Here is a 72,089-nt window from a genome sequence, read left to right as displayed (position 1 = left end):
CCCTACTTTGCTCAGCTCCGCCGGCGGCGGCGAGGGCGTCAGCTTCCCGCCGGCGCCCGCGCCGCCGCAGAAGCGGAATCCGGCGCGAGAAGGAGCAGTGGAGAGAGGATGAGGATGGTCAGTTCTCAATTTTACATAAGCACGTCCAAACATGAATTGGCATTCGCTCCCAGTTCAATTCCATCTACCAAAGTCATGGACATCCAAACGATTGCTTTGGTATTGAGCTCATTTCAATACTTGGCCTGATTTGGTATTGAACTCAATTCAATGCCAAGGCTCCCAATGTAGACATCCAAACGGAGCCTTAGGTGCATCATGCTCACCGAGGCATTTTAAAGTAAACCATGCACAACTCTGCTTTCATGCATCTATCAGAGACACGAAGGAAAGGGAGCGAGTGTGCTTGGGTTCCTCAAGCCTGCATATCATTGCCGATGATGCTCTTCCTGGTGCCGCTCAAGCCTGCATATCTTTGCCGATGATGCTCTTGCTGAGCTTTGCCTGATTATTTCGCAGCTTGCATGTAACCTCCTAGCACACAATGCCTTGTGCAGTGCCTTGGATCCTTGGTGCAATATATAGCCTAAAACTGCGTACACTATTAATTGGTGCTTCAGCTTGTACATGTCATTTTATAGGCATGCCTGCAGGTTGCACAAACCATTTACTATTGGTATAATCATGACAAAGTAAGGAGTGAACTACCAATAATTAATTCGAAACATAAAAACCCGTACACCAAGGAGAAAATTTTGTTCACTCATGCTATATTGCCTCATGTGGGTGAGGTGATGTCGTAGGCAGTTCTATAATTGTATATGATCCCTGACATTACGCACCTGAGTGGAAGGCCTAGCGAGTGGTTGTGATGCTAACTTGAGTGGCAAATCTTGTAAGGTGAGCAGGAGGGCGGAGGCAAAGCATCTAGGGAGGTGAGGGAGAGCGGAGAGCTGAGAGGATGAGAGGCAAAGCGGCATGGTCGGGGGAGGCGAATGACCTAGGGTTTGAGGGATGTGACTGGTGGCGAGGTGTGCGGGTCTACCAGGCCCCGCGGGCTCCCATGCTCGGGCTAGCCTACTATGTTTGGCCGAAGCGGCGCTAGCTAATTGTGACATGTCTGTGCTGGTCGACATGCGGATGTGGTAGCCCAACCACGGCACGAGCCCAAAAAACCTTGTGCTGGGCCGTGCATGGGCTAGGTCTAAAAATTGTATCATGGACTGGCCCTTGGGCCTTGCTGCCAAACAGAAATCTATTATAAGAACTATAAGGTGTGTGTGGAGTCTTTAATGCAGCTAATAATGAAACATTGAAAAATTTCGCATAATGAAATTAATTGATTTGAATTTTGCGAAAAAGCTTAACTTAATTAGTAGATTAGGTTCCTTTTGGTGGAATGTGATCAGCTGAGTTTGAGAGTCCCCAATTCAACACATGTGTGTTGATAGGCATGATTGTGATAATCTATATTGTGTTTTGAAAAGAAAATGATTTGAAATCTTTGAGTCAAATATATGTGTGCGAACATTTTTTTTTATTTTTTTGATACAACAGGATGGAAACTGGACGGAAGAATTTGTTTATCAGCCCATTCTATTATTTTTTAAAAAATATTTAAATGAATGTTTCATTACTTCAAATATCTAACTGAAAAATCTTTGATCCACTACTGCTGAGCCAACTTCAGAACATTGTTGCAATCAGTAGCGGAGACAAGCGCCATGCTGGCTGTGCTGCAGTTCTGCAGCCCTGGTCCTCTGACCTGCCAAGTGAGTCCTTCTAGCCTAATTCAATTCATCCACACATGGTGCCTTGTGCTCACACTGCTAGAAAATTGCACACTAGTACCGGGCGGGAACCCCCCACTTAGTACCGGTCCCCCGCCCGGTACTGGCCCGTCGGTACTAAATGCGAGCGCTTTTAGTACCGGTCGGAGCGACCGGTACTAAATGGAGTATTTAGTACCGGTCGGTAACTAAACCACTCACCACGTCACGCGCGTAGCTTTTTTCTTTTCCTTTTTTTCTCGCTTTCTTTTCCTTTTCTTTTCCTGAGCTTGTTACAGAATCACATCGCATTCACAATCACAAAAATTCACAATCACATGAACTTGTTACAGATTTCACATGAAGTAGTTATGAATTTCACTAGAATACATAAAAACACAATCACAGATTTCACGTACAAGTCCAGAGTTTCAAAACATCAAAAAAATTCACAATCACATAATCAGCCCCTTGCATGCCCCCCTCGCACCGCCGTCGATCTGCTCCTTGCATGTCCCCCTCGCGCCGCCGTCGATCTGCTCCCTCGCGTTGCCTGGAGACCGGGGAAGGCCCCCTCGCGCCGCCTGGAGGCCGGGGAAGCCCCCTCGCGCCACCTGGAGACCGGCGAAGGCCCCCTCGCACCGCTTGGAGGCCAGGGAAGCTCCCCTTGCGCCACCGTCTGCTCCCTGGAGGCCGAGGAAGGCCCCCTTGCGCCACCCTCTGCTCCTTGGTGGCCGGCGGCGGCCTCCGTGCCACCCAGGCGCCGGCGGCGGCCGGGGAAGAAGGTCCCGCGCACCGGCAGCCCCGCTCCGTTGGTGGTCCTTCGCGCCGGCGGTGGCCGGCGGCCTCCGCGCCACCCGCGCGCCGGTGGCGGCCGGGGAAGGCCTCCGCGCCCCCTCCGCGCCGGCCGCCACCCCTCGCGCCGGCCCTGTGCCCTGGCAGCCCGCGCTCGCCGGCACCCGCACCTTCCATGGCCGGATCGAGGCCGAAAGTGGAGAGGGAAGAGAGGAGGGTGGGAGGAAGGAGCTGAGAGGGAGAGGAGGAGATGGGCGCTGGTGGATAAGGCTGGTGGGGAGAGGATCGGAGGAGATAAAAATGGGTGGACTATCAATGGTGGTTGATGTTTGTACCGGGTCATTTCTTGGTCCGGTACTAATTTGAGAATCTATGTACCGGCTCAAGCCACCAGCCGGTACTAAATTTTATCTATGCAATTTAGTACCGGTTGGAGTCATCAACCGGTACTAAATTGCTTCCTGGGAGTTGGAGGACCTGTGTTTCATACTTTTGTCCGGTACTAAATGCTCGCTGAGGTACTGTTTTATACGACCGGTACTAAAATCATATGTTAGTACCGGCTGAAAACACAGCCGGTACAAACGCCAGGGACGAATGACCCTTTTTCTAGTAGTGTCATCGTGGATCGTAAATGGTAAACCACACCACACCGATATAGCCATCTCAATGCAGGACAAAAATTTATAACGCACACTCCATCCATACATCTCGAAGCCATTCTATCAGACTTGTACATGGATCGGAGGCTAACTGTAGACATGCCATGCAGTGCACAATCTTGTAAGCAGAATGAAATTTGGTGCAGAATCATGTAAGCAGCATGAAATTTGGTCATCGGTTCCTGATGCCGCTCACGCCTAGAGGAGAGGCTCTTGCTGCATTTGCTTGAGCATTTTCTCGGCTAGCTCAGACAAATGACATTGGAGTGCACATGCTCTTCACTCTGTCATCGCTTGTGGCAAGGAGATTGATCGACATTGATGGCTTGATGACAAGTGAATTGCATAAATATAGTACTCTGTCGTGACATAACTAAACATGGTTGCATCATGGTTCAAGTGAAGTATATTATCGTAGGAAGCCGGACCTTCGTAGTGACTCTGGTAGAAATGGTTCTTGGAAGGCCTATTTTCCTTCTCATAATGTAGAACTAGCAAGGTGGCCCGCGCTAATAGCGCGGGTAGCTAGTTTTTTATTTAATTTTTTAAAAATATTTACATTGACAGAAGAGATGTATTTTATAATTTATTTACCTCTCATTTACTCTTGTTGAATATTATACTACTTGCAGCTTTCTATGCATAGGAGTTCATATCAATCATCATTTTTTATGTTGCTTTATTCTATATTATAGTTGCATATTTTAGTACTTAAACCTGCAAAATCTAAATTTGAGGATTGAATTCAATTTTGGATCACCTTGAATACGGAGCAAATTTTACATAATTGTATTCATATAAAGTTTTTTTTTATAATTATGAAATATATTTATATGTATTTGATAGTTATGTTTGCCAACAATCTGTAACTTAGATGTTGGAGTTCGATTTGCATCTTGCAATATTTTGATTAATATTTTGCGAAAATATATCTAGTGTAGTTGTTAGAGCACTTAAGTAGCATCTAACAGATCTAGACCTAACTCATCATCGGAGCGAAACAAAAATGATCATGGATTAGACAAAAAAAAAGTTATATTAAAAAATAAGTTGAGGCCTCCTGCTGGCTTTGGTAAATAAATGTTATGCAAAACTTATATATATGTGTGCTATGTTAATGCATATATGTTTTAAATTTTTTATTTAACCGAACCTATTATTATTTTCCCACTTTGGTTACTGCACAATTTATTTGTTTTTAGCCCATATGACTGCATATATTGGTCTACTTTAGAGTTTTGTCATCTCGGTGATAGATAGTTCCATATATATCTTTGTTGTTGTTTCTAACTCTTTTCTTTATTTTTCATTTTCTCTAGCAATTTTTATTGATTTCTCTGTCTTCTATTTTGTTCCTCGGTATATTTGAAATCGATTAGTGTGTATCGCATCCGATGCATCTAATGGAGAAGTTTTCTGTTTAGTATTGTGCCTCAGGTTTTTTTTTTCTGAGCGAAGAGGAGCATCAACAACGTACATTTGTTTGAATCATTTGATTTTGTACTATAGGCAATCGACTTTGAGATAGATTAGCAGGGCTTCAGGCCTGTATCTGTGGCTAAAATAATTTCAGTTGTGGCTTCTTTGATGGAGCAGCTTTTTTTATGAATATAGAGTTGTTTTGAAAACCGTTCGGTAGAACCGCTTCTTCTATTTTTTCATGAATATATGAAAGATGTCAAATGTCCAACAAGACATGGCTATAATTTAATATTTTTTTCATTCTAATGATATTATTTATAGACTAAATCAATAAATTCACTTTTGTCCTTTTCTTTTGCCCTCATTTTCTCATTTTTCCTGCCTTCTTTTTCTATTCTCCTTTTCTACTTTCCTTACCCGTTCAATCTTGGTGCTTCTTTATCTTTTTCTCTTCTCTTTCTCTATACTTCTTTAGAGGTATCGATCACATTTGTGTTCCATGCTTAGTGTGTACTTATAGAAAATTAGATGGGGATAATAATGTTAATAATTATCTATGCTATTTGATTCCTCACATGACTAACTCCCGGATTTTTCCCATGCATCTATTTAGATTGAGCTAATAATAGTCACATTTATTTGTAGGTTTCGGTGCTTTACCCTTTATCCCAATGATTATTACTTGTATGGAACTATTATATGCCCATAGAATCATAATTCTTTGTTGCCACCATCAGATTAGTTTGTATAACTAAAGTTGTTCAAGAATATGCAATATTTATGATGATAATTCTTGTTTGGAGAAATCATTGGTTCTTTAGCGGATATTTCTCTCACATTAATTCGTCTGCGTATTCATTGGCACACACTTACAATCATAAGGTGCCAATGGTCTTGCAATATGTGAAACTCTGCGCATCATCATTATTTTTTCGTCCCTATCTTGACGTTTGGTTGCTCCAGAAGAAATGGATTGATTGAGTTCGGCAATGATTTTGAGTAGAATCCAGTGTGCTTCATGCAGCTGCATGTATTGCATGACGTTCTTGAGACTCAAAAAGTTGTGATTCGGAATCTCGGGCAAAGACTATGGTCACGTCGTAGTGCAGGGCGTTCCAAAGATTTTTCAAAGCAATTATCTCTTTCAATAGTACCAATACAATACAACTATGGTCGTGTTGTCACGATTATGCTGCTGCCATTTTTTTTTACATCTTTAAGGAAGGTTAATGCGAGACATAGATGGTAACATGAGTTTTTATGTCATTCGGATCCTGTATTTAATTTTAATTGGATACAAACACTTTTTGGTAGTTTAAAATATTGCATCTCATTAAATTGGACATGGACTCTTTTGTCCAATTTAGATCGTTAGATCTTCATTAAATCGAATGGTGTAAATCATATACACAAATACTATTTAGATCTTCGTTAATTTGGAGTATTTATTAACTTTATTTGCCTTGAAACTCAAACTTGGATTTTTATTATTGCATTTGATACTATTTATTTAGCTATTTTTCTTCTTAATATGATTTATAATCACTACACATATCAACAATAATTTTTTTATTCTAGTTCTTGCATTTATCTATTTATTAATCATATTTGATGCCAATTTTTTTATACTTTTAATTTTTAATTTAGCTATTTGGCTAATAATAATTTTTTTGTCGTGTGCCAATGCTAATTTTTTTAATTTTATAATTCCGAATTTGCTTATTTAGTAATTGTATTCAACATGGACTCTTTGGTTAAGTCCTAATTTCCTTATTTTTTTAATTCCAAATTAAGCTATATTTACTAATCGTATTTGGTATGGACTCTTTGTCACAAATACTATTTAGATCTTCGTTAATTTGGAGTATTTATTAACTTTATTTGCCTTGAAACTCAAACTTGGATTTTTATTATTGCATTTGATACTATTTATTTAGCTATTTTTCTTCTTAATATGATTCATAATCACTACACATATCAACAATAATTTTTTTATTCTAGTTCTTGCATTTATCTATTTATTAATCATATTTGATGCCAATTTTTTTATACTTTTAATTTTTAATTTAGCTATTTGGCTAATAATAATTTTTTTGTCGTGTGCCAATGCTAATTTTTTTAATTTTCTAATTCCGAATGTGCTTATTTAGTAATTGTATTCAACATGGACTATTTGGTTAAGTCCTAATTTTCTTATTTTTTAAATTCCAAATTAAGCTATATTTACTAATCGTATTTGGTATGGACTCTTTGTCATGTCTTTTTTTTTATTTTTTAAATTCGAAATTAGCTATTTATTAATCGTATTTGACATCTCATCGCGTTTCTTTACTCCATCATCATCATGAAATCGTCCGTCTATCCATCTTCAACATCCCTTCACGTCGGGGCAGTGCCACGACACCGGGGGCACATCGCGTCGGAGGCTCCCTCTACCAGCCTGTTGCCTGCGACCACCGTGCTGCTAGCTACCAGTAGTTGCTAGGAATTCAAGTCAACATTATCTCTTTGCAAAGAGGTATTAATAGTACAGATTAATTCTAAAACATATGTTTTCCATCAAGCTCACGTATTACCCGTGCCCCCTCTTCTTCAATCGTCCAGAACGCATAATCCGTTTGCAAAACTTTTAACAGGTACTAACAATATGACATACTAAAAAATTAGTCAACTGACAATAATTGGACAGTCATAGAATAACGTAGGAATTTCTAGACCCTCTCGACGAACGTGGTGATTTGTTTTAACACTCCCTTAAACTATTCAGCTAATATTTCTTTTTATCTAGTGGTAATGCTATTTTTTTAATTTGATAATTCAGAATTTTCCTATTTAGTAATTGTATTCAACATGGACTTTTTGATTAAGCCCTAATTTCCTTATTTTTTAATTCCGAATTAAACTATTTACTAATAGTATTCAGCATGGACTCTTTAAATTTTACTTAATTTTTTAAATCCGAAATTAGCTATTTATTAATCGTATTTGATATGAATTCTTGAGTTAGTTTGAACCGTTAGATCTTCATAAAATCCAACGGTGTAAATTCTTCTCTTTTTTAGATTAATGTGGGAATTTCTAGAGCCTCTCGGCGAACGTGGTGGCTTCTTTTAACACTCCTTTAATAATATAATAGATAGATTCACAACAACCTAAATTGCCGGCACCTCCAATTCCTAGCCTAGGCATGACACTGTAGGCGAGTAGAGAACTTGCCTGCTTTTGATCATGGGAAATTTTCCATCCCAGTACTCGCACGCAGCTCCTTTTTCATGGAGCTCTCACGGGCTCATGCCATTGATTAGGAAGGGATCTTTATTTATAGCCTAGCATGCATCCTGTACTATTCATACACCAGTGCGATGCCACATTGAGGTAGCCCAGTGCCCATGCACCAGGGTAATGAAAAAAATTACCATTAACTTGACTTGTATTCATCATGAATTGCTAAAAAAATTGCAGATTTCGTAAGGAGTGCACCACGATAATCTTAGCGCTAGATTCGCCATACATGTGTTGAAACCAATTTTGAACTAGCAATTATGTGCTCACAATATAACTTCAGGACCATATGCTTCTTCTAATGAAGTCTATACATAGAAATGATGACAGTATTATAACAAGTTCAACAACAAATAATTAAGGAGACCGTAAAAGTTATGCTATTGGCAAAGGGAGAGAACCATGTATAACTCCTTCAAGTGCCCGTGGGGAAACCCTTGGGTTAATTAACCAAGATTCAATGCATTGAACGATTTTTTTTTCTTCAACTCTCATACCATATTAGGGTTTTATTTCAGTCTCTTTAAGGGAAAAAAAAATGCATGGGCACGTTTGTTTTCACCATGGCAGCCGTCAACACTTGGCCCGGTATGCACTGTATGGCTCACATCACCTGTCCGTATGCCCCAATGCACATGTATGTATCAGCTTCTGCAGCTCGTGCTATGCAGTGCGTTGTTCAGTGCCGCCTTGCATTTGAATGTGCAGAGGAATTGAAACCGGAAAAAAGGATATGGAGCCAGAGGAAATGTTCTTCATGAGAGAGTATAAAATAGGAGCCAGAAAATATGGACCTGATGAAATGGGAGCGGCTATGCCAATTGAAATAGTTGATGTTGTCAGCAAAATGATCAGATTTCTTATTGGGCGCTCGTGCGCTGCCAACGATAGCAGCGAACAGGACGTCTCCGCCGCGCCGCCCAAGCGAGCTGGGTTCTGGGGGTGGGGAAGTGGGGGAGGGGGCGGCCAGGGAGGGTGGGAGGTGGGCAGAGCGGCCGCCGGCGAGGTCGCCGGCGCCCCGGGTGGTGGCGGGAGGCGGCGGCCTTAGATTCCGGGTTGCCGGGGGTGGGTGGCGGCTCCATGTCCGCCGGCCTTAGAGGAGGGGGCTGGGGGTGGCGGCGTCCCAGCAGTGGTGGCGGTTCGGCCGGCGGAGGGCGCGGCGGCGCTGCGCCGGCCGGGCGGGGCTGGACAACCGGTGGGCGGTGGCCGGCGGTGGGGGCAAGGAGAGAGATGGCACGACGGCGGCTGGGCGGCGCGGTGGCGGGCTCGGTTAGGGAGAGCGGCTGCGGAGGCCACAGGAGCCATAGGAGGCAATCGACGGCGGGGGCGGCGGGAGGAAGGAGGAAGGAGGAACAAGGAAGGAGAAGGGGGAGGAGGAAGATGAATAGCACCATTCTCTAGGAACGCTCCTAGCGAACGAGCGCCGAGCAGCGTCCCCCCAAAATGATGGGACAGACGAAACTGAGTTCTCGTAGCTTAGACACTATATGGACAACATATTTTCATTTCCGCTCTGACTCTGCACCTCGTGGAAACGTGGAGGCTTCAGTAGACTCCGATACCGATTTCAAGTGCAGCCTGCAACGGTGGAAATGTGGAGGCTTCAGCAGACTCCGATTCCGCTCTTACTCTATCACTCCCGACAGAGATCGAGTTTGCGATCCCATAAATGCATGATAGATATATAGTCCAACTGAAAAGGCACCACGTGCGGCTCGTGGAAAAGCAAGTGAGAGGAACCTTAAAGGTTTCTTTGATGGAGTTTGTTCTTCTTGCTCTGTTTTCCCTTCGCTTTGTTAAGGGTTCGCAGCAAGTTAGATTTCCGACACCTCCAGTTCCTAACATAGGTTTGACACTGCACTCTACAAGTGAGTCAGGCATTCGCCTGATTTTGATCTTGGAAAATTGCCCTCCTACTCAAACACAGCTTGTTCCTCATAGAGCTCTTATGGCAGCATTCCACTGGTCTAGAAGGATTCTATATTTGTAGCCTGTAGTTTGCATCAAGTAGTCTTCATTACTACTGCGTCGCATAGTCCCCCGTGACCAGTGCTGTGGGGTGTTCATTGGCACTCATTATAACAGAGCATCGAAAATGAAACAGGAAATCAAGATGGGTGACGACTACTCTGTAAATGAAACAGAAAATGAAGACGGATCATTACTAATCTGTCCTATACAAAAAGATAGGAGCCAGAAAAAAATATTGATGAAATGACTGTGCTGGCCAGATTAGGAGGTAAACGATTCCACTTCGAACTGTTCATGTTATCCGCAGAATCACGCCACATAGAGGAAGCTGAATTCTCATAGCTTCCATATTATATGAACAATTTGTTTTCATTTCTCTCCACCCTTTCAGCAACCAGGCATATCAACAGTATTGAAATACATTCCTAAAACTCTCAATGTGGCAACCCAATTTTGGCCTAAAATGTAACTGTTGTTCCCAATGAAGACAAGAAATTCATTCTAGCACTTATTAGATAAAGGAATTACTCACTCCAAGCACATATCATCTGCACGTAAGGGTCTGGCACAAAGACCAAGGAGCTCATAATCTCCTTCAGTGGCTGTGCAAACAATTTATCAGTATCATTTCTTCTCCTCAGCTAAAACGCTTCATTTTCCCAGCCAGCACGGCGCATGCTCTCCGCGCGAGAGCTGGCAATTTCATAGTGGGTGGTGGATGAGGGAAACAAGAGAGGAGTAATGAGCTTCACGCGGACGTTTGCTACGAACCAACGCAGTTATGCAGCACTGCCTCACATTGTTGTCGTCTGATGTTCCAACTTACACTGATGGATGGATTTTTTACTTGAATATGTTGCCGGTTGAATGCTCACCAAACCATTGTGATTTAATTTCTTACTAGAGATGAAGCATATGTAAACGAATTGTCCGGAAACTACTCCATCATATGGTACTATCTTTCCAAAGTCCTCTTTTATCTTGTGTGAAAGTGGAAACTTACTAAATTGGTAGGTGCGCTAAATTGGTAAGAGGGACCTGGAGGAAGCATAGTGCTGATCTATATGTGAAACATCAGGGAATGGCCTGTGGTGGGCAGGCCAGATATTTAAACGCCGCCCACTAGGGTTTGAGCTGTTAGAATTCTTTGGTTCTAGATCGACAATTTCGGGTTCTGTACATTAGATCGGGCATAGGGAATACAAGTTCTTGAAATATATCTGGTGGAAACCACAACCTTCGTGAAAACACATGCAAACCATGGCAAAAAAGTCGTCTTAATTCACTAAAAAAATCACACATGTAGATGATATGATGATAAACAACCATGTTAAATATCTTGTCCAAACTCGACTTGGTTTGTGAGATATAAAAATAACAAATTTATTGAAATTTGTTATTTTTATATCTCACAAAGGAAGTCTAGTTTGGATAAAATATTTTATAAGATTGTGTATCATCATATCATCTACATGTGTGATTTTTTCGGTGACAATAGACGACTTTTTGTCTTGGTTTGTATGGCTTTTCACGAAGGTTACGGTTATTCTTCCATGTTTGCCCTGATTAAATAGGCCTGCTTGTACTGGACTGGTTAGTAGTCCGCGTATTGAGCCCTGTGGGCAGGGTTCGAATCCCTTTGGCCATGCTTTTTTTTGGAGCGTGCACGCAGTGGGCGGCGAGGGAGGTGCGCGTGAATCGAGGAGACAGAACTAATAGTGATTAATGCTGCGGAACAGGCGCGCCAGGGCAATGGCGTCCAAAGGCGAGTCCGCGGGCGAGCGACGACGTTTTTTGTGAAAACTGACGAGGAGGCCAGGACGACTTGTATTTCGAGTACGGAGGGAGTACATGACAATGACAGATCGATAGGCTGGCGAGTGTCTGCCGTGATCCTCGCAGACTTGCATGTCATCGGCCATCGAGGTCCTTCCAGCTTGAGTTCATCATCCAGATAGTGGTGTTGAGGTTGAAGACCACTGAGTTGAGGGGCGATGTGTATTCCTGACGGCACTCAAGCCTCCGTGTCTTTAGCAAAGTTGTTTTTCGCTGATTTTGCTTGCTCATTTCTTGGCCAGCATGCAACCTCCTAACTGCGTAGATCGCTCATGTGTGCTATCACACAACGCAGGTGCTTGAGCTTGTACAACTCTCTTTATATATAGCCATGCTTGGTCATGTGAATCGATTATTATTGGTGAAAGTATGCAAGTAAGGAGTTAACTACTAATTATTAATTCAAAATTTAAATTCTGGAGACCAGGAGGCACATTAATTTATTCATGCTAAATGCACATCCATCTGCTATCTATATTTAGCTAGGGGAAAATCCAGTTTACAGCCTTCACTAGGAAACTAGAAAAAAGGAATCATCCAATTGTTGAAACCAGACAAATTTAACCATTTAGCTAGTTTCAAAGGTGGTTTTGTGTTTTCTTAAAATATAAAAAACTGGTTAGATCTAAAAAACGAAAACTAATCTTACTATTACTAATTGGAGGCTCTTTTGGAGCCTCCACATGAAGCCACCTAGGATTCTAGGTGGACACTCTGAAAAAATAGAGAAATTCTATAAATTCTCACAAAAATCAGAAACATCCGGCCATCAATCCAACAATTCTAATTATAATAACCATCGGATCTGTTCTCTTTCCTAATAAATTACCCACCTCCGCCATTATAAAAATAGACTAAAATAACCCCCTAAGCATGTATCTAAATTACCCATATCTGCCATTATAAAAAAATCTAAAATAACCCCCTAATCTTTGTGTAAATTATCCACATATGCCATTATAAAAATAATATAAATACCCCCTAAATTTGCATATAAATTATCCAATTATGTCATTGTTATTACAAGTTAAATTACTCATAAATCTGAATCTAAATTATATAATTATAACAATATATTATAGTGCATCAATAAAAATTCTAAATTACTATTTCTATCATTATTAATATAAATATTTATATAAAAATACTATCCACGATATATGTCACCATATAATGGAAGAGATAAGAATACCACTTCACAAACAAATTATTCAACTAAACATATATTGAATACATATGGAGTTGCGCAAAATGAAATCTATTGTAACTAGATAATGATAAATATATATTTTAGAGTATGTGTTACAATATTTAATAGATAAAAAGGGCATGAGATAGATAATTATAATTATTGACCTCATTCTTATATTAATTCTAATTAGCCCGGGCGAGAGCACGGGTTGATGGACTAGTTCATTTAATTTATATTAGTTAGAAAAATAATCTATGAAACTGATACCATTTTTTTCTAAAAAAAGTAATGTAACTGTTGGTACTTTATTTGAATCTTATTTTCTAAAGATATAACTATAAGCAAACAAATAGCAGGAATAAAAAATTAGACTCGAATAACTAACTAGTAGAGTGCCAGAAGCTTTTATGGCGTTTTTTCAGTCTGCCGCTCACATCGTGACGACGCAATATGAAAATTTGAAAAACAAAACTGCACCAAACCATGGTGAACATTCATGAAGCTAGCAAATCCATCCTTAACATATTCAAGCATGCACCCATATTGCTTCGTCATTGCCCCCAAGCGGCATGTGCGTCGACCGGGGTCAACAAGAGAAGGTGGTGGTGACATGCACGGGGTTTATCGTCTCTGGGCTTCCAACTAACACTAGAGCTTCCAGGCAACTCTAAAGCCGTGTGTAACGTGCTGGTGACTACTAGCATGTCGGAAAACTAGTGTGGATTTCTGATGCCGCTCAATCCTGGTTGTCTTGTGGTACCGCATTTGATTTGCTTCAATATTTCTTCTGCTTCCATGCAACTTGCTCGTCCTAAAAGGCTAGAACCCGTCAAAGAGTGCTCTCACACAACACGATTGCTTTGATGCGACCCAAGGGCACTTGTGATGCCTGAGCTTGTAGGGGTCAATTTATTGGCATCCCTGCTTGTATACCATTGCTATTGGTACAATCATGCAAATAAAGAGACAAACACTCTCAAACTCTGGACATCAAGGATCACATGTCTTTAGCCATGCTGCTTTATTTATCCAATCCTTAGCAAGTCTAATAGTTGCGGCTGCTGCTCGCCTGCTGCCGGCGGCAAGGCCCGTGAGATGATGGTGGGACCCACTACTATTCAATGTAAAGGTTGCTTCTCAGCCAATAGGGGCATGCGGAGGGCTTCTTCGCCCGCTGCGGGCGGCGCGTCGCGAGACGCTCATTCTCTTCTCTCTCTTCGTTTCTCTCTCTTCCACATATATATGAGCCAGCTACTCACCCATCATAATACTTGCTGTTATGGCAGAATTTACGTATGATCTGGAATGGTAAAAAATATGGTATATACTAGAACTGAGCATTGTTGCATCGTGTGTGAAGTGTAGTGGTATAGAGTTCCATAACTTATTTATGATCCATGAAAATGAGATATGGAACTCCTCACCCAGGGCTTGTTTATCTCTGAATATATATACTAATACTCTGGTTATGAACCTTGATGTCTCGGTCACCAACCAACAGGAATGAAACGCTGCACAATCCACAAGAGATTCGACGACAATAACAGATTCAGTTTGCTAACTAGAATCATCAGCCAAGAGCATCACACTGGACTCTAGGCCGGCCAGCATCTACAGATATGAGCACATGATGGATGTGTGCCCACCATCTTTGCTGTGCAAACACTACGTGTCCCTGATTTAGAAGTAGTCTATAGTTAAGTATATAAATAATTAGAGAGTATGTAACACTCCACTTGCAGAACTACTGCACCAGCAACGCAACAATGACACGCATTTAGCTTTTTGCAGAAACATTTCTACTAGAAGAAACGCATCGTGGGATTATTCTTTGTGATGTTGTGTTCCATGACAATGTGAACAACACCGGCCATGCCAAATTCCCAACACCTTCAATGCCTAACCTAGCCATGACATACAGAGATGACTACATTGCTTGCACACAGCTAGTTTTTGGGAGCTCACAAGCATCGACTGATACCACCACTGATCTCGATGGCCTCTCTTTATATAGCCTAGCATGATATTGTAGTCTTCCTAATTAATAAGGCTATAAAGTCATATGAATACTAATAATAATGCGACCACCTATTCTATTTTTAAAGTCCACTTTGATGTAAAGGGATTCTGCTGTGGTGACATTGTCATGTTCATTATTTCAATCGTCTACAACTTCTCTCTGTCGCATCATCTCATCTCATCTCATCCAACCCTGCAAGCACACTGCTCCATATGATCTTATCTTGTGCACAATGCAGATGCTATATGGGAGGTAGATGCTCTAAATAGAAGACTCTAGAGACACCAAGAAAGGCCTTGCTTGTCTTTGCAATTCATACCAGACTGAAACCAAACAAAGTCATCAACAATTGTGTAAATCGGATGCAATTATAGTGTTTCTTGATACAGCTAACATTCCCGTCGGCATTTTCCAACTAAGCATACACTATCTAAATCTCATGTTGCCTTCTTCGGTTGTAAGGCAATCCTGTGCCTGGATCCATCCGAGACATGGTGTGTTCTGCTCATCATGGATGGAGGACCGCCTTACCGCGCATCGACCAATATCACATTATAGGCCAAACATTTTATACCGCACTGTCCAGCTTCTACGCGACTCCAAAGCCAACCGCGGTTGCCTGGTGATGCACATGGAAGCTACATATTGTGCCTCGTGCAGTCAATAGAGAAATTTTTAAAATAATATTATTTTAATAGTTAATCATAGAAATAATAGTTGAAAGGAAAGAATTGCAAATATAGCTGCCTGTTGGCCATGGAACAGCCGACTACCTACGTGGCTACCTACGTGGCCGCAGTCGCCGGCTGTCGGCACCGAAAGGGCTTGTCGGCATTGCGGGTTCCTGATGCCACTCAATCAGGAATGTCTTGTGCATCTTGCATCATCGATCATTTCCTGCCTTTTGCAAGCTACTTAACCACCTGGCAGAGTAACTCGCAGTCTCGCATGTCCTTTCGTGCTCTCACACACAATTAAGTGCCTTGATGCAACCTAAAGATCCTGAAACGACACTGACCGATGCTAGTGCTTGTGCAAGCCATTTTTATTGGCTCTGGTGGTAGATATACATCAGTACTATATAGGCACAAATGATCATGAAAATGTGGAGTCAACTACCAGCAATAATTAATTCTTAAATAGCTCTCAGGAGACACCAGGGAGCACATGATGATCTTCAGCCACTCTGATCCGATCCCTAGCTTCCACCAGCTTACGAGAAAGATGCATCTTCAATTGTCGCGCGAGATGTGGCAAACATAATTCTGGACTAAAATGTAGCTCCGGATCAAGAAAAAAACATTCATGCTAGCTAGTATATGCTAAGAAGAGGAGTTGTCATACTGTGGTCTGATGTTATATCCTCCCAATAACTGAAAACTTTACCTAGATATGTTGCCGGTTGAAAGCTCACTAAGTAACAGCGATTCAGTTTCTAACTGAAATTTGGGCATGAGAAGGATGTATGTGAAAAAGAGATCTCTGAAAAATAAATAGGCAAAAATCAAGAGAAAAACATGGTTGAGCATTTTCTTTATTTTAACTAAATACCCTACTGGAGTCCTTGGGTCAGCAGCTGATCAAGGGGAGCGTCAACCTATGTACACGCGGGCTTTGCCAATGCAAGATCTTGCGACATGCAGGCAGTTTCTTCCATGGTCAGTGAGCGAGCACGCCCAAACATGACCTCATTGCCCTGTCAGGACATGTAGTTCTAACAAACGAATCATAGAAGCATGCCTGCTGAGAACTGCTCCGACCAGGGTTAGAAATATCGGCCGCAATTTCGCGATATACCCGATATATCGGGTTTATCGGTGGGGTCCGATATTTTTTTTATCGGCCGAAATTGATTTAATGAATATTTTTTATACTAAAAAGTAAATTAAAAAATAAATAAAAAATAAAAAAATAAAAAATAAAAATAAAAAATCCCGATATTCCCGATATATCGGTTTTATCGGTGGGTTCCGATTTTTTTCCCCTACCGGAATTAAAAACCCTGGCTCCGACTCTCCGAATGGCCCGCTTCCAGCTGGGTCTTTCCAACCTCAGTACATCCACACAGGGGGTGCTGTGCCTGCTCATCGAGCCAGGCCATATAACAGTGCACACAGTTGCTTTCATGCATCTGGAGGTGTATGTTGGAATGCGAGTGTGCTTCGTGCATTCAGAGGTACGAAAGTAGACAGCCACTAAATTGGGCATTGTGGGTTCCTAACGTTGCTCAAGCCTTAAATTCTTCAGTGAAGATGCTCTTTCTGCATTTTGCTCAATCATTTCCTCTAGTTAGCGTGGAACTAACCTCCTAGCACAGTAGCACAGTACATCCTCGTCCATGTGCTCTCACTCAATGTGCAGTGTGCCTTCATGCAACCTAAGAATCCTGAAACTACTTTGTTGGTGCTCCAGCTTGTACAAGTCATATTATATGCCTGGCTGGTCACCTAAGTCGATTAATAGTGGTGCAGTGATGAAAGTAAGGAGTTAAAAAACAATAATTAATGCAAAACTTAAATGCTGGGTATCAGGGAGCACATGCTCTTCAGTCATGCCAATGCACATCTATTGGCGACATAAATTGAACACACAGTTCTATATATGATCCCAGATAGTGTGTAGTTTGCAATGCTAACTTCAGTACATGCTGTCTGAACTTATTTGATTTCATTTGAACCTGCATATTTTGCATGGTTGATGGTTTGAAATCTCAAGAATTTACTGCAGGCAAAAAGTGATGCCCTCATATGAAAAAGGTGCCTTTGTTTGTCACAATTGACCGATCTCAATTATTTGCTCTGCAACTTGGGAGTTAAGTAATTCATGCTACTTTCCTGGTGCAAATTCTGACTGATGGTTCCAGGTTTGAAGTTGAAATTGAGTGATTTTCATTAGACTAGCATAGTGCCCGTGTGTTTCTACGGATGATATAACTACGTTGTTCTTCTGATATTTAATAATTCTCTTTAAAAAAAAGATGTGAAACTTATGGAACACTGCAAGAATTTTACATGACAAAATCTAAAATCTCCTATTTACTTTCATCAATTCAATATAGATAACAAATACGTTATAATCCACATGACGATCCAAAAAAATAAAGATGAAAATACAGTGTTTTGTCATATGCTAACCAAACATATTGCCAAATTATTTTCCATACACGTGATTAAGCCATGGTTATCATCAGTGTCAAAGGTTATCACTGATGATGTAATCAATGTCCTACCAAATCTACATATTAAAATTTTATTTTGAATTTAATTGTCAAATATGTGTGTGTGTTGCTATGGGCAAAGGCCGAATATATCAGTAAAGTATATGTGACCTATTATAGTAATGAAAAAGATCAACTTTATATGTGCCTATTATAGTAATTTCAATTTGCAATATATTGTTCTGCGATGTTGGTGTTGGATAATTACAATGAATCGCTCTTCTTCTCCTAAATTTGGAATGTGACTATGCAAATGAGGAGCTTGGATACATGCGTAACCTACTGTGTTGTCCAGAAGCAGGAAGCCGGTCAGGGACTAATGTGACGCTTCCTCTTTGATCACCAAGTTGATATCGCTTCATGTTGCCTGTGATGGGCGTGCGCAGCCCTATGCCTGCCAACACGCCGCCATCTCCAAGTAGCTTCTTCCTTCTCCATGAATCACCAGTAGTAGCAATTCTTATAGATTCATTTGTTTTTATTCACAATGAGCATATAGCACAGCTAGCAGCAACAACACAAGCACCACCACCAAATTCCCATCCATCAACCATATCAGATCATGAGATGGGACAAACCAAATCTTCCTTCTCTCTTCTCTCTCTTTTCTATTTTCTATCGAGCAACCAAATCAGATGAGCTCCAATCCACATGGAGGTCGACAAGCACCAGCAACTGCAGCTCCAACTCTCCTCGCCACCGCGTGGTGCACCCTCACACACGCTAGCTAGCATCACCAAGACCTGTGGTTGCTGGCCAGGTTGTAGACGACCGAGCCGTCATATGAGGATTCTTGAACGAGAGTGTCACACCCTGAAATTTTTGGATTTTAGAATGTGATTAGAAAGAAAAAGTAAAATAACAATTTCTCATAATTTTAAAATTTTCCAACATTTATTTTCTTTACAAAAAATTTAGTGTAGGAAAATAATTGGTCGTGTTTCTAAATCAAATGAGGTTGTCCTGTTGTCACGCATTCACGCTGAGTGCATAATGTTTTGGATGAAAAGTAATTTTAAAATACGATTTGGTTCTTTTCTCTTAATCCCAGTTCTGCTTGTAATCCAAAATCAATTTCTAGACTTTTATCTGGTCGAAATCTTTTCTATATCTATTCGAGCAATTCTACTTCTACTGCCGACCACTAATTTATTCTTCTCCTTAACTTCTCTATTTAAGCTCCAAACCATTTAACCATTTTATTTTCCTTGGAGTTTTTCTCTCTCTTTGTGACGAGCGCTCAATCTAGCTAATAAAGCCAGCATGCAAGCTTTCACTCTCTCTTTCGTGGCCGGCCAATCAATTTCTGAATTACTGATTGTAAAACTAATTACCATTATTCTCTCCTACAATTCCCGCTCGGCCCAGCTCGCACACCTCGGCTGATCCGCCCTTCTCCCTTCTCTCTGTCTCTATCGTGCCTCTGACAGGTAGGCCCCACCTGTCGGGCTCGTCTTCCACCTCCGGCCGTTGCGCCTTTGCACCGAGAACCCGCACGTTCCCTATGCGGATACGCATCTCCCTCTTCCCGTGCTCCTCTCCATCGCCCTCCTACACGCGCCTCTCTTGTAGTGCTGCCGTGCCGAGAAGCCAGCCAGCGCCAGGCCCAACCGGCACCTAGCACCGTGCCCGCTCGCTTTCTTCCCCACTGTGCTGCCTTTTCAATACGTAGTAAAGCTCCTTCTGTTTCCTCATGAAGACCCCTGTCGAATACCTTTGATGGCCAGCCATCATCTCGGGCATAATAACCGGCTGCCACCGAGCTCTGCCATTCCTCTTCTACTGCACCTGCCTGGACAAAGACCCCGGACCCCTCCGCGTCGCCTCCGCGTCGGGCAACCGGAGGGCAAACCCTAGCAGCAGCCGCCCCCCTCCCCTCCCCTCCGCTCCCATCGTCGCGCCGCCGCCCGAGGGGCCTCAAGAAGCCCGTGAGGCATCGAGGACAGCGGCGGGGCGGCCATCTCCCCTGGCCCGGGGTGGCGTCGGGGCGGGCGCGGCCGATCGGCCCCCTGTGGGCGCTCGCCGGCGGCGGCGGAGCTTGGGGGCCACGGATCCGGCGTCGTCCCGGCCGGATCCGGTGGCCGCGCGGCGGGGACGCTCGTTTGTGTGGGGGGATGCGGTGCGGGCGTCAGGCGGCGGCGGCGGCGGGCGCTGGTAGGCAACGGTGGTGGCGGCTTCGGCCGGCGCGGATTTCGCAGGTGGTGCCGGCGGCCGTCGCTGCGGCTTCGGCGTTGCCTGTGGCCGGCGTGGGAAAATGACGGCGGTCGGCGGAGTGGCCGGAGGTGCACAAGAGCGTCCATGTGCAGAGACGGAGGCGGCGGCGGCGGCGGCCTGCGAAGTGCAGGGCGCGGCGCCTTGTTGCCGTGGGAGGCTCTGCGTGGGGGCGCCGCCGTGGTTGGCTGCTTTGGGCCATGGTGGCCTGGAGGTGGTGCCGGCGGACATCTGCGCGCGGGCTGTGGGGACGGAGATAACATGGCTGGTGTTCTCTGATTCTTCTCCTCGACATCTTGACGGATTCGGCGCTGCTTCAGTGGTGGGGCCGGGTGGCTTGTGGTGTGCTCTCGTGGTGTCGTGGTGGCATTACGGGATGTGCCTGAGTCATATCTCCGGCAATGGCATTGCGGAGGCGTCGGGGAGCATGTTGCTGCTGCTTGTCCGTGAGTGTGCGACAGGCACGGTGATGATCCGGACGAAAGTCTTCATCAGCACTCTTGCTGGTGGTAGTGGTGGCGGCGCCCTTGGGGCGTCATTCTTCCCGTGAGGGCACCACTACGGGGCGTCGTGTCCTGAAGCTTGGGGTCTCAATGTGAAAACCCGGTCCAGTTTTGGACGAGTGACGACGACGCCATCGGTGTCGCGACCTTCCTGGAGGCGCAACTTATGGAGACCCGTCACGGCTTGTGGCAGTGTTGGTGGTGGTCTGGTTGGCCCGTGTGCAGGAGTTGAGGAGGTGCGCAAGGTCTTTGTGTTGGCGGCAAGGTGCAGAGGGCCCAGGGGTGCTGGAGGTCTTGAATCGGCACGCATGGCAGTGGTGACCTCGGTGACGGTTGGGCGGAAGCGGTGCTCTTAAAGCGGTTTCAGATATCTGAGTCCTTAGCAGAGAGGCGGTGGGTGAGGCAAGGCCCCCATGCAAAGTGGCCGGGATCAGTGCTTTTCATTGGTGCCGTGATGGGAGTCTTATGCTGTCGCAACGCTCGAGCAGGGGGTTCAACGATCGTGGGTGTGCGGCTTGAGGGTGATAGTCCCGTGGTGGAGGAGTTCAGGTGACTGCTCGGGCTTGCAGCGAGCTGTGGCTTATGGCGTGGCCCAGCGTTGGTGACGACGGCGCAATCTTGGCGGCTTGCTTTCAGCTTCTCTCCCAAGTGGTGGTGGTGTAGTGTTGTGTTGTGTGCGTTTGTTTGTGTGGTGTACGTTTCAGCGCGTTATGTACGAATGCTTCTTCTTCTTATATGACAGAGTAGTGCTCCTGCTATTATTTAAAAAAAAACTGCACCTGCCTGATGCCATGTCCAGGTTCCGCAGCTCCTCTACCTTCCCTCACATTCCAATTTCACAAACTGTGCATTGATGGCGAGTTACTGGAATTACGCCCAGGGGCGGAGCTACATTGATGCATGAGTATGCATGGGAATACCCAACAATTTTAGCAACACAATGAAGTATTTCTAAGGTGCATAGGTGTGTATCGCTTGTGTTAGACAAATTCACCTACTCTTAGCGGCTTGTCTCAGCTCAAAGTCGTAGTAACAAGCAAACAAGACAGCAGACCATTCTCCCATCGTCTCTAATGCACACCGTAGTGCCGGGAGGCCGGAGGCTGTGACTCGTCTCTCTTTCTCTCGCTCCAGCATGTAGGAGTACTGCATAGGCCATAGGACATAACAGCGACGACAAGCTTGTAACACGACACGCGTATGGCACTATGCAACTTGTAGAGTCAGACCAGCAATGCTCCAAAGGGAGATGGTGGCTCCACCGTCGCCATGGAACATGCAGACGAGCCAAACGTAAAAATGAAATTGTATTTTAAAAAAATATTTGTAATTTCTCTCTGTTTTATGGAATATGTTTAGTTTGAACAAGCTGTACTTTTAATTTATGCTTTTTCAAATCTCTAATATTTTTTAACTCGTTTTTTTTCTTTTTGCTTGGGAATACCCAACTCCCAATCCCAATTCCTGGCTCCCCCACTGATTACGCCAGTAACGCCCGCTCCTCCAAATTCCCTGCGTTACCAGGCTTCCTTCCATTCCTCTAAAAATTACCTCTAAAAATTACAAAGAACTGATCCTCGGCGTCCCCCTGCAACCTGCATCGCCCAACCTTGCAGGCCCCCTTGCGCCCTGCAGTTGCGCCTCCGTTCCCTCCTCGCGTAGCCTAGGCCAGCGCCTCCGCCTCTGTGCAGTGCGCCGCAGGCCCGCCACCACCCAGGAACGGAAGTGGAGCAGAGTGTCGTCGCCTCCTTCCGCCTCGTGACCGTCCTCCCCATCGCTCCACTTCGTCGTTCCTGCGCTGCACGCCAGGAGCAGAGTGCCGCCGCTCCTGAGTGCACAAGCCCCTGCTCGCCTTCACCCACGCTCCCGTGCTGCCCAGCACCACAGACCCTGCGTGGTTGCCCTGCCGCGCGTTGTCCTGGGCAGCGCCGCACCACCCTGCGCGTCGCCCTCCTCCCTCCCGAGCGCGCGCCCAGGCCTCCTCCACTCCCCGGCGTCACTCCCGGCCGTGCGTGCCAAAGGGGCCAGTGCCCAGCCCTGCGTGCGTCCTGCCCCAGGACGGAACAGAGTCGCCGCCGCCCCTTTTGGTCTCCGGCGTGGGTAAGCCATCAAATCGGACCCCCTCCCTCTCCTCTCCGTTTTCCCCCACACGCCATGGTCTCCGTTGCGCCGGAACGCCGCCAATTTGAGCCACCAGTGCCGCCGGCCACCATGGGAGCTCTTTTCCGAGCTTTTTGCAGTTTGGCCCCCGAGAAACAAAGTAATAGTACTGTTCTTTCTTGTGTCTTGTAATATATGTAGGAAAATCCTAGAAATTTTAGGTCTTTTCGACCCAGCTCCACCCGTGATCTTTTGCAGATCTGACCCCAGCCTTTAATCTTTTTGCGAGCACTATTTCCTGTGCCTTGCGAAATTCATCTGCTAGCCCCTGCAATCTATAGTTAATCACGTATAGGTCCTGCAACCTTGTTTTATCCATAGCTTCCATGTTTTAGATCCGCTTTAACCCGTTCTTGTTGCGTTAGTCTTGTTTCAGCTTAACCTATCATTCAAGTCACGCCTTAGTTTTTGTTTTTAAATTAAATATAGATTTAATATAATTAATATCCTCTCATCTAGTCTTTGTAATTAAAAGCTAACTAAATGTTTACCCCGGTTTTCATAATTGATGTTAATATGCTTAAATACCAATTTAAATGTGTTTCTTTTAAATGTCCTTCACATGTGATTTCTAATAAATAAAGCTTAGAGTTCTTTTGTTTCTTTGATAATTCAAATCTTTCGATAGTTGTTTCTTTTCAATCCTAGCTTCATTTTTTTCCGCGTTTCTTGCTTTTCGTAACCGTAGCCGCGAGACCTATCCTTTAGTGTGTTCTTTTGAAGCCTTTCTTTTGTTTTGGTGTATTGTTCTTAGCTGTACTTGTTGTTTGCTTTGTATGTTTGCTGATGATTGCTTTGAGTAGAAGGATTGTTGTTTGAAGCTTAAAGAATCAAGAATTCCAAGTGAGCAAGAGCTGAAGAGCAGTGAAGAGCAGTAAGAGTATCTTTTCGTTGGTGAAAGTCAAGTGACCCTCACATGATTAATTTAACTTGAAGATGGACTTAAATCACATTCTGGTTATTTCTTGTGGCCTTGCTGAGTATCAACCATAAGTGTGCTCACCCTTGCTTACTGCTGCTTAGAAGAAGAGGGTGTGAAGTCTGCTGAAGGTGTTGCTGGGTTCTAGGCGTACGCAACCCCCAGTCGATTACCTGTGAAGTTTGGAGCCTCCGTTTCTAGAATAAGTTGTTTAACTCTGATAATATTTTATCTGTTGTAAGTCTCTTTTCGTGATACTGTTGCTGATTATTCACTGATGAAGTCACTATATGTATGAAACTTGATCCTGGCATACATATAGTTATGCATTCGGTTTTGTTCTTAAAACCGGGTGTGACAGAGAGCTTACAGTCGGAATTTTTCGTTTACATGAGCGACACAGGTACAGGAGCTGCACACGGTCTGAGTCCTAGTTGATGGCAATCCAAGAGGAAGAGTTGTGCCCGGTCGAGTCCCAATCAAAGATGACTGCACGACTGGTCCGACTCGCATATGGGATGGACTAAGGCCCACCTGTCAATAACACGAGACGGACCAAACCAAAATTTGAGGTGGAAACCTTACTCGCTTTAGTAATAGGTTTAGGTATAGATAGATGGGCAATTATGCTCGTGCGTTGCTACGAAAAGAGTTTGTATAAGTATTGGATACTTATAGTTGTTCGTTCGTTAAGTTGTAGGGATCTACGTGATCGAGTTGTGGATGAGGGCTGGTCTGACACACATACGGGATGGACTAAGGCCCACCTGTCAATGATACAAGATGGATCAAACTAAAAATTTAGGTGGAAACCTTACTCGCATTAGTAATAGGTATAGATTGAACAAATAAGAAAGCAAATACCATAGACTGAAATGAGATGGATATCAGACATAAGGGGGGCCCTAACTGTGGATGTCCTGGCTGAGTACCTAGCTCTCTGGGATTTATTATCTGGTGCTGTGTTACAACAAGAGATTGAAGACACTCACATTTGGCGTTCTCAGCCTTAGGAAGGTATTCAGCAAAGTCAGCTTATGAAGTTATGTTCATTGGCGCCATTCGGTTCAGACAATGGGAAATAATTTGGAAAGCTTGGGGCCCGGGTAAATGTAAATTCTTCATGTGGCTAGTCGCACATGATAGGTGCTGGACGTCCGATCGACTAGCTAGGAAGGGATTGCCCCATCCTGAGCATTGCCTTTTCTGTGATCAAGAGGAGACAATAAATCATTTGCTGCTGCAATGTATCTTTTCGCAACAGTTGTGGTTTAGTGTTCTATAAGGGCTCGGTTTGCAGGCTTTAACTCCGCAACCTGATGATAACTACTTGGATGATTGGTGGGACAAGGTGAACATCAAGAGGGGCTTAACTCAACCATAGTCTTGGTGGCTTGGTTGCTGTGGAACCACCGCAAGCACTGCGGTTTTGATGGACTGCAGCCAAACCTGAATGGGGTTCTTTTTTCCATTAGGGAGGAGCTGCAAATGTGGAATTTTGCTAGGGATCGAGGAACTACTTCACATCCTCGCCCAGTTACCAGCTGGTTAGGATAGTTTGTCCTGGTCTTAGGTCTAGCCAAAAAGTTTTAAGGGTAATATTAGAGCGATAGTTTGGTGTGTGTGTGTGTGGGGGGGGGGGGGGTTAATGTCAACAAAACCTGTGCACTCTGGGTGTTCTCACCCCCTTCTTCTTAATATATTGATATGCAGTTCACCTGCATATTTGAGAAAAAAAATATCATGCAGCTGGAGAAAGCACAATAAGGTGTGTTCTGCACAAACGGAACAAGAGCAAATTTTCTAAATAACCATACTCAACCTGATGGATATGAAGGCCGGCGCATTTAGATCTTTTCAAAACACAATATAGATGCAGATGTTCATATACTTGGACACATACTCATCTCTATGAATGCATAAGATTCTTATGAGCATCTTGAGAAATGAGTCGATTCCCTTACTGCCACTAAAATTAATGTTGCTTCACTTAGTGCCATAGAATTTCTTGAACTTCCTTCAGTGCCATTGCTTTGAACTTTATCCCCTCAGTACCACTTCTATTACATTCTATTAAAATTTTTCCTTAGATGTTGCAGCAATACAAGGATCATGAATTACAGTTACCATTTTTCCTCCTAAGCAGCTGTTGCCAAATACCATCCTCATTAAAGAGTTTGAACAGCCATGCTTGCTTAAGAGGCAGACATTCTGAGCATCTAGGGTTGTAATTCCCACACCTCCAACAGTCTTAGGAGTGGACAAGATGGTTCACCTTGCCAACCTATACTTTTTGTGACCATCACTTTGCCAAAAAGAAATTTAGAGGTTACAAAAAGGTGTACATTGAATAGTGAGCACCTTGACATTGAGTGAGCTTCTTCTTTTTAGATTAAAGAAATTATCGGGTCTTGAACATTCACATGTGAATGTCTACAACCACAATGAAACAAATCCTGCCACATTGTCAGAAGATACAAGACTTAGACTCTACACCTCGATATGAGGAACAAAGAGAACAAGAAAGAGACTAAGGAAAAAAGCTAGAAAGACTAATAAGCTTCGAACTTCTTCCACACTCTTGCTTCAATCTTGCCTTGAGCTTCTAAAATTCAGAGGTATAGAAGTAGACCATGGTTCTAAATAGCCGGCTATAGCCACCGCTATAGCCTGCTATAGCTTTTGGGAGAGGAGAAAGTTAGGACATCCGTCAGTTAGCTCTAAAAGGCTAAATCCTCTAATAGCAGGCTATATCCTGCTATAGCTGCTAAACTAATGGTTATTTAGCTAGGCAAATCATATAATTAGTCTTTATTTATTGTTAGTTTAGTATTGAACTTTGTCATTTACAAAATTTAGTATTTCGTCAACGATGTAATGAGGGAATGAAGCTCAAGACGTACTTCAGTACATGAATTTTTTTAATTTCATATTTATATGCAAAATTACTCAGATATTTATGCATGATGTTGAAGTAGAAATGTATAATTGTGAGAAGCTCCTAGAAGATTAGAGAGTATGCATGAACCATGGTCACCATGCTTCTTGGTGAAATATGGAATACTCTAGAAATTAGATATATGTATGGTTAGATAAGTATGAAGAAAATTCTAGAGTTAGATATTTGTAAAGAAGTCTGCAAAAGATGGAAATATGAAAAAAAAACTATATGAGCCATGGAGTCCTATAAATAGGGGTACTCCCCTCCACTCTTGTCATACCATGGCATAAAAGTTCTCAAGTAGGAGATGGCAAGTTTGTCATGTAGTGTAAGTGTCATGGTAGGGTATCCACATAAAGAGTGCAAGAGTTATGTGTTGAAATAAGTTATGTGAACAAAGAGTTGAGTTTTCATATAGAGTTGGTCTCTCATATTGTTGTTTAGGTGAAGGTCTTCTTGGTGTAGTGTGGGCATAGGGTCCATATAAAAAGTGATATCAAACTACTTAGATACAACTTTTCTGAAGTCTGTGTCAAGGTTAGGGGCGCCGATTTTTTAACACATGGTGTTTATAGAACCGCTAAATGGATTAGCTAGGCTATAGCCTTTCTTAGCTTCTACAAACACCAAACGCTAAATGCCTTAACCCACTATTTGAAACACTGAAGTAGACGGGCATTAAATTAGGTGTTGTGGGTTCCTGACGCCGCTCAAGCCTCACATTCTTTAGCGAAGATGCTCTTGCTGCATTTTACTCGATCATTTCATCGGGCTACCATGGAACCTCCTAGCAGAGTAACTCATTCATGTGCTCTCACTCAATGTACAGTGTGCCTTCGTGCAACCTAGATCATGAAACTAAGTTGTTGGTACTCTAGCTTGTACATGGTCATTTTATAGGCTTGTCTGGTCATCTAAATCGATTGCTAGAGGTACAGTGGTGAAAGTAAGGAGTTAAAACCAATAATTAATGAAAAACTTACCAAGCAGCTCATGCTCTTCAGTCATGTCACTGCACATCTATTTGCAACATAAATTGAACACACAGTTCTATAACTCATATATGATCCCAGACAGTGTGTAGTTTGCATTGCTAACTTCAGTACATGCTACCTGAACTTATTTGATTTCATTATGAACCTGCATATTTTGAAAGGTTTACAGTTTGAAATCTCAAGAATTTATTTACTGCATACAAAACCTGATGCTCTCATATGAAAAGGCATTCCTAACTTGCATATATATTGTTGGTTATACTAATTGTGGATCGTGAACAAGAGCTAATGTGTGATGTGTGATGGGCTGGTACATACAGGAGCTAATGTGCCTCACACAGGCCAAACTGAAATGTGGAAGAACTAAAACCCTTAGTCTTCATGGATTGTGGTTTTCTGATACCGCTCATTCCTGAATATCTCTATTTTTAACTAGCATGCATCCTCCGATAGGACTGTCTCTCTCATGTGCTCCATCTCACAGAATGTGCAGTGCACAGGTCATTTTATAGATAGGCATGCCTGCTCGTATGCATCATTACAATTAGTACCTTCATGCTAATAATAAAGAGTCATAGTAATTATTAACACGAGCTTGGCATATATATAATGCTATATATACAGTAGATCTAGCTAACACAGCACATCCATTTTTTGATGACATAAATTGAACACTTAGCTGCATCATGCACTACTGGGGAAGGGCACATTAGTGCCGGCTAGCTCCAAACCGCCTGTACTACCGGTGGTAGATCAACTGGTAGTAAGCATCAATAAATGCCTGTACCCCAGTAAATCCTCCGGAGTAAACAACCGGTAGTGAATCAACCTCAATCCCAGCTTGTGTCACTGCCTGCTGGCTAAACAAGTAACAATTGTTTGCAACTAAAAGGTAATGAGAATTTGGCATGATAGGTGCTGAACAATATATATATATATATATATATATATATGCCAACCCACCACCATTTCCGTCTAAGTGAACTCCACAGACAGCATACCATCATCACTCATATAGAACTTGGGCTCTGTGCTGGAACAATAGCTGCCAACGTCGTCCGATCTGGGAAGTTTGTTCAAGTTTATGTGAAGTGACGATGGACCAGTGACGATGGAAATGAGAGGCATCAGGAAACAAATTAGCACTGTCGGCTCCTTCCAGCCTCTGCCTCAAATGTCCTGGAGAGACAGTTGAAGGGGTCCTGAAGCTAGGCCAATTGATACTCTGACCAAACTTGGTACTACTACTTGATCGAAAAGGTGTTCTGCTGCTTGCATATCAATGTGTTTTCCGCACGAAGAAGATGTATCAGCGAAAAAGGCAATGAGCCAATGACTACAGCTGTAGCCTGGTCTTTTACTTGCTGTCAAATGCATTGTCGAATAGGCTACCACTGAGCATGAGAAGAATAGGCTACTTGGCTAGAGGAAGAAGGGTGATCTACCTCTCTGGTTCGAGGACTAGTAGTCAAAAAAATTGTGTGGAGGGAGAGAAAATACTCGAGTATGATATAGAGAGCCCCTTCTCAAGTCATGTTGAGCGTCGAGCCATGGATACCATGTCAGCTCAGAAAGTGTTGTCCTGTCGGCAGAATGGTAGAAATAAACCAAAGTGGAAGTGGTATACAACAACATCGCACACTTCCTACAGAAAGGTTTAGTCACATAGTATATATTTTTTCTGGTCACTTTCAAAGTTTGATGCATCAATCTAGTAGTATAGTAATCTATCTATATTTTTTCTGGTCACTTTCAAAGTTTGATGCATCAATCTAGCAGGTGACATGAGATAATTTGCTTTGTTAAGCAATTCATATATATGTTTAGTTGTGATGAGATGATTTTATTTGATTAGAGTCAAATTATAGGGCCGGAGAAATGATCAACCAGGGGCGGAGCTACGCGTACTTATCGATGTCAACTGACATCAGTGACTCGCTGCAAAATCAGTGAGAAACTACTATTCTATACTGTCCATCCATAGAGGTGACACTAGTGTTCGGTGGATTTGACACCAGTGACTCTGTCGGCTAGCTCCGCCCCCGTGATCCACTCCACACCTCTAGTGAGTCAAGTATGAAGATTAGTAATATTAGTCATATAATTTTACGTACCCTAGTAGAGAGATCTTCCTTTAGAAAATATTCAGCATAGTTGTGCTAGCAAGAGCTCAGTTTCCATTCACGAGTTAGCACGAGATAATAATTCCTTTTTGAGATACTTGTTTTCTATTATGGATAGGACAAGAGGAGAATTTTGCATCAAGTTAGATTCAAGACTAGGCCTACTAAATTCTTCTCCGAGACCAAATGACCAGCCATTACAGGTGGTCACAAGCTTCTTTTGTATCAAGGTTTGTACTGGGGTGGCCTAAAATCCTGGTGTCTCCAAATCCTACTTATTATACTTCACCACAGGGCTACTTTTTTTTGAACCGGAAACACAGCGAGAGAGACCCCCACTGTAAAGATTTTTATTAAAAACAAGTTAAAGAGCAAGTTACAAGAAGGTACTTACAGAGGAGAGCTAGGCTGTAAAACAGAAAGAAAGAAAAGGAGTAGAAAGGCCCTATGTACAAGGATTCTAAACAGTAGTGTTGAGCCAGGTTAAAAAAGGATTCTTAAGGGAGACTTTCATCCTATGAGCTTGATTTCGGCATTCATCCACAAAATTGTTTTTCCATCTGCCAAAGCTAACTGAACAATTTTCAAAAATTAGACCATTTCTTTGCTTCCAAATTTGCCATGCTGCAATAGTGAAGATCTCCATGAAGAAGGTGCCATTGAAATTGTGCTTAGCAATCTCCAACATCTGGAAGAAGGGGGTTCCATACTGCCATTGGATTCCTATCGTTTGCCAACATCTGATCGCAAAAGGGCAAGTGAAGAAAAGATGCATAGCTGTTTCTTCTCTTTGCGAGGTACACAGGACACAATTGTAATTGTTCCCTTCAATTTTGAATTTTTTTCTTTTTAGTAGATTTCTAGTGTTGAGTCTATCCATTAGCAGTAACCATGTAAACACTCTCAATTTGTTGCAACACCTTGATTCCCAGATCCAGAGAAAGGGCCTTGGAGGTTGAAGGTCTTTGTACATGTGGTTATAGAAACTTTTTGAAGTATATTTTTTTGTACCCCAAATGTAGCTCCACTGATCTTTGTCCTCCTCTCTCAATTGGATGCCCTGTATGATTCCTTGTAATTCTATATATTCTTGATGTGCTTGCTCAGACAGAGGGAGGTGAAAGTGGCTGGCCATGTCAGTGATTGATAGAAAGGCAGCCACTGAAATTTTTTGATTCTTAGCAAAGGAGAATAGCCTTGGCAGTTTTTCTTGGAGATAGTGTCCATTCCATACATCTAACCAAAATAACACAGATGTGCCATTCCCTACAGCACAGCTAGCCACACCTCTGAACTTATCACTCAGGTGGAGTAAATCCCTCCACCAAAAGGAACCCTTATCTGCAGTAGCGTGAGGGATTTGTCCTTGTGAATAATAGGATTGCCAGACCATATTAACCCATGGAATGTCTCTTTTATTGTAAAACTTATCAAGGTGTTTTAAGAGCAGTGCATCATTTTGAGTTCTGAGATCAACAATTTCCAATCCTCCTTTGTTCTTAGGCTTTAGTGCTTTGGGCCATGCCACCAAAGATTTATTCTTTGCATTGATTTTAGAGCCCCTCCATAGGCAGTGTTTCCTGGCTCTATCTATAAATTCCAAAACTGCAATGGGAATCTTCAAACTACACATTGCATAGGTTGGCAAGGAGGAAAGCACCGAATTAACCAGCTGTAATCTCCCAGCCTGGGTGAGAAAGGAAGATACAGAGGTTAATCTTCTTTCAGTTCTGTCCATAAGGGGCATATAATCATCAATTCTGGGTTTGGTTGTGCCAAGAGGTAATCCAAGATATGTAAAGGGTAAAGTGCCAATTTGACATCCAAAGGTGTTTGCAAGGATATTTATTTGGTCCTGAGACAGATTTAATGGGATCATTTGTGACTTAGCATAGTTGACTTTTAAGCCAGTTGATTCAGCAAAAGATTGAAGAAGTCTCTTTAGGCAAAAGATCTCTCTTTGAGAAGCTTTCATGATTAAGATGGTGTCATCTGCATATTGTATAATAGGGAATTTATTGCTAGGATCAGCCTCAATAGGGAGTGAGAAAATTCCTTGAGTGTGAGCTTTATTGACAATGCATTGAAGGAGGTCTACAGCAAGAACAAATAGCAAAGGTGAAAGTGGATCCCCTTGTCTAACTCCTCTTTTACATTGGAATTGTGTGCCAGGTATGCCATTTAACAGGACCGAGGTAGTTGCACTGTCAAAATTTTTTGGACCCAATCAATCCATGTTGCACTGAAAACCAATTTTCTCCAAAATTTTCAAGATAGTGACATGCTCAATAGAATCAAAGGCCTTCTCGAAATCCAATTTTAAGATGATCAATTCCCTCTTAGATTGTTGGCACTGATGAATATATTCGAAGGCCCAAGCAATGCAATCTTGTATAGTCCTGCTTTTGATGAAACCATACTGGTTCTTGTGAATCAGTGAGATTATGATACCCTGGAGTTTGTCTGCCATTAGCTTTGTGATCAACTTAAGAGTAGAGTTGAGGAGTGATATTGGTCTGAAATCACTTGGTGTTACTGGATGGCTGCATTTTGGGACTAGAGTAATGAAGGAACTGTTTATTGCTTGCAAGCTAACTCTTCCAGTGAAGAAATCATTACAAAGCTGGTAGATGTCCTCTTTTATGATATGCCAACATTTTTTGAAAAACATTCCGTTAAAACCGTCAGGGCCAGGAGCTTTGTCAATTGGCATTTGTTTCACCACATTGTCAATTTCTTCTCTTGTGAAGGGTGCTGAGAGGAATTCAAGACCCTCCTGTGTACTAAACAGGTCATCCAGGTTGTAGTGCATTTGGGGTTCAGCTGTCTGACCCATTCTACCTTTGAAATTTTCAAACAGTATGGCAGCCTTATGAAAATGTTCATGAATTACTCTGCCATCTTCTGTTTCTAGGCTTGTTATGGTGTTCTGTCTAAATCTCTCTGTGGCAGCAATTCACTCAGACGTCGCATCTCGAGTATCCATTTGTTTGGAAGGCACAATCCCTATCACATTTCCTTTTATAGGCCAGGATAATTCCGTATAAAAGTCCTGTGCTAGTAGGGAATGTAACGTGTTTGTATCCCTTTTTAAATGTCGTGCCTCACAAACTCCTTTTACTAAGCCATCGTCGTCACTTTACGAAATACATATAGATGTTAAAGACAATATATACTTTTCTCAATGTAGGATAGATGGAATTGGCATGGTGTTGATATCTCGATGCAAATGCACAATCACTAAATTAAATGTCTCACGACTTTATATTTCTGCAAATAGATGTGGTCCAATTGAAATACAAATTAAAAACAAAATATCCTCAGACGCCGACAAAATGGCTAATCATATCTGTGAATCAGATCCAATACAAGTAACTCTCCCTGTTTCTTGTGCTGAATTGAAACCTTAAGACTGTGGTCAGCTGAGATAGGTGACATTGACATTGCAAGTTTATTAAATCCGTCAACATTAGTGCTACATTAGAAACTCATGCGTTGAGTTTGCTTGTACTAATTCGACGGATTGCCGAGTGCAGTTTTGGATATGTCCCTACCTTTTCTGGTTATGGTGTTGTTTTTATGTTTATATATGACATTCAAGAAGAGGTAGGTTATCTGATAACCTTTCAAACAAAACATAATAATATGATACCTCATGAAAATAATAAAAAACAAAGGTAAATGAAGCTAAATTAATAAACAATAAATTTAAACATATCCAAGGGAAATATTATGCAAGATGTTCTAGTTAATATGAGATTAAGTGGTTAACAAGGGCCTGTGGACAAATATCTCTCTGATGCATGACCACTGTAGTGGCAGTCCCCTCAGAAATCTTCCTTATCAAATGATGATCACAAGATGCCATCACAAGAAAATAAATGGTGCACAAACTGCATGAGAGTATGAGACCATCTGCTCAGCAAGCAAGGCTCCGGAGATCGTCGGCTTGTTGCCTTGGATATTTTCGCTAAAAACGGGTGGAGAAGACTTTAATTTTTTTCTCATATTGTCTGTGATCTTTTTCATTTAACTTATGTATCCTTAGTGGTTATGCTAAGAATAATGTAAGAATCAGGTTGTGTGGATCGTAGAGGCTGGAACTATTCCTTTTCCTAAAAACAAATGCTAGCTTGTTTCCTAGACACCTCTCATTCTAATCGCAAACCATTCTCTCAAATTTTGTGCAAAAAAATCTTACCCACATAACATGTTCTTCAGCTTTAGAATTTATGTTTTCTGTGGTGAGGAGACGATTAGTACATACATATTTGGTCAGCCTACATGAGTCAATGCAGTGTCAACTTATCCAGATTTATATATAGTTATTATTAGGTGACACTATCGGATAGTCCGTAAAGAAATGAATTTTGAGATGTAAAGTTTTCTTGTCAACATATGAAACTTCAGTCATTGCAGTGGTAGTTGTAGACTGACAGACGTCAGTGCAGTTCACCTGTATCCTGAGCTAGCCATGTGATTTGATTTGGTCTCTGAACAGAATAGGTCGTGATTTGAAGAGCTTTTTCTAAAAAGAATTCCAGTGTGTTTTACTTCTGTTGCAAAGTTTATCGTCATAAAGTGATTGAAGACACTTCTGCTGCATATCCTGCTGCATAAAACATTGGAGGTTTTTTTTTCCCTAAAACATACAGATTGCAGAGCATAGTAAACAAAGCACAAGCCAACAGCAAGATGCCTGCATATAAGCACATTGAATCTCCACATTTTACAGGGGTAGAGGAAGCATTATAAACGTTTTCTACTCATTCAAATAACAGTAACCAGTTCCGGTCTTCTGGGCTTTCAAGGCTTGCAGCATATAGCCAACAGTTTCACAACTAGTTCGAAAATCCGGCCGGCTTCGTTTTCCTCGCTCCCCTCCCCCTCCCTCCGGTCTGTGCTTCGCTCTCTGTCTGTGGGCCAAAGTTGGGCTTTATTAGCTTGGGCCGTAGATATTTCCATGTTGGCAGGCCCAAATGAAATTCCTGCTGTCCGTGTGATACTGATGAATGGTTGTGAGAAATGATTGTTCTACCTAAAACACAGAGAGTTTAATGCGCGCTACGTTCATACTTGAAAATTAAGTAGAAATGGTTTTAATATATATATATATATGCAAGGTGCGTGAAGGCAAGAATTTATCACAATCTTTATTTACGATGCACTGAAACTATACTGTATTGAATGCATCCATATATACAATGCCTCACCTGCTGAAAAATAAATGCGTGATAATTGTTTGAAGAACGTACAAAAAGGTAACAATTTGGCACGATTCTTTCCTGACCAATATATAGCAAGCCACCATTTCTTCCCCCCTCATAGAACTAACCCTACCCCATCATCACTCACAGAAAACTTGCATTGGACTGTTGTCTGGGTGTAGGTTCGTTCAAGTTTATTTCTGAGGATAGGCCTCCCACACTCAGCCTGGAAGGTTATTATCATGGAGCTTATAGAGCTCGAATCTGTAAACACCGTGCTACATTGCCTCGTGAAGGGGAGGTGTATGTCTAAGGCAACAGCCAACAGCCTGGAAGGTTTTTTTTTATTTTTATTAACAGCCTGGAAGGTTTCGAAAGGCTTTTAATATGCTGCTTGCTAGCGCATATGGCGTCTTCTTCCACCGTCCACATATGTTTTTTTTTAAATTAATCTTAGAGAATCATTTTTAGCTAGTGAATCATTTCTCTGAATGGTTTTTTTTTATTTTTATTAACAGCCTGGAAGGTTTCGAAAGGCTTTTAATATGCTGCTTGCTAGCGCATATGGCGTCTTCTTCCACCGTCCACATATGTTTTTTTTTTAAATTAATCTTAGAGAATCATTTTTAGCTAGTGAATCATTTCTCTGAATCAGAGAAGAATTATGGATCTCTACCAAACTGCCCTAAGCCAACAACAGGTGTTAGCATTAAGCAATTAAATTATGACCAAGACAGACAGTAGATTGATCCTTGGATTAGGAATTAAAAAACGGACGTCGACAGCAGGACTGGAACCTGCGCAGGCAAAGCCCAACAGATTTCGAGTCTGTCTCCTAAACCACTCGGACATATAGACGGCTTGCTTCTCTGCGAGATTTCGTCCATATAAATAATCGCACATGTGGACCTTGGGAACAATTGCACATTTGGACCTTGGGAACAAAACGCCTGCAAGGTAGACTCACAAAGCTCGCATTGTCCATTCCGGAAACCAAACCACCATATAAAATCATAGATCCAGGTGCATCAACTAATCCAAAGGGGAACACACAAAAAAAACATCATAACACATTGAGACGAGAAAACAATATGTTCCTTATTGAACTAGAAGACATCGTTCAAATGAAACATGCCAGTTTGTTTGCGTTTTCCAGTCCATTTGGCACGTACCTATTTCACAACTACCGTATAGAAGAGGGGCAACTAGCGAGACTTCGTTCAAAACCGACCGTCCCTCACAATGTCTGGTAGAGCGACATCCACACTCACAACAAAGTGATGAATGGCGACATCATTTCTTCTGCTTGCTTGACACACTCAGCTGCTGGAGGTTGAGCAGCAGGTCGTTGGAGTCCAGGAAAACCTTGTTGGCTGAAGCCGCGATAGTGTGCGAGATCTCCCTTGCAGCTTCAATCTGCCTCAGGGCAAGGAAAGCCTGGTTGTTTGCGATGGCCTGGCCAATCAGCTCCGCAGACTTAGCCTCTCCCTGTTCACAGAATAGAACACCAAAAGCAGAAGTATGTTTTAGAACTCATCTTACAAGGACAGCTAGTTAGATCGACATATAAAACTTTGCAGCATGAAGCCAAAGTTATCGATAGAACCAGCATCTTCCTCTAACTGTACTCCCAATCCTTTTCAGACATAGGTGCCATGCTTATACAAGAATTGTTTTCTTCTTACCTGAGCCCTGATAATTGCACTTCTCTTATCTTGCTCAGCTTTCTCGACAATGAACTTTGCACGCTCAGCTTCCTGTGCAGCAACCTGTTTGGCCTCAATGGCATGGGTGAACTCCTTCCCAAAGCTAAGGCTTGTAATCGAGACATCATCAAGAGCAATGTTGAAGTTTCTGGCCCTCTCAGTCAGTATCTTCCTAATCTCCCTACTGACAGTCTGAAATTGGAAGGGAAAAAGAGTAAAAAATTTTGTACTATTTAAGAATTAGCTTATTTCCATATACTACCACCATTTCAATTTATAGGTCATTTTGGATTTTCTAGATTCATAGATTTTACTGTGCACCTAGATATATAATATGTGTATATACACGGTAAAAACAATGAACCTATAAAAGCTAAAATGACCTATAATTTGGAACAGAGGGAGTAATAGGCAAGAAATAAACAGGGAATATGTAGACCACACCTCTCTCTGTGTGATCAGTTGGCTAGCATTGTATTGGGCAACAACAGCTTTCAGTGTTTCATGTATGATAGAAGGCAGAACTCGCTCGTTGAAGTTCTCCCCCAGAGTCCTGTAGATATGGGGTAGCCTCTCTGGCATTGGCCTTGTGAGGACACGAAGACCAATTTTCACCTGCCCCAAACAAAGTACAGAACAGATATCTCAAAGTATGAAATGAGTGACATGATTAATGTTAGCTTGTTACAAAATAAATATATCATCATTTCATAAACTACAGCATAGAAGTGCATCAGAATTTAATAGGAAAAACAAACTGCAGCATTCCTCAGAGTATGATAAACAATGTATCGAGCTCCCACAATATGAAAAAAAGGTGCAAGATTTACCGTTTGTGCCTCAGGCATAAAAAGTAACTAGAATAGATGTAGGTAAATGAGCATGCAAAAGAAATATGCTTTATTAATATCTGGCTAAAGCACCCCAGATGGCAAAAACTGATAGTGGTCAAACAAACTTTGCAAGATAATCTTCTGAATTTAGCTAGGTCGTTAACCGTTGACAGCTTTTGTAGCAAACTAGCAATTATACTATTTCTCAATGAATTTATGAACAAAATATTTGAATATAATATAAATTGAAGAGAAACCACTTTTTTTGAAATAATCATAACAGCCAATGCAGCCATTTTAGGATCATATGATCAATAAATCAAGGAACAGGTTCATCGACCCAAATTTGAGATGAACTTGTTAGCGCAATGACCGATGCAGAAGCATGCATGTCAGGCAGCACACAGCAACATTTACACTACAGAATTTAAACACAAGTTCCAAAAAAATGAAGAATGGTAAGTTGGAACTATTGGACTAAAAGAGATATGCATATTTACCATCTGAAGATCCCTGCTTCCAGAAGTACTCTCAACAAGATTCGGGCGAGCGCGTACATCATAAATGATTGGTCGTTCAAACCATGGAATCATAAAGTGAGTCCCTTCAGGGTATACCTGCATAAAGAAAACATATGCTACATTTATCAAAAAATTGAACTGGCTCATCATCAGGAGTGATACTTAAGTGTGCATATTAAACAATAACCCAATCAACAAAGTCAAACTACACATTGAGAAATTTTCACTAGTTCACAGTTCACATTAAAAACCCTACAAGTACATCAAGTTTTGGTGCACTGGAGGATACAATAACTGATATATGACAGCAAATCTAGAGCTACAAGTAATTTTGAACTATTTATTACAGTCACATACCCTTTGAGCACATGCATGCACACCAAGGCAAAACTGTTAATCAAGTCCTTTGTGACTACACACAAATGAGTAAATGGCAAAACATGCTTTCTTAGCTACACTCTTCATTAGACTCAAATACTCAATAACGAATAAGTATCCACACACTAAGAAAGAGAAAAGGATAGCTAGCATCTATTTGCATTAATTGTGTCTAATTGTAGACTTTATAATGCTTGCATGGGTCCAAGATGACTTCCTAACAAGTTGGCTCTGTATGGTAGTTGCAGATAAGCCCCTATCCCTCTTTGTATTGTTGGCACAAAACTAGCACCGTAGCAAAACCCAGCACCTTTCATGGCATTATTGGTGGTAAAACTCGCTGCACCATTACACAAATTATGATGTAAACACTAGCAAGAACCACGTAGATAATCATTTATCAGCAACTCACACAATATGTCCTTTTAACTCTAAGGCCATATAAGAATCCTCCCTAAGAAGTGGTAGTGTGCACCAACAACTCTTCCATTTTGAATATGCAGAACCTAATTGTCCAGAAATGTTGCAGAAAAATAGCATGGCCGCAAAACAATATTTCACGTACAGACAATCAGGTTACATGAACATAAAACTAGAAAAATTTTCATCTGGTCAATTGAACCAATAATTTATTTCAAGGAGTAAACAAAGAGCACCCAAGAACACACATCAATTAAACTAAAATAGAAATATTATGGTTAGAGAAATAGCAAGATGTAGAGTTGATTTACAATGTGCAAATGTGCTGCCTCAAATATACAATAAAACCTTACAAAAGCAAGTGCACTTGTCTGTGATGAATTTCTAGTTCAGATTTTTGTAGATGTAGTTTAACAAAAGTGAAGTGGAGTTTTCTAATCATGCATCCACAGTGCTTATGTTGATAATACAACGCAGTTGCTAGTTCCAATCCATATTTTACAGTAAATTCCAAAATTAGCATAACTGTCATGCGAAAGTGGGATAGCATACATATAGACAGAGACACTTCAAACAATAATAGTTCAACAATAAAGCTAGCAAGCACTTCAGACTTCATAGATTAGATGTCAAAATAGGAACCAGAAAGATGAAATCACAAGTATTGAAGTACAGTATGGGATGTTAGTGCAAGTACTCAACACCCAGAATAAAAGACTAGGATTTGAACCATTGTCTGTATGTTTCTAAATTAGGAAAAGGGTGCCGTTCTCCATTGACAATTTGATAGGCGCACCTCACACTTTTTTTCCAATTGTAATACACAGTTAGCACTGATTTATGGGAAATATATGCCAAAAGGATGCTGACCTGGCTGACGATATGACAAGTTGCTACAGAGATCCACACGGTACATTCCCCATTGGCAATTTGAATGGCACAGCCCACGTGTAGCCGATTGCATTGCACGGTTAGCTCTGATTTATGGGAAATGTGTCCAAAATGCCAATAAAATTAACATCCCGGACTACAATTCAGGCAACCACACTATCTCTATCCACATTTCACAAAAGCCGAAAAGGATGTCAACCCTGCTGAGGATATGAGAAGTAACTACAGACGCACACGGTTCATGTCCCAGATTGTTTCTATTAAAGCAGCATGCATGATTATCCCAGGTTTACCGGGATGTACCTACAAATCGAGAGAAATGTTCTAAGGGGCATCATCCAGGACACAATCCATGTCAACACAGCGCCTGCAGCCACATTTCTCTCCCAATCGCACCCCTCAAGCCTACCCAACCAAACCGCTTCCACTCAAACCAGCAACCCACCGCGGCCTCCATACCTTGTCCTTGATCCCCTGGATGCGGTTGAAGACGATGGCGCGGTGCCCGCCCTCGACGTTGTAGAGGCTGTTCACGGCGGCGTACACGGCGGCGCCGCCGAGCACGGCGACCTTGACCAGTGCGCTGGCCCCCGGCGGGGGCGCCGGGATCCGGCCGCCGCCCTTCACGTTCATCCTCGCCGCGGGGGCCGCCGCCGGAGACGGAGCTGGAGGTACGTGGAGGAGGGGGGCCGCGCGAGGAGGAGGAGGTGCAGCGCTGGGGGGCGGCGCGGCGGCTAGGGTTTATCTGGGGGGTTTGTTTGAGGAGGGGCGCGGCCTTGAGGAGGGCGGCGGGTGATCTTAGCCGTCGGATTTTGAGTGGACGGCGTGGGAGAAGAGGTGAGGCGATAAACGGGTGGTTTTCTTTCCTGCACGGCAAGAAAGAAACGGACTCTGTCTAGAGCTGCAACGTGGGTGTGCGGTGCACTTCCAGGAATGTCATCATGCCTACAACAAAAGTTAACGTGTACTAAGATAAAGTCAAGAGCATGTACTCATTATTGAAAATCTTTAAAAAAGAATTTTAGCATCTTGCGATCATTTTTTAATATTTATTTTAATTGGTATTTTACTGTGGTAAGATAAGATAGTGTACATATTCTACCTGTTTTTCGTCACTTGTGATCAAACTCCTTAGAGCATCTTAGTAATGGCTCTCAAATTAGATCCTCGACTTTTTGAAAAAAAAATCGCTATTTTTTATAGTTAGTTTTTTAGTCTCAACTTCGGCAGTGGCCTTTTAATTTCAACATCAGCAGTGTAGAGTTTTTTTAGATTAGCAGTGTGGAGAATTGGGAAAGAAGGAGAAGGGAGGGTGAGATGGTGATGAAAGCGGTGACAATCAAATCAAGAAGGAAGACAATAGTAACCTTGAGTAGACTGCCCGTATGGTGGGATTCGGCCAAAGGGTATTGCGACAACTTATCGGTCGGAGTAGTGCGCCTGCGGAGAGAGTACTCCGAGGGGCGCGCCCCTTTTTGTTTTGTTTCGGGGACGAGACGCGTCAACGTGCTGAGCGGGCCAGGGCCACGATGGCGCCTGCTGCTCTGCAGCCGGTGCTTTCGCCGCGCTGTCCCGCGCTCAGGGTCTCGGCCCCGCTTTCCCTGGTCGCCTTGCGACGCGCCGTTCGAGGGCAGTCGGCCAGCGCCGATGCTGCGCCACTCAGCGTCCAAGGGCTCAGCTTTGCTTTGTCCCGTCATGTCTCAGCACCATAACCGAGGGTATCTTTCGCTCGTGGGGAGCCGCGCCGTCACGGGCGGTCCAAGCCTTCGCCCTTCGACAGGCTTGAAGCTTGGCGCCCAACGCAGCTATAAATAGGGGTCGTGAGACTCCCTTTCCTCTCCAACTTCCCTGCTCTTACTTCTAGCATCGCCTAAGTCTCGTAATGTTTTCCTTTGCCTTTCACGACCGGTCCCCAGATAAGGTGCCTGGCTTTTTCAGGCTTTGATGCTAGAAGAATGCTTGCGAGCGGCGGGGGAAAGCTGGAGAGGGCGTGCGCACCATCCCTTAGCTTCAGTGGGATTAGCAGAAGAGCATCGGGGCCGTGGGGTCCTGCTTCTGCGATGTCCCATAGCATGAAGGGGGGTTGAGATGCCTGACCATGGCGTTGGTGCCAGGTTTGGTGGCCGTTCTTCGCATCGTCCCTCCTGGCGACAATGTCGCTCTCGGGGAGATGGTGTGGAGGGTGCTGTCCGCCAGCTTGACCCCCCACAGGGTCTTCGGTGGAGGAGATGCTAGAATAAAGCTTGCGAGGAGGGCATCCCGCTGGACCCGTGCGGTCTGGGGGCTGCTCCTCGCAATCCCGAGCAGCCTGGCCGTCGCGCCGGCCAAGGACTCGGTGCTCTTCATCGGTGCTCGCTCCTCCCCAAGACAGGGAAAATTGCCACGCAGGTGGCAATGCGTTTGTACTTTTCGACGGCTTTAAGCCGGTAACCCTTTGTAATCTTTGTTCGCAAAGATCAATGAAGTCTCCTTCGCCTTCGCGGAGAGGACGACCGAAAGTGTATGGGTGGGTACCACCCCTGCAGGGGATTTTGGTCCTCGAATGTGTGAAGTTTCCTCTGTGGGGGCGCGTCAGCGCACCCGCGGGTGTAGCCCCCGAGGCCTTGGAGGAGTGTTTGCACTCGTCCAAGAGCTATAAATGTCGTCCTGCTTGGTTGCTTTACTGAGGTGGCCGTCCGGCGTCTTTTTCAGCCGGCATCGGCACTCCTTTTAGCCGGCCTCGGCGTTTTTCGTGCTGGCACAGCGACCCAGTGTCCGGCTGAACCATCTGGCAGGCACGCGTCAAGAGCGGGGGTTTAGGTTGAACACATGGAACTTCATAATCGACGGTCGTCGATCCATTCGAGGGTGTGGCCTGAGCCGCGGTGTGCGAGGAGCCCCCGAGCGCCGGCCTGCGTAAAGGCGTTCGGGGAACCCTCGACTTTTATTACGGCCCTCGTCGCCCTTCCGCAGGGAGGAGGGGTGAAGCGCACCATGCTACCTATGCCCGGGCCGCGAACTATGGGTGCTTCAGTGAGCTGTTATCGGGTAGTTCAAGTGGACGTCCGTGCCCCATTCGATAAGGGTCGGCTCGTGGTCCGTGGACACGTCACATAAAGCGCTCGCAAAGGTTCGCTAGGCGGGGCTCGGACCCATTTGATAGGGTCTGAGGGCTCGATGCTCTCCCTCGATGGGATCCCCCTGCTAGGCACCCTCAACTGGTCTTGAACACTGCGTAGGACGTCTCGAACTCCGCATTCGAGGGTAGCTTGTACGGCACATCCATGCAATCCCTGACTCTGGCGATCTGGGGCACCTGTCGAACCCTCGACGGGCCAGGCTTCGAACCCCTGATCATTAAGGCCTCGGAATAAGGTTCTGTCGGGTACCATGATTAGGGACACCCTAAACGGGGTACTAAGATCGCCTTAAAACGCAAGCATATGTTTAAGCAACTGAGCCCACGAAGGCCCACAGCCTCCTTCCCATCTGAAAGAAAGGAAAGGACTCAAAGAAGCCCAGCGTGCGGCCCATTCGCATCCCTCTCGAACCCACGGGACAATCTCCGCCTCGCTCGAGGGTCCCCGTCGAGACCCCTCGACTGCGCCCCGCACCTCCGCCTCGCTCGAGGGTAGCGAACCTACCCTCGAGCGGGCACCTCATCTCCGCCTCGCTCGAGGCCACCCCTCGGCATAAGGGACAAACGGCCCCGCCGCTCAACCACTCACCGTACGAAGACATTGAAGGCCAGCCACTCCACCACGGCACCCAGGACAGGCGGCGTCGGGCCGCCATTCCCACAGTGGATGTGACAGGGGTCCCATCCGCTGACTCCGGTCACCGCTCCGCCATCCCGGATGCAGTAGCAGCACTGTTGGACCTGCGACGCGAGACAAGACAGGCTCTGCACTGCTCCCGTTACTATTCTGCCTACACCGACCAACCGGACCCGCCTCCCGCGGGGGAAGGGGTCCGGCGACGTCATGTGTTTCCCCAGAGAGGGGCGCCCAGCGCGCACGGGCGGAGTCCCGGACCTCCCCCCTCAAGGGGTCCGGGACCTCCACGTGTCCCCGGGACCTTCTAATGCGCACGTCTGCGCTCCGACCAGGGGGTCCGGGACCGCCGCGCACCCCGCTACCGCTACTGCTGGTGCGTGCAAGGCCCCGGCCCACAGGGCCCACTGAACGCCACCGCACCATATATAGAAGACCATACACCAGCGACGACCACGCCGCCAGCAGGGGCTTGCAGGACGACCGGCGTGATCTCCACAGGACCAAGGACGATATCCAGGACGACTGCCGCGCCTGACGCCATGCCCTACAGTGTACTTCCTACAGTATTCGGTCACTGTACCCCGCGATTCGGGGGAAAACTACGACTTCCACGCCCCACTCATGTGCGCCGCCCCTCCTTGTGACTATAAAAGGAGGAGGCAGGCTTCCTTTACGCGGGGGCTGGCTCTCTCACTCAGACGCTGAGACGCTCAGACGCTCCCAGACGAGATCCATCATCACTTACGCTCCGGCATCCCTATACGCCCCGTTCAACCCCTCTTCTAGCAGAGACTTGGGAGCCTTCCTCCCTCTCTCGCTTCGCTTGTACCCCCTACTACAAGCACGTCGGGTGCAAGATAATACAGTGCCCTCGCACACCCCCTTTGCTGGACGTACGGCCCCGTGGCCGGAACCAGGATAAACCATGCGTTACTGTGTTGCCTCTTGCATCATCATCTGGGACGAGGAAACACGCAACATTTACTAGTTGGGATCCAGGCCCCGGGGTCGGGACACCGACAGTTGGCGCGCCAGGTAGGGGAGCCGCGTGACATTTTTCTCTCTTGTTCCCATTTTGATCTCCAGGGATGGCGGGCAGATCCAACCCAAACCCTATGGGTGTTTCGGTCTGCTCCCAGCGGGATTCGTGATCTGGTTCAGGAGTCTCGAGTTCAGAGCGACCGGCAATGGTTACCTCATGCAGCTCCTCTCGCCCAGACGCAACATCGTCGCTCCGACACCACCAGCCCAGCGCATCAGGCGTTCGGGCCACCGTTCGCGACAAGCACACGCGGAGCGGCACCATGCGGCACGCCACAGCTCCCCCACGTGGGTTGAGGCTGGCATGTCGCAACCCAGCATCGCGCCTAACGGGGCCATCGCCTCGTCATCACGTGCCTCGGCGTCATCTGCGCCGGCACTGTTATCTGCTGCAGCACCAGTGCCTCCCAGGGGGGGCTCGACCTCGCCGTCGCCCTACCCCTTTGGGATGCGCCGCACTGCCGCTCGCACCTATGCCTCTTCGATCAGCACTATCTTCACCAAGCATGAGGATCTGCCGGGTCATCATCTTCTGTCGATCCGCAGCCTCATCGCATCGTCTCTCAACAAATCCTACCCCGAGACGGCGAGCTCAATCGCCGACGACATCAACTTCTTCATGAACAACTTCACGGCCGAGGAGGCCGAGGACTACTCCGGGGTCTGCGACCCCGACGCTCTCCGCTCGTTCCAGCTGGCGACGGCTTACTGTCTCACTTGCTCCGAAGACTCCAGCGAGGGGGATTTCTATACTGCCCGAGAGTGCTTCATGGTCCAGCTCGCGGACGGGCAAGACGACAATGCTCCGGGTGATGATGGGAACGGCGGGGCAGACGCGCAGGCGATCCAACCGGCGGTCCCACCTGCAGCCCCCTCTTCTTCGTCAAGCTCGGCGGCGCGGCAAGCACAGCTAGCACAGCTCAAGGAGCTTCAAGCCAAGCTTGACGAGCAGCGTCAGCAAACCCAGGAACTGCGCACCGCACTCGAGCAGCAGCGCACCGCGCGTGGTGCACATGCCCAGGCGGCGGGACATGTTGCCCGGGAGCGCATCCTGGCTGACGACAACGTCGACAAATCTCCGGAATTGAAGACGGCTGGCGAAAAACTCGTCGCTGCGGCCTATCTACTCCAAGCTATGCCCGAGCCATCGACGCCTTCGGGCCGCAACCTGCGCCGCGAGGCACAGGAGCTCATCGAGCAAGCTGTCGTGCAGCAGGCCGAGAGTTCTGCGTCTCGTATGCGCTCGAAGGCCTCGGAGCAGCCTGGTGGGACTGCGCACCAGGACCGCGAGGTTTCTGTGCACACGCCACCAGCAGGGAAGGGCAAGGCAGCCGTAGCGCCCGGTGCGAAGGCACCCTCGGTGCACAAGCGCGTCGGCACAGTTCCCGTAAGGGAGCGAATCCGTGACACGCGCGGGCATGTCGGTGACGGCGACGCCCGCAACATCATCGATGGCAGGAGGTACACCCCTCGATGGGGTGGACGCTTCGACCCCGAGCACGATAGGGGTGAGTCACCGGAGCCTCCGGGCACCCGGATGTTCAGCCGGGAAATCCGAACAGCATCTTTTCCCCCGTGTTTTCGACAACCCAACACCCTCGTCAAGTACTCGGGCGAGACTGACCCTGCTGTCTGGCTCAACGACTACCACCTAGCGTGCCAGCTAGGCGGCGCGACGGAGGATGCGGTCATCATCCACAACCTTCCTCTTCACCTTGCTGACGCCACACGAACGTGGTTCGAGCATCTGCCTGCAGATCAGATCCACAACTGGGCCGACTTGGTCCAGATCTTTGTGGGCAATTTCCAGGGCACATACGTGCGCCCTGGGAACTCCTGGGACCTGAAAGGGTGTCGCCAAAAGCCCAATGAGTCCCTGCGCAACTACGTGCGGTGCTTCTCCAAGCGATGCACCAAGCTCCCCAGCGTCAACCACGTCGAGGTCATCAACGCCTTCCTCGAGGGTACGACGTGCAGGAACCTGGTGCATGAGCTCGCGAGAAGCCGTCCGACCAACACCAACGAGCTGTTCGACGCTGCCACCAACTACGCTGCTGGCAAGGAGGCTGTTGGTGCCATCTTCGACGACAAGTCGAGCAAGCGCAAGGACGATGCGCCCGCGGAGGGCAGCAACGTCAAACCCAGCGCCCCCGCCAAGAAATAGAAGCGGGGGAGGAAGGGAAAGAAGACGGTCCCACCGAACCAGCGCGGCTCAGGGGAGGCAGAGGACTCCGAGGAGGCCTTCGCTGCCACCCCGAGGCGGTGGTGGCCAGTTCGATGATATGCTTAAGAAGTTGTGCCCTTACCACAAGGGCCCAGTCAACCACACTCTTGAGCAGTGCGAGATGCTCAAGAAATACTACAACTGCGTCGCGCATCGCGACGAAGATAAGAAGAAGGATACGGGCGACAAAGGTGGAGATGACGAGTTCCCCCCAGTGGAGAACGCCTTCTTCATCTTTGGAGGAGCAACGACAAACATGACATATCGGCAACACAAGCGTGAGCGCCGGGAAGTTTTCTCCGTCACCAAGGCCACGCCATCCTACCTCGACTGGTCGAAGGACACCATTTCCTTTGGCCGCGAGGACCACCCCGACTACGTCCCGCATCCGGGACGGTATCCGCTCGTTGTCGATCCCATCATCGGCAACACCCGCTGCTCCAAGGTGCTCATGGACGGAGGCAGCAGCCTCAACATCATGTACGCCCACACCTTAGAGCTCATGGGGATCGGACTGGACAAGCTTTGCCCCAGCAAGTCGCCATTCCATGGCGTTGCGCCGGGGAAGCGCGTCCAACCCCTCGGCCAGATCGATCTACCTGTATGCTTCGGTATGGCAGCTAACTTCCGCAAGGAGGTACTCACTTTTGAGGTGGTGGGGTTTCGAGGATCCTATCATGCCATCTTTGGTCGTCCTTGCTACGCCAAGTTCATGGCCGTCCCCAACTACACCTACCTCAAGCTCAAGATGCCGGGTCCAAAGGGCGTCATCACCATCGGCTCTTCGTTCGAGTACGCCTACGAATGCGACGTCGAGTGCGTTGAGCGCGCGGAGGCTCAAGCAGAGGACGAGGCCCTTGTAGCCACCCTCGACAAAATGGCAAGCGAGGCCTTGGACTCCACGCACCGACACACCGGGAATTTCGAACCCGCCGAGGGTATCAAGAAGGTGCCCCTTGACCCGAGCCACCCCAACGACAAGGCGTTGCAGATCAGCGCCACCCTCAACGACAAATAGGAAGTGGTGCTCATCGATTTTCTCCGCGCCAACGCTGACATCTTCGCGTGGAGCCCATCGGATATGCCTGGCATACCGAGGGAGGTCGCCGAGCACTCCCTTGATGTCCGACCCAACTCCAAGCCAGTGAAGCAACGCCTACGCCACTTCGACGAGCTCAAGCGCTGGGCGATCAGCGAGGAGTTGCAGAAACTTCTGGTGGCCGGATTCATCAAGGAGGTATTCCATCCCGAGTGGCTAGCTAATCCAGTATTAGTGAAGAAAAAGAGTGGAAACTGGAGGATGTGTGTAGATTACACTAGTCTAAATAAGACATGTCCGAAGGTTCCCTTTCCTTTGCCACGAATTGATCAGATTGTAGATTCTACTGCGGGATGCGAACTTCTATCCATTCTTGATGCTTACTCCGGTTACCACCAAATCAAGATAAAAGAGTCCGACCAGCTCGCGACTTCTTTTATCACACCTTTCGGCATGTACTGCTACGTTACGATGCCCTTTGGCCTCAGAAACGCCGGAGCCACATACCAGCGGTGTATGCTCCACGTTTTCGGAGACCATCTCGGGCGCAGCGTAGAAGCATATGTCGACGAAATCGTTGTAAAAACCAGGAAGGTGGACGACCTGGTTGCCGATCTCAGGGTCGCATTCAATTGCCTACGGGCCAAGGGGGTAACACTCAACCCCGAGAAGTGCGTGTTCGGGGTGCCTCGAGGTATGCTTTTGGGTTTCGTTGTCTCCTAGTGGGGCATCAAGCCCAACCCTGAGAAAGTCTCGGCCATCACTCGGATGGGACCGATCCGAGACTAAAAGGGGTACAGAGGGTCGTGGGATGCCTAGCGTCCCTTAGCCGGTTCATCTCGCGTCTCGGCGAGAAAGGCTTACCCCTGTATCGACTCTTGAGGAAAACCGAACGCTTCACGTGGACCCCCGAAGCCCAAGAAGCCCTCGAAAGGCTGAAGGCGTTGCTCACTCGCGCCCCCATTCTCACACCACCAACGGACAGCGAACCCCTCTACCTTTACGTAGCTGCGACGACCCAAGTGGTTAGCGCGGTGATCGTGGTCGAAAGACAAGAGGAGGGCCATGCTCTGCCCGTCCAACGGCCGGTGTACTACATCAGCGAGGTGTTGTCTGAAACTAAGACACGCTATTCGCAGATTCAAAAGCTGCTCTACGCAGTGGTTTTGGCTCGGCGCAAGTTACGCCACTACTTCGAGGCCCATCCCATCACCGTGGTCTCGTCTTTCCCTTTGGGAGAGATAGTCCGCAACCGGGAAGCCGAGGGTAGGATTGCCAAATGGTCCGTGGAGCTGATGGGAGAAACTCTTACCTACGCTCCCCGCAAAGCGATCAAGTCCCAAATTTTGGCCGACTTCGTGGCTGAATGGACGGACATTCAGCTACCCCCACCACAAATCCAGGGCGAATGCTAGACTATGTACTTCGACGGGTCGGTGATGAAAACCGGCGCCGGTGCCGGCCTCCTCTTCATCTCACCCCTCGGAGCACACATGCGGTACGTGATACGCTTGCATTTCCCTGCTTCGAACAACATGGCGGAGTACGAGGCCCTCCTCAGCGGCCTCCGCATCGCCATCGAGCTCGGCGTCAAACGCCTCGACGCGCGCGGCGACTCTCAACTCGTCGTCGACCAAGTGATGGAGGAATCTAGCTGCCACGACCCAAAGATGGAGGCATACTGCAATGCAGTGCGCCGCCTCGAAGACAAGTTCGACGGCCTAGAGCTCAATCATGTCCCGTGCAAGTACAACGAGGACGCCGACGAATTAGCCAAGATCGCGTCGGGGCGAACCACTGTCCCCCCGAACATCTTCGCTCGCGACATCACCAAACCCTCTGTCGAGTTCAAGGATCCGACGGAGCCAGGCCCCTCGTCCGCTGGGCCCTCCGGCGGGAACCCCCCGGCGGACGAAGTCGAGCCCATGGACATTGACTTCGGGACTACCGCCGCGGACGAGGCCGAGGCAATGGAAGTTGACGAGGCCCCCACTTCGCATGATTGGTGCGTCCAGTATCTCGACTGGATGATTCGAGGGACCCTACCCTCGAACCGTGCTCAGGCCCGGCGCCTTGCCAGGAGGGCCAAGTCCTTCGTTCTAATCGATGACGTGCTATACAAGCGCAGTCCCTCGGGTGTCATGCAACGATGCATCCCCGTCCCCGAGGGTAAGGAGCTGATCCGTGACATCCACGCCGGCATCTTTGGCCATCACGCTGCGCCGCGCACCCTCGTGGGCAACGCATTTCGGCAAGGTTTCGATTGGCCCACCGCGGTCGCCGACGCCACTGACGTCGTGCGGCCCTACGAGGGTTGCTAGTTCTATGCTCGAAAAACACACCTCCCGGCCCATGCTCTGTAGACAATCCCCATCACATGGCCTTTCACTGTGGGGACTGGACCTCGTCGGCCCGCTGCTGAAGGCGCCCGAGGGCTTCACACACTTGCTGGTGGTGGTTGACAAATTCTCCACGTGGATCGAGGCTCGACACATCGGCAAGATCAAATCCGAGCAAGCAGTTCTATTCTTCAACGATATTGTCTTTAGGTTCGGGGTCCCGAACTCGATCATCACCGACAATGGCACCCAGTTCACAGGCAAGAAGTTCTTGGCGTTCTGTGACAGCTTCCACATACGCGTGGATTGGTCGGCTGTGGCACACCCACAGACGAACGGGCAAGTTGAGCGTGCCAATGGCATGATCCTCTAAGGACTGAAGCCAAGGATCTTCAACAAGCTGAACAAATTTGGCTGGAGGTGGCTCACGGAGCTACCCTCGGTCATCTGGAGCCTGAGGATGACCCCAAGCAGAGCCACGGGCTTTTCCCCGTTCTTCCTCGTCTATGGCGCCGAGGCCATACTCCCCACTGACTTGGAGTACGGATCGCCAAGGCTCAAGGCATACCAAGAGCAACAAAACTAGCGAGCTCGCAAAGACTCGCTGGACCAAGTGGACGAGGCTCGAGACGTGGCGCTCCTCCACTCTGCGCGCTACCAGCAGTCCTTATGAAGGTATCAAGCGCAGAGGGTCCGACGCCGAGACCTCAACGAAGGGGACTTGGTGCTGAGGCTTCGATAGGACAACAGGGGCCGCCACAAACTCTCACCACCATGGGAAGGACCGTACATAATCGCCGAGGTGTTAAAACCCGGCACGTACAAGCTGGCGAACGACAAAGGCGAAGTCCTCACCAACGCTTGGAACATACAACAGCTACGTCGCTTCTATCCTTAGAATTTCGAAATTTTTGTACATTGTTTGTGTCCGTATTTTCAATTTCCCGAAATAATAAAGAAGTACGCTTTGCTTGTTTATTTTTGGGAACCTTTCGGACCCTCGAGGGCTCGAATGCGCACGAACACTGAGGTACACTTGGCTTTACCCTCGGCAAAGCCAAGCCTCCCTCGGGGGCTACTACGGGGGGAACCCCCGAAGGTCCCCAAAAATCACCAATGTTTTTTCGAAATATTTCCGTCTCGCCCCTAAGCTTCTCGTATCCTTGGAAGAAACGGACGTGAGGCGTAAGCAACTATGGTACGGGGCCGGCCGAGTCGTGGGGCCGCCTATGCCTCCGGGATACGGCACCCCCCTCACAACCCTACGCCTACATTTCTTATGAACGCGAAATTCCTCGCAGACGTTTATCTAAGTCGCATACGAGAACATGGAAATAAAGTAAAGAAACATAGGCTCGAACACACAAGGCCTCGATGGGCCACACAATCGATTCAACAAAAATCTCTTATATTCATAAGGTACGATTACAAAGTGCGACTACAATAATCACTAATCCATTACACGGGCTTCGAGGCCCAGTTTTCCTACAGACTACCATCCCCCCCTTGCGGGTCTTCAGTGGCGTCGAATTCGGTGATGGGAGGGATGTCTGCCTCGAGCTTCTCGGCGAGGATGGTGGCGAACTCCTCCGCGGCTTCGTCCATGATGGCCGACACGGCGTCCGCATCAGCATCATCGGGAACGACGTACCCCAACGACACCCTCTGGAGATCCATGAGGTAGTGTGTCGAGGCCTCGACGAGGGCCCGCAAGACACCGAGACGGAAGGTGCTCTTGGCGTGTTCAGCAATCCGGCCGCCTAGCGCACAGGCGGCTAATCACCGAACTGCCCGAGACGGCACCCTCCCCCTCGAGCTCTTGACACACGCTCACGGCGGTTTGCTCCAGCTCAGCAAACTCCATCTGTGCCGCCGTGAGCACAGTGTGGACCGCTTCCTTTGCCGCGGACTCATCCGCCACTTTCTGGCTCAGCTCTGGACAAAGGAAATCATTGTAAGCTACAAAAAGAAACAAATCGACGAAAACTCGAAGGTACTCACCCGTGATGTTCCTCTGTGCCTCCTCCTTCTGGGTCCGGGCGGCCTCTTCGAGCGAGCACAAGGAGGCTTCCTTCTCCCTAAGAGCGGGCCCCACATTCTGGAGGGCCACCTCCTTCCCCTCGAGGGCCTCGCCCATTTCCCGGAGGGTCCCGGTGAGCGCAGCTATGGCCACCTCCTTGTGGAGAAGCTCGGTCTTTTGCTGCTCGAGCGATGCCCCAAGGCGCTGTAGCTCGGCGCTCTGCGCCTCGGCTTCCCGAGTCTTCCCCTCGAGCACCGTCCGGAGGTGTTGCAGCTCGGTAGCTTGCGCCTCGGCCTCCCGGGCCTTCTGCTCTGCTGCCGCCCTCTGGACATCCCGCTCACCGGCAACCTGCGCCAGTTCCTCCTCCAGCGCCTGCTGACGCGCTCCCAGATCCGCCATTCTCGTGTTGGCCTCGATGTTCTTGAGCACCAGCTCGGTGTTGTGCTGGCCGAGCTGGCTCATCTGGGAGTACATCCGGGTCATCTCGGTGCTCTTCTCGCGCGAGATGTCCCTCAGCCGCTGCAAGAGGAAGGGCGTGGGTGAAGACACATTAAAGTTAAACCGAATCCGAGCAATTTTCGGGGGAAATATTTACCTGGCTGACCTGGTAATTCGTATTCTGGTGGAGCTTGAAGGCGCGGTCAAGGGCTTGCAAGATCTCGTGACCAACGCTCATCTGCGCGATCCAGGCCTCCTCCTCCTCTTGCTCCTTGCGGAGAAACTCCGAGGGGGGCCCAGACGGGACGATCACCCCATGATGGGGCCCCACGGACGACCCCGCCTCGAGCACACCCGCGCTGGCCGATGCGAACTCGGCAATGTGCGCGGCGGTGCTTGCCGCAGCAGCGGGGTCGATGTCTATCGAGTCCCCGTATTCTTCGCTGCTGTCCGGCAGCTCCACCACCACCGCCGCGCTCCCTTGCGCCGTTGGCGCGGGCACCACCGCGACGGTGCCCTCGTCCCGGGCCTCGGTGGGCTCCGAGACGGGGGCTCCTTCCACCCCTGGCGCCCCTTGCGCCATCTCTTCCTCTGCGACGCCCTCGCCCTCGGCCCTCGAGGGCTCGAGGACGAGGGTCTCCTTTGTTTGGTCGGCAGGGCGCTCCTGCGTGCCCCCGCCGGTCTCTCCTCCTGTGTCCGGTCGGGCGGCGCTAGCCGCATTGCCCTGACCGGCCTCAACTTTAGTAACTGCTAGGGCAGTGCCGTCCGTGCCACCCTGGCCGGTCTCCTCGGCGTCGGCAACCTGAGCGGCTGCTTTGGCACCGCTCTGGCCGGCGTCGCCCTCCTCCTCCTGTGCTCGAGCTTGCTGCGCCGCCTGGGCCCCTCGAGCCATGGCCTCCCGTAGCTTCGCGGCCGCCGCCTCGAGGTCCACGGCAGGCAGGGGCTGCGGCGCCGTGTGCGGCGTGCTGTGTGCCCCGGTCTTGAGGTCCTTAGCCGGGGCAAGCTGCACCACATCCTTGGCGACGGCCCCGGGGCTGGAAATCGAGGAACACAAGTTGAGGACAACAAGATCGAGAAATCGACCAAACACGCAACAAAAACGAAACCCAAGTTTACTTACCCGGATCGAGCACTCATGCTCCGCTTCCTTGTGGCGCTTCTTCGGGCCCGAGTCACCGTGCCGCCCTTCGAAGACTGCCCCGAGGGCGGCCCCTCGTGTCGGCTTGGTGACTTGAGGCTGCCAGCACGGACGACTCCTCGCCCGCCGCAGCCTCGTCGCCACGGACCAGGACCTGGGGCACGGGCGTCTCCTCACCGACTGCCGGCGGGGACGACTCCCGCTCCGCACCCTCGAGGGAGGGATTCGCCGATGACTCCGCCATGGCCCTCGTCTCTTCTGGTGCTACGGGTGCCCCCTCGTCATCGTCCCACAGGTAGAACGGTGGGGGGCTCGCACCCGCAGCAGCCCCGTCGCTCCCCAGAACGTGGTCCTCGGCATCCGAGGCCTCCTCCTCATCCTCCTCCGAGGACTCGGGCATGGCGGGCCGCGACTTCCCCTCCGCACGAGCAATCTTGCACGCCTTGTCGTGCTTTGCCTTCCTTTTCCTCTTCCTCTTGACCTTTGCCTCCGCCGCGTCCTTCCGCCTTTTCATCTTCTCCGCGTGGAGGCGATTGATCTGGCGTTGTTCCAGGACCGGGGGCTTCGAGATGCCACACCTCAACCCCTACAAAGCACGCCCGAGATGGAGTCAGGAAAGGGGGGCTACACAACACACAGCGGATTCGAAATCAATACTTACCAGAGAAATGTACCCCGGCTCAGGGCGCATCTTGATCCTCCAGAGATCCTCGGGATTTTGGGGGAACTCTGCCACCGCGTACTTCGCCCTCCGGACGGCGGTGGAGTGGGAAAGCAGCTTTTTCGACGTCCTCGAGCCTTCAACCTGGCTCCCGGGGGTGAGCTGGAAGATCGGCAGGGCCCTTTCCATGAGGGGAATCACCCTCTGCTAATGGAAGTTCGTGATGACGGCCGCCGCCATCAACCCCTTCTTCGCTAGACGCGCCAGCGCGTCGGTGAGACCCTCGAGCTTGGCTTGTTGCGCTGGGGGCGACACCCCCCAGTCACACTTCGGCGGTCGCTCCCGGAGAACTCTGTTAGTGAACGCTAGGAGCGCGCCCTTGTAGTTCCGAAGGTAGAACCACCCTCGACTCCACCCGGCGTTGTTCGTCGTCATCTTGCTTGAGATGTAAAAATTCCTCCGGGTCGGGCGGACGTGGAGCGTCAGGCCACCGGCACGCGCGAACAGCCTCGGTTGGCCCCGCGCATTCTCGACGAAGAGTTCACCTCGGAACAGATGGATCCAGAGGTCCCAGTGGGCTTCAATGCCGAGGTACCCCTCGCAGATGGCGACGAAGACCGCCGCCTACAAGATGGAGTTGGGGCTGAAGTTGTGCAGCTCCACTCCCTAGTAGTCGCACAACGCCCGCATAAACCTGCTGACGGGGACGCCGAAGCCTCGCTCGTGGAGGCGCACGAAGCTCACAACATAGCCTTGCGGGGGCTTGGGCTCGGTCTCGTCTGGATGCGGGGAAATCTACGCCGGCGCCCCCGAGTCAGAGTTCCGCGGCAGCAGCCGATCGGCGACCAGCTGCTCCAGAACCGCCACGGTGACGGAGGACTTGCCCCACGGCAAAGGCTCCTGGATGTCAGACATCTCTTCGAATCGAAGGGAGGGGTGGGAGTGAAGGTTCCGGGATAGCTAAGGTGTGCTCTCTCTCTCTCTCCTTCCTCTTCCTCCTTTCGCTCTTGGCTGCGGGCTCAGGATGCAGGGGAGGCAGAGGAGGCAAAGGGAGACGAAGGCAAATAGCCAGGTGAGCCCAAACACCCCCTTTCTCTTCGTTTTTAATCACCATGACGGGCACAGCCGCAACCACAGCCCGAATCTACCGCATTGAATGCGGTAGATTTCGCTATCACTAACGGCTGGGCCCCACGACCACGGAGTCTCCCACGCGCGCACGCAGCAATAACTGCGGCACGGTAACCGGCGGGCGCGGCGCGACTATTGCGCTATCCCATCCGTCAGTCGCCGCCCACGCCGCTTCGTCTGCCCGAGGCTGCCGTCTGAAAAGGCGTGCCCGCACCGCACCGCACGAATCGGGCCACGTCGCCCACTACTTGCGGAAGACCCACGCGCGTGACTCGCGACTCTGTGTCGTTTTTGAATCAAGACAGAATATTCCTTCGGGGGTCCCTTAACTCTCGAAGGAATCGCATTTTGAGGCCTTACTGATCAGGGGTTCGAAGCCTGGCCCTTCGGGGGTTCGACAGGCGCCTCAGATCGCCAGAGTCAGGGACTGCAGGGATGTGCCATACAAGCTACCCTCGAACACGGAGTTCGAGACATCCTACGCAGTGTTCAAGGCCAGTCGAGGGTGCCTAGAAGGGGATCCCATCGAGGGAGAGCATCGAGCACTCGGACCCTATCGAATGGGTCCGAGCCCCACCTAGCGAACCTTCGCGAGTGCTTTATGTGACGTGTCTATGGACCACGAGCCAACCCTTATCGAACGGGGCACGGACGTCCGCTTGAACTACCCGCTAATAGCTCATCGAAGCAGCCATTGCTCACGGCCCGGGCATGGGTAGCATGGTGCGCTTCACCCCTCCTCCCTGTGGAAGGGCGACGAGGGTCGTAATCAAAGTCGAGGGTTTCCCTGAATGCCTTCACGCGGGCCTAGGCTCGGGGGCTCCTCGCACACCACGGTTCAAACCGCACCCTCGAATAAGTCGACGACCGTCAATTATGAAGCTCCATGTGTATAACCATACCCCCCGCTATTAACGTACGCTCCCCTGATGATTAAGCTGAACGCCGGGTCGCTGTACCAGCACGGAGAATGCCGAGGGCTGCTGAAAGAGTGCCGTTACCGGCTGAAAAAGACTCTGGATGGCCACCCCGGTGAGGCAACCCAGTGGGACAACGTTTATAGCCCTTGGACGAGCACAAACTCTCCTCCAAGGCCTCGGGGGCTACACCCGCGGGTGCGCTGACACGCCCCCGCGAAGGAGACTTCACGCATATTCGAGGGTCGCAACTCTCTGTACTCCCCTATACCCTCGGTCATCCTCCCCGTAGAGGAGAGAGGGGACTTTATTGCTCAAATGTAAATAATGATTACAAAGGGTTACCGGCGCGAAGCCATCGCAAAATACAAACACATTGCCACCTTGTAACACCCGGTTTATAAAAGAACATAAACCGAGCAATCATATACGTGCCAGGATCAAGTCACACGTATATACAACATAATGAACAGTATATCATAGCACATATCACGTAAAAAGACATAATAAAGCGAATACGAATGTTATTTATTACATAAATGACAAAATGTCTGATACAGCGGAAACGAAGTACAAATACGGTAAAAACTCTCCGAAGCTGAGCAGGGCGCCACAGGGACGTCGACTGAGAGACGAATGCCTAGAAGTCCTCGTAGTCCTGGAAGCGCTGAGCGAACTCCCTCGCGTCGGCAGGAACTGAGCAGCAGTAGCGTATCCGAGAGGAAAAAGTAGAGAAGAGGCAAGAGTGAGTACACAACTTGTACTCAACAAGTATAACACAAACTATGAGGCTCTAGGTTGGCTGACTGACTGCATTAACTTTTAAGTGTTGGCAAAATTTTATTAAAGCTATTTACTACGAATTGATGAATTACCGTTAACCCAGTTACATAGTAATTAATCAAGATTAAACATGCTACTACTGAGAACCAAACCACAACCAAGCCACCAAGGTAACCCCGAGAGGCACCTCCCTCGTCGGAAGGAGATAACCCCACTAATCAAAAGGAGGATCTGGGCCGCTCATGACCGTGAGCACGGCTAGTATACCAGTTTTACACTCTGCAGAGGTTGCACATCTTTACCCACAAGTCGTGAGCTACGCCAGTTGTTCATCACACTTCCTTAGGTGAGATGACTAGCAAACTCACTACGAGGCCGTTACAAAGGACACGTTGGTAAGGTGTAACCGCTAAGGATTCAGTCAATGCAACGATGGGGCCCACCTCAAGGGGGTACAAGACAACACAGACCAGCCTCGTAGCGTAGGGACCATTGAAGCTCGACTCCCCTCTTGCCCCGTAGGTAAGTTACTCCCGAACCAAAATGACCTAATTAGTAAGCCAAGACCGTCCCATTCCAGTCTTGTGGTAGCGCTGTTGTCCCAGGTTGTCGCTCTATGAACCGGTCCTTATGGAGAGTGGCCAACCAGGCAATAAGCACCGTGCTGGTCCCCTAAACCATGTTTCTAACAAAACCAATTTTAACGAGACGAGAACCACTCAAGCCACACAGAGGGTCACTCTCAGAATTAAGTTGCATATACCATTAATCAAATTAATTAAAAAGGACCATTATGTGTTATAGCGCGGCACCTAGCACAACTAACCAAAATGCAACCCAAAGGATATATATAAAGTATATACAGTGGCTAGGAAAGCCTTATAGGCATACAGTATTAAAATGCAGTATGAAAATGTATTTAAAGTGATAGGTTGTTCATGTTACACTTGACTTCCTCGTACTGCTCCTGCTGCTGCTCAAAGTGCTCGGAAGACGGCTGCTCCGGGTACTGGTACTGGGGCTCCTCCGGTAACTCAACGTCTACTCACGAACACATGGCCAAAACAATGCACAAAATAAGCATACAAGCAAACACTAATAAAAACTAAGAAACAATACATCAATACATAAAAACAGCACACTAAACTAGTCTAAAACTATTCTACGCGTTACAACGATCGCGTGGACATAAAGATCACCTAAAACGGAGCTAAAACGCATAATCTAGGCTAAAAACAAGTTCTAGGGGCTTTTCTGCAAAAACCGAGGGCCTAAACGTAATTAAACTAAAGCTTCAGGGTCTAACTCGCAAAAACTTCAAGCCTGGACTGCGGGTACTATTTTAAAGAAACTCAGGGGGCTACGCGTTAAAACCAGGACTTAAATCTAATTATTTTTGAACTCCGGTGGACCGCGGGTTGATTTAGGCAAAGTTGGGGGTCTCTTTAGAAAAAGAGCCAGGGCAAACCGTTATCTTTGGATCTCAGCCGTCGGATTGAGATCTGGTGGCTTAGATCTAATGCAACTCCGATCTAATCTCGAGCGTCGAAACTAGATCGGGCGGCCAGGGTTAAGCGGGTGCGGGAGGCGGCGGCGCTCGACCGCCGGCGGCTCTGTCCGTGGCGGCGCGACGCTAGGCTCGCCGGAGTTCGCCGATTCCAGCCCTCCGGGGGTCAATCCGACCCAGGCTTGGGTCAGAGCGGGTCAGTGCACCACGCGTAAACCACACGAGGCATCAGATGGGTTCGGGGAGGCCTACTACGGCGAGCGCGACGGGAGGGTGGATCTGTGCAGCGGCGCACTCCGCCGGCGAGCGGGGTTCTCAGGGGCCAGGGACTACAGACTATCAGACTCAACGCCAAAAGAACCGGGGAGGGTTGTGGGTTCTCACCGGGCGCTTCTGGTGGCCGGAGACGTCGCGCAGATGGGTCGTCGGCGAGGTTCGGCGGCGGGATCGGTGCGGTGGCCGTGGACGGGTCACTGCGGTGGTGCTCCGAGACTGCTGACTCGCCGGGAAGACACGAGTGGGCCCTGCGAAGGTGGTCCAGGGGTCAAAGAAGCTCTGAGGTCGACGGTGGCGGGGAAACGCGGAGACGGGCTGGTTTACCTGCGGCGGCGGAGCGGGGGGGGGGGGGGGGGGGGGGGGCGGCTCGGCGTGCTAGGGTTCGGGCGGCGATGTGGGGCGATTGATGACGCAGGGGGGGTCCGCTGGGTGGTTTAAAGGGCTAGCGCGGGGATCTCGGCGTCCGCGCCCGGGTTTGGAAGGCCGGAGATTGCGGCCGGGTTCGGTGCCGCGCGGGGAGAGTGGATCGAGCACCGATCCCCGTTGAATCCGGCCGGGGCGGGGTTTCTAGAAGGAGGAGGACTCTGGGAAGCCGGCCAGTGGGCCTCGGGCGCGCGCGGGGCAAAGCGGGGCCACGGCCAGCGAGGGAGAGCGGCGAGCGCGGAACAGGGGAGCGCGGCGCGGGGAAGGGGATGAGTCTGCCAGGTGGGCCACGGCTGTCGGCGAGCGCGGGCGATGCGGGCGCTGCGCGAGCGCGTGCTGGGCCGCGCACGGAGGAGTGGGTCGGGCCGTGGGAAAGGCTGGTTCGGCCCGAGCGGAACGGGCCGCGGACTGGGCTGGCGCTGATTTGTTTGCTGGGCCGCGGGATACTACTGGGCCAAGAAAAGGGAAAAACCGGGCTGGGATTTGGAGAGGGTTTTGGGCTGGGTCTGGTTTTCCTTTCCTATTCTATTTCTTTCCTCTTTTCTATTCCTATTTCAAACAAAGTTTGAATTCAAATACGATTTGAATTCAAACCACACTCAAATAATTAAAACTATGCACCAGCATGAATGCAACACCAAAATTTAAACCTATGATAAAATTTTAGTTACTTATAGAACAAAAATTTAGATTAAATGCAAGTCTAGCACAATAAACCTTAGAAATTTAAATAAAGCCAATTAAATTTATTAATAAATGCTGAAATTTAAATTAGGGTGTTACACACCTACGTGGCAATTTTCCCTGTCTTGGGGAGGAACGAGTAACGAAGAAAGGCACCGAGCCCCTGGCTGACGCAACGGCCAGGCTGCTAGGGATGCGACGAGCGGCCCCCAGGCCGCACGGGTCCAGGGGAATGCTCTCCTCGCAAGCCTTCTTCTAGCGTCTCCTCCACCGAAGACTACGCGGGGGGGTCGAGCTGGCGGACAGCACCCTCCGCACCGTCTCCCCGAGAGCAACCTTGTTGCCGGGGGGGATGATGTGAAGAACAGCCACCAGACCTGGCGCCAGCGCCACGGTCAGGCGTCTCCATCCCCCTTCAGGCTAGGGGACATCGCAGGAGCAGAACCCCACGGGCCCAATGCTCTTCTGTTGATCCCACTTAAGCTGAGGGATGGTGCGCACGCCCACTCCGGTGTTCCCCCACCGCTCGCAAGCATTCTTCTAGCACCAAAACCTAAAAAGCCAGGCCACCCTATGTGGGGGCCGGTCACGAAAGGCGAAGGAAAACATTAAGAGATTTAGGCGATGCTGGAAGAAAGGGCTGGGAGGTTGGAGAGGAAAGGGAACCCCACGACCCCTATTTATAGCTGCGTCGGGCTCCAAGCTTCAGGCCTGTCAAAGGGCAAGGGCTTGGACCGCCCGTGACGACGCGACCTTCCACGAAAAAAAGGATGCCCTCGGTCACCGTGCCGAGACGCAACTGAACAAAATAAAGCGAAGCTGAGCCCCTGGACGCTAGGCGGCACAGCATCGGCTCAAGCCGACCGCCCTCGAACGGCGCGCCGCAAGGCAACCAGGGAAGGCAAGGCCCTGAGTGCGGGACAGCGCAACGAAAGCGCCAGCTGCCGAGCAGTGGACGCCGTCGTCACTCTGGCCCCCCTCAGCACGCGGACACGTCTTGTCCTTGAAACAAACAAACAAAGAGGCACGCGCCTCGAAGTACTCCCCCCGCGGGCGCACTATCCCGACCGGCGTATTGTCACATCCGCCGGGTTGGCGATCAGGCGCGTCTGGTGGGTGCGCGGCATTGACTGATCACGTCAAGGGGGAAATCGCCGAATCACCCTTTGGACGAATCCTTTGACTCGACCAAAGCCTCGGGGGCTACTGTCGGGTACCACGATTAGGGACACCCTAAACGGGGTACTACGATCACGTTAAAACGCAAGCATATGTTTAAGCAACTGAGCCCACGAAGGCCCACGGCCTCCTTCCCATCTGAAAGAAAGGAAAGGACTCAAAGAAGCCTAGCGTGCGGCCCATTCGCATCCCTCTCGAACCCGCGGGACGATCTCCGCCTCGCTCGAGGGTCCCCATCGAGACCCCTCGACTGCGCCCCGCACCTCCGCCTCGCTCGAGGGTAGCGAACCTACCCTCGAGCGGGCAAACCACCTCTGCCTCGCTTGAGGGTAGCGAACCTACCCTCGAGCAGGCACCTCATCTCCGCCTCGCTCGAGGCCACCCCTCGGCATAAGGGACAAATGGCCCCGCCGCTCAACCACTCGCCGTACGAAGACATTGAAGGCCAGCCACTCCACCACGGCACCAGGACAGGCGGCGTCGGGCCGCCATTCCCACAGTGGATGTGATAGGGGTCCCATCCGCTGACTCTGGTCACCACTCCGCCATCCTGGATGCTGTAGCAGCACTGTTGGACCTGTGACGCGAGACAAGACAGGCTCTGCACTGCTCCCGTTACTATTCTGCCTACACCGACCAACCGGACTCGCCTCCCGTGGGGGAAGGGGTCCGGCGACATCATGTGTTTCCCCAGAGAGGGGCGCCCAGCGCGCACGGGCGGAGTCCCGGACCTCCCCCCTCAAGGGGTCCGGGACCTCCACGTGTCCCCCGGACCTTCTAGTGCGCACGCCTGTGCTCTGACCAGGGGGTCCGGGACCGCCGCGCACCCCGCTACCGCTACTGCTGGTGCGTGCAAGGCCCCGGCCCACAGGGCCCACTGAACGCCACCGCGCCGTATATAGAATACCATACACCAGCGACGACCACGCCGCCAACAGGGGCTGGCAGGATGACCGGCGTGATCTCCGCAGGACCAAGGACGATATCCAGGACGACTGCCGCGCCTGACGCCATGCCCTACAGTGTACTTCCTACAGTATTCGGTCACTGTACCCCGCGATTCGGGGGAAAACTACGACATCCACGCCACCACTCATATGCGCCGCCCCTCCTTGTGACTATAAAAGGAGGAGGCAGGCTTCCTTTTCGCGGGGGGCTGGCTCTCTCACTCAGACGCTGAGACGCTCAGACGCTCCCAGACGAGATCCATCATCACTTACGCTCCGGCATCCCTATACGCCCTGTTCAACCCCTCTTCTAGCAGAGACTTGGGAGCCTTCCTCCCTCTGTCGCTTCGCTTGTACCCCCTACTACAAGCACGTAAGGTGCAAGATAATACAGTGCCCTCGCACACACCCTTTGCTGGACGTATGGTCCCATGGCCGGAACCAGGATAAACCGTGCGTTACTGTGTTGCCACTTGCATCATCATCTGGGACGAGGAAACACGCAGCATTTACTAGTTGGGATCCAGGCCCCCGGGTCGGGACACCGACAGGTTCCCTCGAGGGTGAAGAGCCCCCGAAAGGAATATTCCGTCATGGTCCGCAAACGGCGCGGAGTCGCTGGTCGTGTGCGCGGGTCTTCCGCTGGTCGTGGGCGACGTGGCCTGGTTCGTGTGGTGCAGTGCGGGCGCGCCTTTTCAGGCGACTACCTCAGGTAGACGAAGCGGCGTGGGCGGCGGCTGACAGATGGAACAGTGCAGCAGTCACGCCGCGCCCATCGGTTACCGCGCTGTAGTTATGGCCGAGTGTGCGCGTGGGAGATTGCGCGGTCATGGGTCCCATTCGTCAGAAACACAAAATCTACCGCATTCAATGCGGGGGATTCGTGCCGTGGCGGCGAATCCGCCCGTCGTGGTGAATAAAAGCAAGAAAAAGGGGGGATTGTTTGGGCTCACCTGGCCATCTGCTTTTGTCTCCCTTGCCTTCTCCACCTCCCCTGCATCCTGAGCCCACAGCCGAGAGCAAGGGGAGGAAGAAGGAGAGAGCGAGAGCGCACCTTAGGCACCGCAGAGCTTGCCTTCCCACATCCCCCATAATTCGAAGCAATGTCGGACGTCCGGGAGCCGTTGCCATGGGGGAAATCCACCACCACAGAGGCGGTTATGGAGATGAACACCAGCTTGGAGCGGCCAGCGTGGATTCCCCCGCGGCCGGAGGAGACCGAGCCGAATCCCCCCGAGGGCTACGTCGTGAGCCTTGTGCGTCTCCACGAGCGGGGATTCGGCGTCCCCGTCAGTAGATTCATGTGGGCGTTGTGCGAGCACTACGGGGCGGAGCTATACAATTTCAGCCCCAACTCCATCTCGTAGTCGGCGGTCTTCGTCGCTATCTGCGAGGGATACCTGGGGATTGAAGCGCATTGGGATATGTGGATCCACTTGTTCCGCGGTGAGCTCTTCATCGAGAACGTGCGGGGCCAGCTGAAGAGGCTCGTGCGCGCTGGCGGCCTGATGCTCCATTTGGGCCCAAGCCGGAAGAACCTGTACATTCCCAACAAGATGACGACGAACAACACCGGGTGGACTCGAGGGTGTTTCTACCTGCGCAACTTCGGCAATAGGCTCCCGGCGTTCACCAATAAGGTGCTTCGGGAGAGACAAGCGAAGTGGGACTGGGGGGTATCGCCCCCAGCACATCAAGCCAGGCTCGAAGTGCTCACCGAGGCGTTGGTGCACCTGGCGAGGAAGGGGTTGACGGCGGCTGCAGTCATCGTGAACTTTCACCGGCAGAGGGTGATTCCTCTCACGGAGAGGAGCCTGCCGATCTTCGGCCGCACCCCCGGGGTCCCGGCCTCGGGCTCGAGGACATCGATGGTGCTGCTCTCCCGAGGCATCGCTGCCCGGAGGGCGAGGAACGCGGTGGCGGAGTTCCCCGACAACGCAAACGATCTCTGGGAGATCAAGATGCGCCCCGAGCCGGGGTACCTTTCAGTGGTGAGTCTCGATTTTGATCCGTTGTCGACTTGTGCTATTCCTTTCCCCGCTCCCTGACCCTGATTTGATTGCGTTTTGCAGGGGGTGAGCCGCAGGTGCCACCCCTCGAGGCCTCCGATCCCGGAGGAACGCGAAGTCAACCACCTGCACGCAGAGGTGGTGAAGAAGTGGAAAGAAGCAGCAGAGGCAGCTGCCGACAGGAAGAGGAAGAGGAAAGAAAAGCACGACAAGGCGTGCAAAATTCCACGCGCGGAGGGGAAGCCGCGGCCCGCTACGCCCGATTCCACGGATGAGGAGGAGGACACCTCGGATGCCGAGGTCAACCTTCCAGGTGATGACGAGGCGGCAACAGGTGCGGATTCTCCACCGGTCTATCAAGAGGCTGGCGACGAGGATGCACCAGTGACTCTGCGTGAAGCGAGGCCCACACTGGGGTTGTTGGTGGACCTGCCCCTCGCGGGGGCGGAGCGGAGGTCGCCCACGCCTGCGGCGGGAGGAAGGTCGCCCACGCCGGCGGCGGGCGGAAGATCGTCTATGCCCGTGACAGAGCGGAGGTCGCCCCTACCGGCGGCGGGTGAGGGGGTCCCCGCGCCCGCGATGTCGACGGGCAGCGACGGGTCCGCGGCGAGAGTGGAGACGCCCGCGCAGACGGCCTCGAGGCTTCAGGCCGGTCCGAGGACGACACCCTCGGATCAGTCATCAAGGGGCGTCAGTGTGCTGCGGGCCCGAAGGAGTGGCACGGGCAAACGCAGTATGAGCGCCCGTTCTGGGTAAGTGGTTTTGGTTTTGTTCTTTGCATTAATTTAATCGATCCCCCAATCCTGCTAACCTCAGCCTTTCTTCCCCGATTTCCAGTTCCGGGGTCGTCGCCAAGGATGCAGCCCCGCTCGCGCCGGCCAAAGCCCTCAAGACCGGGGCGCGCGCCACGCCGCACACGGCGCTGCAGCTCCCGCCTGTCGTAGATATTGTGGCGGAGGCCGCGAAGCTGCGGGAGGTGATGGCTCGAGGGGCTCGAGCGGCAAAACAAGCTCGAGCACCGGGGAATGGGGGCGATGCCGGCCAGAGTGGAGTTGAAGCAGCCTCTCAGGCTGACGCCGTGGGGGAGGCCGGCCGGGGCGGCGCAGATGACGCCACCCGGCCGGACGTCGAAGTCGAAGCCGATCGGGGCGACGCGGATAGCGCCGCCCGGCCGGTCGCAGAAGAAGAAGCTGGTGGGGACGCGCAGGAGCGCCCCACCAGCCAAACGGAGATGGAGACCCTCATCCCCGAGCCCCCGAGGGCTGGGGTCGAGGGCGTCGCGGAGGAGGAGGAGTCGGCACCGAGGGCGCCGGTGGTGGAGGAAACCCGCGTCTCGGTGCCTGCAAAGGCCCGGGACGAGGGTGCCGTTGCGGCAACGACGGCGCAGGCGGCACCGGAATGCGTGGTGCCGGTGGAGCAGTTGCCGGATAGCAGCGAGGAGTTCGGAGACTCGAGGGACATCGACCCCACTGCTGCGGCAAGCGCCGCTGACAAGATCGCCGAGTTTATGTCGGCATGCGAGGAGGTGCTCAACGCGGGGACGTCCGAGGGGCCCCATCATGGGGCAATCATCCAGTCCGGGGTCCCCCGAAATTTCTCCACGACGAGCAGGAGGAGGCCATCTGGCAGACGCAGATCGAGGCAGGCTCTCAGATTCGGAACCACCTCAATCGCGCCCTGGAGCTCCATAGGACGATGGATTACCAGATCAGTCAGGTAAGTGGCTCCCTCCCGAGAATCATTCGTATTTGGCCTTGATTTCGTGTGTTTTACCCACGCCTTTCTACTTGCAGCGGCTGAGGGACATCTCGCGCAAAAAGAGCGACGAGATGACCCGACTGTACTCCCAGGTGCGCTGGCTTGGGCAGCACAATGCTGGCTTGGTGCTCCAGAATATCGACGCCAACACCAAGATGACAGATGTGGGGGAGCGTCAGCAGACGCTAGAGGAGGAGCTGGCGCGGATCGCCGGCGAGCGTGACGTCCAGAGGGCTGCAGCAGAGCAGAAGGCTCAGGAAGCCGAGGCGCAAACCGCCAAGCTGCAGCGCACTAGGACGGCCCTCGAGCAGAAGGAAGCCGAGCTCTAGCGCAAGGAGGCCGAGCTCCAAGACAAGGAGGCCGAGCTCCAGCGCAAGAAGGCGACCGTCTCCACGCTCACCGGGACCCTCGAAGAGAAGGGCAAAGCCCTCGTGGGAAAGGAGGTGGCCATCCGGAATGCGGAGGCCGCCCTCAAGGAGAAGGAGAACTCCTTGTCTTCACTCGAGGAGGCCGCCCGAGTCCAGCAGGAGGAGGCGCAGAAGAATATCACGGGTATGTGCTCAAAATTTTGCTGTTGTTGGATTCTAATTTTTCGCAGCTTATCTTGGTTCTCTTGATCAGAGCTGAGGCAGAAAGTGGCAGACGAGACTGCAGCGAAGGAGGCGGTCAACACCGCGCTCATGGCGGCGCAGGTAGAGTACGCTGACCTGGAGCGGACCGCTGTGAGCGTGTGACAGGAGCACGAGGGGGAGGGCACCGTGTCTGGTAGCTCGGTGATCAGCCGCCTGCGAGCGCTAGGTGGCCGGATCGCCGAGCACGCCAAGAGCACTTTCCGCCTCGATGTCCTGTGAGCCCTCGCCGTGGCCTCGACGCACTATATCATGGACCTCCAGAGGGTGTCGTTGGGGTACGTCATTCCCAACGACCCCGATGCGGACGCCGTGTCAGCCATCATGGATGACGCCGACGCAGCCGCCGAGGAGTTCGCCACAGTCCTGGCCGGGAAGCTCGAAGCTGACATCCCCCCGATAGCCGAATTCGATGCTGCTGCAGACCCGCAAAGGGGGGATGATAACTTGTAGGGAGACTGGGCCTCGGAGCCCATGTAATGAATTAGTACTTGTCGTAATTGTACTTGTGAATTAAGAAATTCGTTATCGTAAATCGACAATGTGGCCCATCGAGGCCTTGTGCATTCGAGCCCTCGTTTTCTTTACTCTACTTCCGTGTTCTCGTATGCGACTTTGGTAAACTTCTGCGAGGAATTTCGCGTTCATAAGCGACTTAGGTGTGGGGTGGTGAGGGGGTGCCGTATCCCGGAGGCGTAGGCGGCCCCACGACTCGGCCGGCCCTGTACCGTAGTTGCTTATGCCTCGCGTCCATTTTTTCCAAGTGTACGAGAAACTTAGAGACGGAAATTTTTTGAAAAAACGTTGGCGATTTTTGGGGACGTTCAGGGGTCCCCCCCGTAGTAGCCCCCGAGGGAGGCTTGGCTTTGCCGAGGGTAAAGCCAGGCGTACCTCAATGTTTGTGCGCATCCGAGCCCCCGAGGGTCCGGAAGGTTCCCAAAAAATAAACAAGTAAATCATATTCCTTTATTGTTTCGGGAAATCGTAAATGCGAGTACAAACGGTGTACAAAAGGGTTTGGAATTTCAAGGATAGAAGCGACGTAGCTTAGCCTGAATGTTCCAAACGTTAGCTTTGGGCGTGGTTCATCGGAGTAGCTGCTCTGGGCACAGCGGAGCTCGCCGGTGGCTCAGCTGGTGCTGTTCGTCGGTGGGTCCGTCGTGTCGTTTGCCGCGTCGTTGCCCCGCTCCGCCAGCTCGACCATGGAGAACTTCCGGGCGAGATCGTAGTCCTCCTCGCTGGAGTCGTCGGGGCAGGCGAAGCAGTAGTCCACCGCGAGCTGGAACGAGCGGAAAGCGTCGGGGTCGCGGACCCCGGAGTAGTCCTCGGCCACCTCGGCCGTGAAGTTGTCCATGAAGAAGCTGATGTCGTCGGCGATCGAGCTCGCCGTCTCGGGGTAGGAGTCGTTAGGAGATGATGCGATGAGGTTGCGGATCGACAGGAGGTGATGACCCGGCAGATCCTCGTGCGCACTCACATTGGTGTTGACGGATGAAGAGTGGGTCGCAGCGGGGGTGTGCGTCCCGGAGGGAAGGGGCGACGCCGCGGTCGCGTCCTCATCGGGAGGCACCATCGCTGCAGTCGGTGGCGGTGAAGCGGTGACGTCCTCCGCCACGGCGCCGGGCTACGACCCGCCAGCCTCGACCCATGTGGGGGAGGTAGGGCGAGCCGTTCCCGCAGTCGGTGATTGTGAGGTGACGACGTCCTCCGTCGCGGCGCTGGACTGCGACCCGCTTGCCTCGACCCATGTGGGGGTGGCAAGGCGAGCCGCTCCGCGCCGCGCCATGCGCACTCGCCGTGCATGTCGGCGCGGGCGCCTCCCACGTCGGGACAGTGGTGTCGGCGTGTCGGGGTTGGTTCCGGACGGGAGGATGTCCGTGCCGTGGCCGTCGCCGGTCACGATGAAGTCGAGACTCCCGAACCAAATCACGTATCCCGCTGGGAGCGGATCCGAGGCGCCCATGGGTAATGGGTTGGATCTGCTCGCCATCCCTGGAGATCAAATGGGAACAAAAGAGAAAATGTCACGCAGCGCGTCCCCTATCTGGCGCGCCAACTGTCGGTGTCCTGACCCGGCGGTTCGGACCCAACTAGTAATGCTGCTGCGTGTTTCCTCGTCCCAAATGTTGATGCAAGAGGCAACACAGTAACGCACGGGTTTATCCTAATTCCGGCTGCGGGGCCGTACGTCCAGCAAGGGGGTGTGCGAGGGCACTGTATTATCTTGCACCGGAGGTGCCTGTAGTAGGGGGTACATGCGAGGCGAGAGAGGGGGGAAGCTCCCAAGTCTCTGCTAGAGAAGGAGTTGATTGAGGCGTGTGCCAATATTGGAGGCTCAGTGGTGCTGAGTGTTGCGTACTGTCGAATGGGTCTGATCGCGACCCCCTTAAAGGAAGCCCGTCTCCTACTTTTATAGACACAAGGAGGGACGGTGTACATGCACATGGGGTCGTGGAAGTCGTCGTCTTTCCCCCGAATCGCGGGGGTGCAGTGGTCGAGCACTGTGGGAAGTACACTGTGGGGCATGGTGTCGGGCGTGGCAGTCGTCCTGTGCATCGTCCTTGGCCTTGCGGAGATCGCGCCGGTGTCTTGACAGCCCCAGCAGGCGACGTGGTCTGTAGGGTGTACTGTCTTCCAGGTGTGGCGTGGCGGCGTTCCGTGGGTCCTGTAGGACAGGGTCTTGCATATATATATGCGCCAGCGGTAGTGGGGCACGTGGCGGTCCCGGGCCCCCCTGGGTGGAGCGCTAGCGCGTGCGCAAAGGGAGTCAGGGAGTCACGTGGAGGTCCCAGACTCCTCGAGGGGGAGGTCCGGGCCTCCGGCTGCTAGTGCTGAGCATCCTTCCTTGGGGGACGCATGGCGACGCCGGATCCCTTCCCGAGCAGGGGACGGGTCCGGGGCTGCTGGTGTGGTGAGGTGGAGTCCAGACAGCAGGAATTGGCAGAATAGTAATGGGAGCTGTGCCGAGCACGTCTCGTACCGCGTCGCAGGTTCCCAGAGTGTTGCCACAGCGTCCGGTATGGCGGAGCAGTGACCAGAGTTGGCGGACGGGACTCCGGTCACAACCACTGTGGGGAATGGCGGCCTGACGCCGTCTGTCCTGGGCGCTGTGGAGGAGTGGTTGGCATTTAATGCCTCCGTACGACGGGCGGGTGAGCGGAAGGGCCGTTTATCCTCTTCGTCCAGGGGTGACCTCGAGCGAGACGGAGACGATTCGCCCCGCTCGAGGGTAGGTTCGCTACCCTCGAGCGAGGCAGAGACGCAGGGCGCGGTCCAGGGTCTCGATGGGAGCCCTCGAGCGAGACGGAGATAACACCGCGGGTCCGAGGGGGGTGCGGATGGGCCGCGTGCTGGGCTTCTTTGAGTCCTTTACTTTCTTCCAAATTGGAAGGAGGCTTTAGGCCTGCGTGGGCTCAGTTGCCTAATATGTGTTTGCGTTTTTAGGGTGATTTTAGTAAAGTTAAGTCGGATTCAACCCCATTTCTGATAATATCTCCATCGCCGATAAGCTTTTCTCATAATTAAAAATTAGAAATTATGTTGACAGCGAAGACTCGATCAGAGTCCACTGTACAGACAGAATGGTGATGTGTAAGGCAATTAATTCGGCGCTAGCTCGTTGGGGGCAATTAAAATGATGTTTACAAGAGATATAACAAGGAGATGAAGCCGAGAGGAGCAAGCATGCAGTTCACTCAAACCGCCTGATGAAGAGGATAACAACAGTACATAATATATGTTTTTACACTGGGCTAACAGTGGTCACCCTTTTCGAAGGCTGATTAACAATATTATATAAATTTGATATATTTCTTAGCTCGTAACGTACAGGTGTATGATGCGATGTGATGGCCGACGGCACATGGTGAAGAGCAAGCTCCAGCTCAGGTGCGATGGATGATGACAAGCAAGCAAGAGTTTGGCGCCGATGCATCATGCAGTGGTGAAGGACAAATAAAGACTTACCCCTTGGAGACTTGATGAGTACATATAGTCATGAACGATCCACATTGTTAACGATCAGAGAAAACAGTACATGGAGGGTGAGATGGTGATGAAAGCGGTGTCAATCAAATCAAGAAGAAAGACGATAGTAACCTTGAGTAGGCTGCCCGTGTGGTGGGAGCGCGAAAGATTTGAAGGCATCAAAACTTGGAAGAGGCCGGACACGCGTAGACATCGGAAATAACATATTTGCCGGTTCGGGTCAAAATCGGGGACGCGTCCATAGGCTAGATGGTGATGAGCAGGGCACGTGGCATATTCACGCAGCTTGCGTCGAGACGAAACAAAGTTATGAAGCCAGCAGGTTGTATTGATGCTCCAGTAAAAAGTTGAGTGATTTTATCAATAAAGACTATTTGGATTGTATATTCGATGGAAGAACATTTTAGTCATTTGCTAGTCACCTATCTAAAGTTACAATCGGGACGGGGAGGCGCGGGGCCAGCCCGGCCACGTCGCCCCAAAATACCTGGGCCCTGCGATGGCTATCGTGTGGTTTGCCTCGCTGGCTTTGTGCAGTTCTGCAGGACACGCAGCCACCGGCTGCTTTGCGCTGCTCCGACGCGTGTGCAGCCTGCAGGACACGCAGCCGCCTGTCTAGCTGCTTTGCGCTGCCCCGACGCGTGGGCAGCCTTCGGTGGCGTGGCTTACTGGCTTCCTCTGCTGCAGTGGTGCTGATGCATACTGCTTCGCCGTAGCTCTTTCGCGGTGTTGGTTTTTTCTACAATTTTTTTCCGTGAAAAGAGAATCTTACCCGCATGCAGTACTAAATGAAGTCTATTTGCAAAAAAATTTTAGAGATGGGTGTAACTTTTCGCGACGAATCTAATAAAAGTAATTAATTGATGATTTGCTACAGTAATGTTACAGTACCATCCTCTTGCCATGCGGTCAAAAGTCTCATTAGCTTCATCTCGTAAATTTGCCAAGAGGTTTTGTAGGTGGTTTTGTAATTAGATTTTATTTAATACTATCAATAAATGGTCAAAGGTGCAAAAAGATCCACCAAATTTTTTCATCAACCTAACCAAACACGGTTGTTTGCGAGTATTTTGGAATAAATAATACTACCTGGAGCTGATTCATTGACCCTCTTTTGCTGTGCTGCTGTTTTCCCCTTCGATCCGGGGTAAGTTTGCCTTCCTCCCGTCCTCTCCATCTTTCTTCTTCTTTTGTCGTCTGTTTCGTGGAAGTCGAATTGTTGGTTCTTGC

General features: G+C 49.4%; 1 protein-coding gene and 1 non-coding gene across 2 annotated transcripts; both read right to left on the bottom strand.

The window, feature by feature from the left end:
• Positions 1-36,001: 36,001 nt before the first annotated feature.
• Positions 36,002-36,083, bottom strand: TRNAS-CGA. The gene has a single exon. It is a non-coding gene; the product is annotated as a tRNA-Ser (tRNA).
• Positions 36,084-36,209: 126 nt separating this feature from the next.
• LOC120659683 (prohibitin-2, mitochondrial-like) lies at positions 36,210-40,741 on the bottom strand. Its single transcript, XM_039937899.1, has 5 exons — positions 40,434-40,741; positions 38,265-38,381; positions 37,376-37,546; positions 36,911-37,123; positions 36,210-36,713 (listed from the first exon to the last, which is right to left on the bottom strand). Exons 1-5 carry the CDS (start codon positions 40,605-40,607, stop codon positions 36,519-36,521), a joined length of 870 nt encoding a protein of 289 aa, XP_039793833.1. The 5' UTR covers positions 40,608-40,741; the 3' UTR covers positions 36,210-36,518.
• Positions 40,742-72,089: the final 31,348 nt, after the last annotated feature.

The sequence above is a fragment of the Panicum virgatum genome, chromosome 2N (genome assembly GCF_016808335.1).
Source record: "Panicum virgatum strain AP13 chromosome 2N, P.virgatum_v5, whole genome shotgun sequence".
NCBI lineage: Eukaryota > Viridiplantae > Streptophyta > Magnoliopsida > Poales > Poaceae > Panicum > Panicum virgatum.
This window is presented reverse-complemented; position numbering and strand designations above follow the sequence as displayed.

What these genes read in the sequence shown, in the direction of transcription:
- LOC120659683 (XM_039937899.1), bottom strand. Translation starts at nt 40,607, where the DNA reads ATGAACGTGAAGGGCGGCGGCCGGATCCCGGCGCCCCCGCCGGGGGCC. An exon ending in GAAGCAGGGATCTTCAGATG is followed by an intron (nt 37,547 to 38,264) that starts GTAAATATGCAT and finishes TGTTTGGGGCAG; the next exon opens with GTGAAAATTGGTCTTCGTGT. An exon ending in GTGCAATTATCAGGGCTCAG is followed by an intron (nt 36,714 to 36,910) that starts GTAAGAAGAAAA and finishes TTCTGTGAACAG; the next exon opens with GGAGAGGCTAAGTCTGCGGA.